We start from the raw sequence: 72,089 nt of genomic DNA, 5'->3' as shown, positions 1-72,089 counted from the left end.
ACTTTATTTCTGACCTCTCCTGTACTGTAGAAATAAATCTTTCGCCATGCCTCGTCCATGCAGCACAAGATGAAATAAGATTTGCTTTCCAAAAATTATCACTTCATGTGCTTGAAATAATAATTTCATTTCATAGACTTGCTTTTAGTGCCTTTTCTGACTTCTAATTTAATTCCACAGCAGGGAAGAGACCTGAAAAATTCAGTATCACCATGGACAGGAAGGAGAGTTTCCTGGTCTTGTGCTCTCTACACATCTAACCTGGAGGTGAATCCCTCTCATAATAAGGAGACCCCTCTTGCCTGGGTCCTCTTAAGTTGAGTGAGTGATGTTATCTTTGTGTTTTGTAAAAACAGCTACTATAAATTTTTGTATTAAGTGTAAAATTCTATGCTTATACAATTGATACAATCTAAAAGTTCCAAAGGAAAGGGCCCTGTCTCTCCTCAGTTGCTTAGAAGAAAATAAATGACATTAAAATCCACAGTTGAAAATATTTTCTGTGTATAAAAGGAACAGAAGATTAACACATGTCTTTAATTTCTTCAAGTATGTCTTTCCACCAACATGATATATACATTTGCCTGGATAATGTACAGTTTAAAACCAAAGGACTCACCCTTAAAAGTGGATGAGCTTTGAGCAACTAGCCAAGAGCATCCCACTACGTCCCTTTGAAAGTGACATCATATTGTCATCTGAAAATGTGTTGGGCTGTGTTTGTATCTATTCTGGGATTTGTGTGGCCAACCTGCACAAGTAGGACACACCTGCCTGCCAATGAGGCTTAGATTCTAAGCAGAAAACAGAACTAGAAAGTGAGACCCAATCATAGACTGCAGAAGGTGGACCTGGTCCACAGAGGCATATGAATCTTTTAATGGGGGGAAAGTTGTAGAAAACTGACAGATGTGAATCGTGAGCCTCACTTTAAATGATCTCTTTGGTCACCCAAAAGCCAACACCTGCTGTCATTATGTTCATGTAAAGTTGACATTAATTCTAAACATCAGCACCAGATATTTGTGAATGGATTTTACCAAAATATTGGGATATAAACACAAGAAAACAGAAGGAGACATAACACAAAAAGAACACTCAAGTTGGCATGCTATTTAACATTATCATTGTAGCTAGAGTTTTCCTGCCTGGCCCACAGTCAGGACAAATCTCTTTTGCCCTCCAGGCCCATAGATGCTCAGACCCAACCAAGTAAACACACAGAAACTTACATTGCTTACAAACTGTATGGCCATGGCCAGCTTCTTGTTGTCTACTTCTTCTATCTTAAATTAACCCATTTCTATTAATCTATAACTTTCCAAATAGCTCATGGCTTACCTGTACCTTACATCTCGCTTGTCATGGTGGCGACTGGCCATCTCTCTCCAGGCTTAATGGGACCTGGAGAAAAGCTCTCCAGCTATAGTCATTTTTCTGTGTGGGAAGTCTGGTGTTCACTACAATGTATCTAAGCATCCAGCACTTATTATTTTCTCTCACAAGAAAAACTGAAGATAATTCAGGGTAATTGGGATGTTAGGTAAGGATAGAAAAATTTCTAGATGTTGTTAATAATGTTATGAGGGGGTTGCCTTTTTGCTCTTATCTTCTGAAGGTTTGCCAGAGAAAATAATGGACAAATAGAGGCAATATGATGAAAACCATGGGTTGGGTTCAGGGTTATCTGTGCAGGACACAAAAATCAGTCTGGTAATATTTTCTCTGGATGAAAGGATTCAAGTGGTTCTCTGCCAACAAAGATGCAAGGTCACTCTCTGCAGAAGCTCATGTGGTTACTGTATCCCCTAGGTTCAGAAAAAAGTGAGGCTCTGGGTGCCCACCCTTGTATTTCACCTTATTTTTGAATCCATAATGAGATACACATAAAGTTCATTATTTAATAAGCTTATAAAAACTAACTTTATCATTAAATATAACATGATATCATATAGAAAGCTAAACTAACAGAGTTGGGGGGCACGAGCTATTATGATGAAAAGAAATAGAACAATATCATATTTTGGGGAAATGAAGATTGTTTTTATAGACAAAATGACTTGGAAAAGACATTGACACCCCTGGAAATTCTATCAAAATACGTCTTAAAATCCCAGTCTTTATTTTGACTTGAAACATTACCATAATAAAGGCTGTAAGTGCTGGAGAAATGATCGGCTGTTAAGGTAGTCAACTAGAACTCCTTGTCTTCTAGAAGATTTGCATTTGTCTCCCAGTGCCTGGTCAGGGAAGTTACACCTTGTAAATCCAGCCTCAAAGGATCCTACACCCTCTTCTGACTTTCCTAGATATGTACACTCATACACATACACACAGATAAGAGGAAAATAAATCCTTTACAAGACTGTTTAGATGGTTTGTTTAAATTTTCTTAAAATTCCTTAACAATATTTTTAAATGTTTTGACTATACCAGGACTGTCAACAAAGGTGTAATGGAATCACTCAACAGTCATGTGGACTGTGGGCTTTTGAAATGCCTTCTGTTTTTATAGACACAGTTCAGGTTAATTTGTGTGACTACATTGAACTGTGTGCTTGCTATTATCTTCCCCAATCAGTTCTTCTTCTCCCAGTGCTGGTTAATTTGTTTGTGGGAAATTCCTTCTTTCTGTTTTCATTCTATTCTCTCCCCTGTGCAACTCCACGAACAACCTCTTAGACATGAGAAAGTTGCAACAGTGAAACACAGGAGGGACAGTAGTTAGCTCTACTCTCCTGGAGGCAGAAACAAATCACCCAAAAGACTCCCGAATGAATCTAGCAGAACGGAGTCCATGTAGTCTCTTATTTATTATGCTATATGCAGAATAGGACCCACACGAGGCTGGAGAAGAAATCTCTCTGTGAGTCTGAAACTCCCAGGACATGGTGGGTGTTACCTCTTTTGTATCCTGCTTTTGGCTGCCTGTCTCCTTCACCAGTTCTCACCCCTTACTCCCTTTATTTAAGTATACACTTTTTCTCATATTTATCTTGGCTACACATTCTTCATCAGTATTCAATTTTATGATAATAACTCTAAGTTCTCTTTTATATATCCTCTTTTCCCCCATAATCATCATCCTGTCTGATTACCACAACAAAATACCTGAGTGTGTTATTCACAAACAACAGAAACTTGCTCATGACAGGGAAGTGCGGTGGAGGATCAAAACTCCAGCATCTTCAGTGTGTCATGAGACTCTTTCCATAGATGAAGACTTTCCCCTGGCCTCTTGCTGCCGGTCACTAATCCCATTCAGGGGGGCACCATCTTCATGAACTGGTCACCTCATAATAGCCCCACTTCTGAATACTAATGCATTGGATTTGAACTTATGAAACTGGGAAGGAAATTACCTTTAGAGCAGAATACCCACCCATGTCTAAAAAACTACTCTTACTTGTTCAAATGTTCCTGTCCTCTATTGTATCTCTTAACTTCAGATTCATGAGATCAATTTGAATTTTCCTTTTAGTTTATGTGCAAGATACAATCCCTTGCCTATTGAAATTGTGAATATATTTAGAGCATTAATTTGGCACCAACCGTATATGACAGAGGACACCTTTAGTACCTTTCATGTACTACTAGGTATGTATTCAGAACATGACAGTGAATGGCTCATTAATGTCTGTTTTACAAACACTTGCAATACAATGCGTATCGTGTATATAAGTAACCTCCTTATGCATGTTAGAAGCTTGGTAGATGACATCTCATACACCTCTATTATTTTAAACCTTTTATTTCCTCATAAGAGTGTATTTTCTCTTGCCTACTCTGAGTTCAATGCCTTGTTATTTCAGAGTAACCTGAATTACATCTTTATCCCCATGATATCTTAATAAACATTAACTCTTGGCTGTTGTTTGTAAATTATATACAAATTCCTTAGATATGTTTATTAACTAGATATTGAGCTACTAGCTGCAGCCAATAGATTCTGGTTCTGATTCAACCAAATAAAACAGAAAATGACATAAACACACACACACACACACACACACACACACACACACACACACACACAGAGAGAGAGAGAGAGAGAGAGAGAGAGAGAGAGAGAGAGAGAGAGAGAGAGAGAGAGAGATTTTCATTGGGAAAATACTGAGTGACTCATCAAAGCCTAAAAGGAGTTGGGCCTTAAGGATGCCAGAAAATGGGAGGATCCTAGCTGAGGATCTGAGCCTTTACTTAGTGGTGCTACAACTAACTTACTCAGTTCCAAACCTTGAATCAATTCCTTGGTGACAGTGACTGGTCTTGATCAAGATTCACTCACATATTGTCTCAGGCTAGGAGTGCAGAGGGAAGAATGATATCACTAATAGTCACAATTAAGCATCAGTTAAGGGGAGTATGGTATCCAAAAGAAACTACTCTGCCAGCAATTCTAGAAGGGAACATAAAGTACTAGTATCCACTCATAAGTGTTCAAGTCAGCTGCAATCCTCAGTATCATTCTTGTCACCCTCTTCCTATGGATCAATTCTCTTCATACCACACAAAGCTGTACATAGGACTTTCAGGATGCAGCTCCTGTGCATATGTGCATGGTTTTGAAACCAAACATTGGAGTGTGGGAAACTCACAACTGGCCATATTATCAAAGAGAATGATTCTTCCCCCAGTCCACCAACTATTCCCTGCCAATAGCTCCTCAGTAACGGATGGGGTCTGGAGCTCTTGTATCCTGTCTGTGAAGGAATTTTGGGCTTGATCTTGTTTTTTGTTTTGTTTTTGTTTGTTGTTTGTTTGTTTGTTTTGAGACAGGGTTTCTTTGTGTAGTTTTAGTGCCTGTCCTGGATCTCACTCTGTAGACCAGGCTGGCCTCGAACTCACAGAGATCCATCCACCTGGTCTGCCTCCTGTGTGCTGGGATTAAAGGCGTGCGCCACCACTGCCTGTCAATATAAACTCATGTAGAGTTTCACTCTCACTTGTTTTTATTTTTCCCTTGGGGGGGGGGGCTTGATCTTGTATAGGTCTTGTGCAGGTAAACATTGGTGTTGTGAATTTATGAGTCCAAGAGTTATGTCAGCTCCACTAGAGAACATTTTACAGCACTCCTCTTGATCCTTCAATTTTTATATCCTTTCTATTTCCTCTTCCTTCCTATCCATATGTGGCTAGTGAACCCATTAAAGTCATGCCATTACTGTACCTGTGAGCCCACCTTACCTGGCAGTCAGATAGTAACATTCAAAGTGTAAGGCCCTCGAGGCACTTACATGGCCAGGCCCCTCACTTGAGGACCTCCAACCAAACAGGTTCCACTAACTGAATACTTTAAGTGCCCTAAAGGCCCGACCCAGCTCCTGCCATACAGAGTAAAATGCCCAACCTCTGGACTAGAAAGCCCACCAATCCCTATCCTGGAAAGATCAACCCCAACAAACTATATAAACACTGTCTTCTCCTCAGTTCTCTGCTGCTTCTAGCCCAAGCAGAGGCAGCCACTCACCTGGGTGTTTCCCTCCCAATAAATCTCTTGTGTGATGTTTGTTGTATGGTGTGAATTTGTGGTATTTCTTGGCTGCCTACCCTGCCAGGATACCTTTCCATCTTAGCTATAACACTGACACAGGGGCCATTGTCGGGGAACACTATTGATGACTTTTTTCCTCAAGCAGTGTGGTAGCACTTTTTGCCACTATGTGAGCTAGTTGAGGGAAGGGTTCTTCATTGTCTCTGTGTTGTTGGTTGTTTTGCTCTTTTGAGAAGGGGAGCTGCTACCCAGCTCCCAAATAAATCATACCTGGAGGCTTATTCTTAATAATGAATGCCTGGCCTTAACTTGCCTTATTTCTTGCAAGTTTTTCTTAACTTTGAATTATCCCATCTATCTTGTGCCTCTGGGCTTTTCCTTTTCTTACTTTTGTAATCTTACTTTCACTCTTACTCAGTGGTTGGCTGTGTGGCTGTGTGGCTGTGTGGCTGTGTGGCTGTGTGGCTGTGTGGCTGTGTGGCTGTGTGGCTGTGTGGCTGTGACTGTGTGGCTGTGGCTGTGTGGCTGTGTGGCTGTGTGGCTGTGTGGCTGTGGCTGTGTGGCTGTGTGGCTGTGTGGCTGGGTGGCTGTGTGGCTGTGTGGCTGTGGCTGTGTGGCTGTGTGGCTGTGTGGCTGTGGCTGTGTGGCTGTGTGGCTGTGTGGCTGTGTGGCTGTGGCCGTGTGGCCGTGTGGCTGTGGCTGTGTGGCCGTGTGGCTGTGTGGCTGTGGCTGTGTGGCTGTGTGGCTGTGTGGCTGTGTGGCTGTGTGGCTGTGTAGCTGGGTGGCTGTGTGGCTGTGTGGCTGGGTGGCTGTGGCTGTGTGGCTGTGGCTGTGTGGCTGTGTGGCTGTGTGGCTGTGGCTGTGTGGCTGTGTGGCTGTGTGGCTGTGTGGCTGTGGCTGTGTGGCTGTGTGGCTGTGTGGCTGTGGCTGTGTGGCTGTGTGGCTGTGTGGCTGTGGCTGTGTGGCTTGTCCCTACCATTCTCCTCTCCTTGTTCTTGCTCTTTCTTTCTTCCTCCGAGATTTCTCCTTCTATACGTTCTCTCTGCCTGCCAGCCATGCTTGTCCTTTCTCCTGCCTTGCTATTGGCCATTTAGCTCTTTAGTAGATAGGCACAGTAACAGAGCTTCCAGAGTTAAACACATACAACATAAAAGGATTCAACACATCATTGTATCATTAAAACCAGTGTTCCACAGTATAAATAAATATAACATACCTTAAAATAGCATTCTACAAAATCCATGAAACTGGTTTCTCTATGTCTTGCAGAAAGTATGTGGTATCTCCAGCTATAAGGTCTTATCATGCAGTTACTGTGAGTAACCAAGAACAAGGGCAGGAGCCTGTGTTGTTTTGAAGATTTCTGGAGCCCAGGTAACCAATAACTCATAGAGAGGTATCCCTTATCCTGTACTGTAATTTTAATTTAATAACGCATGTATTCTGGGAGCTACATTGTCTACTCCTGTAAGGTAATTTTGGTCCAATTCCTTTTTGGCTGTATTTGGAAGCTAGCTTACTAACTAGTGGATTTCCATAAGGCTTTTTCATACTCCTTTAGTATTTCTTAACCCACCTACTTTTCACAATTCTTCCAATCCATTTAATTATTTAAACCCAATATCCCCCAAACTTTCATTTCATAAAAAAACCCAAAATCTTATTAGTATAGGACCTGCGCAAACAATATTTTTATTTTATTTCAAAACTGTATTTCTTTATTCTCTGTCTTTCTGTCTCTCTACCACGCATCTTGTGTGTGTGTGTATGTGTGTGTGTGTGTGTGTGTGTGTGTGTGTGTATGCACATAATATGCATATGTGAAGGCATTACCAGAAGTTGGTTCCTGACTTTTATACTGTGAGACCTGGAGCTCAAACTCAACATCAGGTCTGGCAGTGAGCACCTTTGCTCAATGAGCTATGCTGCTGCCCCCCCAAAAACAGTGGTTATAACATCTGACTTTTTCCATAGTTTCCTTTTTTCCCCTTGTATGTTCTTCTTTTCAAAGTCAGCCTTGATGGTTTACAGTTTTCCTTGTATCTTTTGGCATGTGGTGCTGTTGCTTTAATGGCAGGTGTCATAACTTCATCCCGGACTTCCCTCTAATGCAAAACCTGGATTGATATATAAGTTGTAGTGGGGAGTAAATACAGGCATAACCATTTTTTTGTGTGTGGCTTTCCTGACTGCTGGCTTCAAAGGATGCAAATGTAATGCAGTTCATTACCATTCTTCTTACTATTTATCTTAAGCTTATGACTTGATGGGAAATTACACATAGCATTTAAAAGTGTTAACTTATACATAGTGATGATTGAATTTATTCATTCAACCATGACATAATGGATTTTAGACATTTTGCCACAAGTGATTTAAAGGAGCAAAATAAAGCAATTAAAAGGTTAAGGGAGAGAATAGAAGCTAATAAGATCTACACATTTAAAAACTATCTAATCTGCAGAACACAGCTATGAGGTTGGCCATATTTTTCCTATTTTGTGCATGAGCAGACTGAGGACTATATGGTATGAATTTCTTACAGGTAATAATATTTAGATCCAGGTTTTGTCAAATAATAAAGATTCTTTTTTCCATTAATTGAAAAATTTAGAAATCCAAGGTAATGCATACTCAAGACTTTTAAAACTAATTCAATAAACCAATGGGCTTTGTAATGAAAACAAGGAGTTCTCTGCCCTTCAGTTCAGCAACCCTGAGGCAACCACATGGCATAATTTCTCTCTTTATATTTCTGATGGCTAGCTCTATTGCTAGAAAATATATTGTGTGGCCCTTCCTTTTGATAAGTAATAGATATCTGTATAGCTTTTATAAGCCATAGTAATCAATCATACAACAATAATCTCACAAAGTAAAAAAGTGGCATAAGTTCAGAAGACTGTTAAATAAGAACAAGACACATGAGCATACAGCCCAATAAAAGGAAAGATATCTTAGAAGGAGACTGCAGTTCCCATGAATGCAGTTCATCATAAATAACAATTCTAAGGAAGAAAGATAGGGTGTTTTTTTTATTATTATTATTTGTGAGGTCCTGTTTTCAAGGATTAGATGACATTCAGGAAGGAGACAATTAGCACCTGTGGTGTAAAGAATAAACATTGGCAGACCAGCAGTGTGGGTTGGAAACATCTTGTCAAATAAATAAATCAAGAAACATGTATCTACTCTATTACCCAGTATTCCTCAATTTCTAGGGATACACCTGCCTGAGAGTGTGGGAATATGTGCAGGAATGTTTACTGTGGCACAACTTAATATGGGAAGTATTTCAACACAATTCTCATTCCTACAAATTACTTGTTAATAATCTTTGCCTCTAACATTACTTGGCTACTTGTCTTATTTTGTTTTCACAATTTCCAATACAACCTTGGATGCAAATATGTTTCTTCAAGTTTTTATTAATATTTTCAGTGGATCTATTACTACCCTTCAGATTTTCCATGTTCTTTCTTCAGGCCAGAGTTCATCCATTGGCAAATATAGCTAATCTTTGAAAGTATATTCTAACATATTTTAATCAGCAATCATTTATACTCCTCTCATCTTAAGACCACTTATCTCAAATTTCTTGAAATTGACACAAGCTACACATGATCATTTGTATTGCTAGTGGACTATGTAAACTTCACTAATGTGAAGGTCATTGTTCTAGCTGTACCTTTTGAGTTTATCATTCTTGTTCTTTCTCACATTCTTCTCTGCTGACCTTCTATTCTTCCACTTCAAATTCCTCCTTCTACCCTCCTACAGGGAAGTTGGGTACCCAGCCAACAGCTGTACCTGGATTACTGTCATCTCATGGAGCACTGTTTTAACCTAACTCATCTCAGCTGCCAACTACTTTTCTATTCCAATTCCCCACCAACTCACAATCTTATAATCAAGGGTATAAGTGATGTCCAGACTAGTTTGAACAGAAAAAAGATGATGCATAACCTAACAGGAACTATGGTGAACAAGCAGATTTTGAAGAAATCCACATGTGCTCCAAACTACATGCATATCCTTGAACTACTGCTGCAAAGCCAAATATATCTACTTTCAAATTCAACTTTCCTTCAGTGAATGGCTATCATGCAGATTGTGCTTTTGTCTACTCATTACAGTTTCTGTGCATTTGAGTTTCAAATGAAACAGAAGGACTTGGGTGTTGCAAGCACAATGAGAAGCAGGATAATTCTAGGATCAAGTTGGTCTACATCACCAGCCTGAGACCTGTCTCAGCTTTGATATCTCAGTGATAAAAAGAATAGGAGATGAAGTGGGAGGCCTTACCTTTTTGGAGGAGGGAATGGGGGGTGGGTGTGTTGGGGGGAAGGTTGGGGGAAGCAGGAGGAGGGAAGAGAGAATTAAAAATTTCTTAATAAAGAAAAAAGTTTGCAGTAGAGAAAATAAAAGGATATAAACAAGACTTTGTGTTCAAGTCAGGCTATACATAGGGCCTCAATCTTTTTTGTTGCTATTTTTCTTTCTTCTTTTCTTCCTCTCTTCCTCCTTCCCTCCCTTCCTTCATTCCTTCCTTTCTTTCTTTCGTTCTTTCTGTCTTTCTTCCTTCTCTCTCTCTCTCTCTCTCTCTCTCTCTCTCTCTCTCTCTCTTTCTTTTTCTTGCTTCAAATGACTTGACCATAGGATAATTCACCTTATTTTTATTGTCCTTGAGAAAAATGAAATAAACCTCTTCACTTAATTGTATACCCCAGAAGGAGACATGTCCTGTATCAGTCTGCTTGTATTGCTAAAACAAAATATCAAATGACTGTAAATACTGCAAATTGATTGTTTATATTTCTGGAGGTCAGGGAATCCAAATGAGACACCAGCAGTATCAGTGACTACAGTGGTCTTCCTTCCTCATGGTCAGCATGTTCCTGCTGCATCTTAAATGGATGAGATGTTAATGTTGTACCCCACACTCCTCAAAGTGGAGGACAGAATAGAATGCAAGAGGGTTCCCCTTCAACCCTTTCAAAAGCACTCATTCATCATAAAAGTTTTCAAGAAGGCTCCAGTCACTTTTGATATCACTACTACGGGAGGGGAGGGGGGTTACATTTAAACAACAATTTTAGAAAGTATAGTTTTAAATAAAATTGGGCTCTAATTTTAAAAGCACATATTTTGATGTTATTAAATGGAGGATCTTTAAATAAGTCTTCATATATATATATATATATATATATATATATATATATATATATATATGTGTGTGTGTGTGTGTAGTTGGAAGTTTTCTGTGTCCCACCTGGCCTGAATGGCCATTAGCTCAGGCTTATTACTGACTAGCTCTTACAATTAAATTTAGCCCATTTCTGTTAATTTATATGGTGCCACATGTTTTGTGGCTTTACCTGTGTGCCATTACATGCTGCTCCCTGGATGGCAGGCTAGTGTCTCTTCACTCAGCTTTCCCCTTTCCAGAATTTTTATCCACTCAACCTGCCTATACTTCCTATCTGGCTACTGGCCAATTAGCATTTTATTTATCAATCAATCAGAGCAACACATATTTAGAGCTTACAGAACGGCATCATGCAGCCTATATGGCCAGCTGATTTTTTGACAGGGGTACCAAGGGCACTCATTGGCAAAATAATAGTATTTGGCAAATTTGGTCACTAATTCTAGGAATGTATATATTTTTAAAATGATATTATATGTTTACCTTCATCAAGCACAAAAGATAATCCAAAGACTGGAAGGCCCATACTAGGTATGTAAAATGGTGCAGCTGTAATAGAAAGCACTACTTTAAGCACATAGAAGTTAAATCAAATAAGATCATAGAAAAGGACTATAATTACACTTTAACTTATAGAATTAAAGACAGCAATGTTTAATTCACCAAATGCAAAATTGAAGGCAAAATTGGAACAGTGGCATAAGGCCCTGTATTTATCAGCATTACCTACAACAGGCCAAAGGTGAAAACAACACAGTGTACATGTATGGATGAACCGTTGACATCTGATGGTTATGTAACAATGTATGTATACTCAGTGGCACAGAACTGTTCTTCAAATGGCTTGTATAGTAAATTTTATTTTATGTGTATGTATATGTTAAAAACACATTTAGTAAATGACATATAATTACATTAACCTAGACAACTGGAATAAAATAACATTTAGTACCCAAACCCAATTCAAGAGTAAGTTACAAGGACAGATAGCTAGGTCTTTTCAGGCAATGACTTACAAATATTAGCCAGAATTTCAATGAGAGAAACAGGGTTTAAGGGAAAATCAGATACTATCCCTGCTCCATTTCTTAATCAAAGATGAAAGGAAACAAATAATATAATGTGTAGCTGGAGTTTTTCTCTCTGGTCTCACCAAGCCGCAGCAGTCCCGTAGTAGCCCACTCGTATACAAACATTAAAATCGATATCTTCCTCAAAAAATCTCCTTTGCTTGATAGGCTTTTCTAACACTGTTGGCAATAATTGGCAGGATCCAAAAGGCTGTTAGGGATTTTCCTTTATAAAATTATGTAGACTCCTTATGTCTACATTATAAATATTGCAAATTCATAACAGAAGCTTAAAAACAAAAAGAAATGTATGTATTGAGTTCTCTTCTCCATCTCAGAACTTACTTAATATTTGAAAGTCCAGAGATATATTATAGTATTCTTCCCTGTGATTTTCTTTTCCTTTTTATAAGTTCTTGGAGAGTTTTGTACAAGGGGGTTTGATCATATTAACACCCTCCTTCAACTCCTCCCAGATGAGCCTTGCTCCTCTACCCACTCAATTTTGTGTGACTTTGAAACACTCTTCAAGACTTACTTATGCCCAAATACACTTGTGTAGACTAGGTTGTCTTTGACTAGACAACTGCTATTCTGGGAAACTCTTGGACTAGACCCCAGGATAGTAGGGAGTAAGAATAAGGAGATGGATGTGGAAAAAGACTAATTTAACTCATGAAATGTAACTTCACATTGTATCACATTATCGCAGATTCACTTTGCTGTGACAACCCCTACCCCTTGGAGAACCTTCTGTAAGAATCTCAATCTCCCTATTTAGTTCCTTTGAAGTACTCAGAGAGCTTCTAAATCTCTACTGGTCCCCAACATCCCCCTACCTCAGTTTATTCATCCAGTGGTATCTGAAGGCACTTTTAAATGAGGTCAATGTTTCTAAAGATAAACTTCCTTTCTCATAGGTCAGCATCATAACATCCCACCACTTTCTGTTCTGTTCCCTTCCAACATTATCTCTTTTTTTCCTCGGGATAAGATTGTGTGGGTTTCATCATATTGGTATTAGAAATAGTATCATTAAGACAACTTTCTACAAATAATCAGCGTGAGATAATGTCCCTCAAATTGTTTTTTGGTTTTGTGTATCTTGCACCTAGACAATGCTTCAGTCATGTTGTGTCGTCATTGTGGAATGTTCTAATTAAGAAGACACAGTATTCTGTTTAAGATGTTATAGGGAAATATCACAGCTTGTATGTTTTAAACAACACAACCATATGGGTCATAGCTCTAGTGTTTGGAAGTCCATGTTCAATTATTTCCTAAATAGAGTTTTATTTTTCCTTCCTAATTGAGAATTGCTTGCTTGATGTGTCCTACCATGATGGAGAGAAAGAGATCTTATGTCTCTTCATATAAAGGCATCAGCCATTACATATTGAATTCCATTCTTTGACCATATTTAACCTTTTATAAGTGATATATTCTTTTATAAGCAATATATTCAAGTGAAATCACATGATAGACAAAGGATTCAATGAGTTTGATTGAGTTGACACACACATGTCATCCATTACTATTTATCCCAGGTAATTTCAGTTTTCATTCATAGTAAAAGCAATAGCATTCCATTTTTATTCAGATAACCCAGGCCAGTGAAGATATTTGACAACAGGATATATGTGTGTGTGTGTGTGTGTGTGTGTGTGTGTGTGTGTGTGTATGTATGTGTGTGTGTTTGTGTTTGTGTGTGTATACATATATACATGTGTGTGCATACATACATATATACATACTTGTGTAGGCATTCTGAAATTATTTTAAAGCGTGGATGTATACAATCCTTTGTTTTCAGTCATTGGAGCCTTTGGAAAAATTATATTAGAGATAAAGTTGAGTTTTTAAAATGATGCTTATAAAATATTATTCATGCTATAAAGAATTAGACATGGAACTAAGGGATGCCACAAAGAATCTACTACAGGAACCAAGAATATGGTGGATGAACAAGCACCCATGAGCTAAGATTTTAGATAACTGGAAAACATAGAAGAACAAGAAGACTATACATCAGGATAAATAATGCTGCATGCAAAGCAGATGATGCAATAAGAACATCTCTATTTTACAGAAAGCCACATCTCATTCTGCAGGCAAAGCTGGGAAAGGAGTGATTCTTTCCACCTCTTAGATAGATGCTTACCAAAGAACACTTGTTCTTTAAGACCCAATTAATATTTTCCCTGCTTCTGCAGTTTAGGAGCTTAGTCCTTACCAGGTACAGCCTCTGGGTTTACTCTGTACACAAAACTGTAAACTACTCCATGTGGCATCAGCATGCAGTTTCATTAAGAAATGTGGTATCTGTAAGAAATAAGGAAAGAAAAAAAAAAAGCAAGGTAAACTACAAAGTCTTGAACTCTCTTGAGCCAATCACAGAGTAACCAAGCATGCTGTAGTGATGGACATGGCATCCCCATGGAAAAGGATGAATGATTTGACTCATGTGTGGAGAGTGTAGGAAGAGGAAGTGACCACTCTTCATGTATATAAAGAGAAAGTACAATATTGGCAACCCCTTAAACATTGTTGGGTTTGGTTAGTGGTCTCTCTAAAATAGTTAAAGGCAGAAGAAATTTACAGTTCCTAGTAGATCCCGATTCATTATTTTCTAGCATAATAATGAGCAAGATTGACAGCAAAGCAGCCACCTAGTCAGAGCTGCTTAGAGAGTTAGGCATGCAGAGGTGAATGCCTGCTTCATGAAAGGAACAGAGCCATCCATCCTGGCCAGACTTTCAACCTACAAAACAGAACCCTGGGTCTCTGTGGGAAGTCTAAACAAATCTGCTAAGCTCGGCACACAGACACAAAGCACTGTGGATATGAGAACAGCTCTAAAAAAAGTGTTTATCCTGGAGATGTTTTAGGAAACAGTATGTTCAAAAAAGCTTGTAACCTAACATTAGAGATTTGGTGATACTGAGTAAGAGGAAGAGCAGTAACCCCGGTCCAAGACCCAAGTCCAAAGTCAGGTACAAGGCCAACATCATTGTCATTGTGAGATTATCACACCTTCAGCATAAGAATTTAACTTCTAAAAAACCCATTTTATTATACTCCTTTAAGGCAGTTTTGAATTTTTCTGGGTTAAAATTCTGTAGTCCACTTTAACTTTTGGATTTTGTGTTAGCTGGCAAATAAACACAGAACACATTACCTTTGAGTTTTAGAGCCACAGTGCTTTGTTAGGTTAATTTCTGTCAACACATAGATCCAATAAAGGTCATTTCTATCAAAATGTGGTTGTACAATCACCACCTTCAGGGTGATGAATTTGTAAACTCTAGCAATTGTCAGACTGTGCTGTTGTTTGAATTTCCATGGGGCATGGGAAAGAAGGATTACTCCTCTCTGGAGAGGTGATTAGTTTGATTGATTTGTTCAATAGTTTGGGTCTTTGCTACCGATTGCAAAATTGTTACCCCAAATAATAAACCAGCTTACAGTGTGTCAGGGGGAGGTATTGTATTTTTTTTATACTTTCTCCAATGCAGCATGTTGATAGTTCAATGGACTCGAATGTCTGCATATCCTCCAAAATCGACATGCTAAAAATCCCAAAGCACAGTAGGATGGTGCAGGAACTCCATGATGTAACTAATGCCTTTACAAGAGAGGCTTTATACGGTGATGAATGGCGATTTGTATTTTCTTTTCTGTCCCTTTTCTTTTTTAATGGTACAGCAACTTGGCAATGCTTTATAAGTAGGCAACCAGCTTTTCCAGACAGCACGTCTGCTGGTATCTTATTCTTGCACTTTCAGTCTGTATAACTACAAAAAAGTGCATTCCTATTCTTTATAATTAACAGTCTCAGCCAAATTGTTATAGCAGTATAATTGAGCTTAGAAATCAGGTATGGATCTTATCTCTTTCCAAATGACATTGCCTTCTTTATGTAGTTGGGTGGTATATGTTACGTCTTTTCAAAATAAATTATTTATTTGTAGTCTTTGTCTTTGAAACCATTTATTATTTTCTTAATGGTTTTTAAACTTTTACAGGAATGAAAGAACACTAGTAAATAAACTCCAGCATATTAAAAACAATTTATTTTTAGGAACACATTCGTGCATGCTTGGCATAAGGAGAAAATAATCATCATTACACTATCTCTCCTGGCTTTCTTCTATGAGTCTTCTAGGTGTCCCTGGATGTTTTCAGCACCATGGATAGTATTGTTGACCCAGGGAGTACAACACTGACTTTCTAAGCAAGATCATAGAGGGAATCAAGAATATATAAATATGGAACATATTGGTGGTGTAGAAATAAGTAAAATGTATGTTTCTGGAACTTTATAGATATCCAATAAAAATGAGTTCACGGATTTTTAATATTTTTAATAGAACAAAACCTGCTCCAATGAGTGTTCTCACCAGTGAATAAACTATAGGCCATGAATAGTTTTCTGCTAGCACAAAGAACCTAGAAGCCATTCTTCCAGATTATAGGCCCAGGGATTGAAGGAGTTTTTCATTGTTCATACTTTACAAATATCAGGGTACACAGTGACAGCAGGAACTCTGACTGTCCTTACGCCTATGGGGATTTCTCTTTTCAGGTTAATTTATGATCTTGTCATGTGGTGGTAGCAATACTACTTTTAAAGGTTATTTTTGTGGACAGGTTTAGGATAATTCTTCGAGTTTCAGCCTCTCAATTTTCTGGAGATCAGGGATCTAGGTCATCTATCTGTGTGATTAAACATGATGATCAGGGTGCTATGATAACTATGTGATTTACATACAGAAGCCACATGTGACTATCTGGGTTTTCTTAGCCTTGTAATGGTCAACATTTGTCAGAGCATAAGCAGTTGTTCTACAGTTAATGGCTTCTCAGGCAACCTGCAATCAGAGTAACCACCTTGGTGGGAGGCAGCGGTGAGCTCCAGATCTAATCCCCTTGTGACAATAACAATATCATAAAAAGCATTCTTGCAGCTTGGTATGACTGTTATAAGCTGTAGCAAGCACTTTAACCATGTTTCTAGAGATTACCATGACCTTAAATGACATCTTGCATCGCTGGTGTCAGCATAGCCTGTCACCAAGTAACACAGACTCACATCCACCTGCCCCCAGAGCTATCCTTGTCACTCAGGCAGTTTTGTCTTTTGATGAGGCTTATTTTGAGTTGCAGAAAACCCATGTCCTGCTCTGAAGCTGCACAAATCTCCCCCTCAGTCACTGAAGACAGGTTCAGGTGGTGCACTTGCAGGCTCCTGGTGGAGGAGAGAAAGCTTTCAGTTTGATTATCTGAAAATGTTGAAAGAGCATTTTAAAAGAAGATAAAAAGGAGATGTTTTTATACCTATAAATACCATACTTGGAGATAACTGCATTATTTGTATGAATACTGTTGTCCAAAAATCATTCTCAGATCAAGGGCAGCAAACTATCATCTTTTCATAATTATATTTTGAATTCATGATGAAAACCTCAATAATGACATGAAATAAAGTGGCAAAGGAAGTTGAAAGATAATGTGTGGTGTGATGTATTTATAAAGATCCTAAAACTTTGCATCAAAATAATTGGATTGTGACCTTTTAGTTGTCTCCATGGCCACAAACAAGTATTCTAAAACTCTAGGGTAATCCATTATCTGACTGATAATTAGTTCAAAACTGCACCTTTATAAAATAACTTCTCATGAATTGTCATGGAACTCTAGTTCTTAGAATGAGACAACACCATTCCAGAGATTAACAGTCTCTGTACTTCAAAGAAATGTATTTCATTTATGTTTTTGCTGTGTCTAAAACCTCTACAAATTTCTTCTAGGTTACCAAGTTCATATGCACATACACACTTTAAATAAATGACCTCATTATAATTCACATAAAGCAGAATGATCAAGAATGCAAAAAAGGACTCTTAAATCTCTATCTGTAGACACAAAGAGATACCAAACCCAAACTGTGACCTTTGCATTTTAGATCAACATTAGCAGATGTCTGGTTTCCAAATCTGTATCACTGCCTTACAGAGGCACACAACTTTAGAGCTATAACTTGAATCCCTAAATTTACTTTTCAATGATCTTTTCACTTTATTCTCTGTTAGCACCATGTAATCGGATGAGCTGCAGTTTCTGGAATTACAGTGCATATTTTAAATTTATAAATGACCAAAATTTCTAATGTGTTGAGGTTAAAAACAAGGCACATGTTTACTGTGATCAAATCATATTTAATCTCATATTTTAAAGACTGAAATGCCTCCCATGCTTTTAGGTTCTACAGCCTGTGAAACTCTAATCTTTGATCTTCTCATCACTGTAAACAAAAGCAACAGTCTCTGCTTTAGACAATTGGTGGCTCCAACTAGATGTTTGCTCTTGTTTTGCATGTGACATTGCAGAAAATTGTTGGGACGCCCTGATGGTCAGAGGTTACAGTCTACCATGGCCTGGCAGCTCTTTCTGAACTTGATGATATGGAGGTGCCTCCTCCCCCAGCAGAGGGCTTCCTGATCTCTATCTGACCTTATTTGAAGAATGTCTCTAGCCCTGGATGCCTGACTTATTTCTAGTGTGACTCTTGACACAGTTCCTTGCAAGTGCTCTTCTCATGCTGCCCATTTGGTAGTTAGGTGATATGACCTAGCTATTTGATAGGGCTATGCTGCTAATAATCCAGCTATGTGACACAAGTGTGGCACTTAATGCAAATTCGGTGATTCCTTAGCTACCATCCCCAATCCTATATGTCCCCTATACTCTGGAATAAAGTTGAGGTACCTCACTGAAGCTGTCTCCTTGAAGGCTATTTCCACTGTGCTCACAGGCTGGATATGTCCCTGCCTGCTGCTTCTGCTCCTTTGCCCTCAAGCCTGGTGGCTAGTGGACCATGGGGAAGACAGGGAAATTCTAAAAAGGTGTATGGTTTACGTGCTAAATTACAAGCACTGTTTTAATCATCTTTCCTGTGGCCACAAGAAGAAAGATGATGCAAGCTTTGAATCCACATTTGAATATTCTCTGTGTAAGTTATGCTTTTCATGTTGCTAATTCCTTTGGATATTTTGGGAGTTTCGCATAATTAAAATATTCATTGCTATGTGTTGACTCTGATGATAAGCTTGCGTGTGAGAATACCTACAACTTCTCACAAGCTTGTTTCCAGAGCCTTTTATTCATCAATTAACTTCTCTATATAGCCTCCAGTAACTGTATCATTTTTAAAATCTTAGTGTAAAATATGTTCTACTCTTTGATGGTAGTTTATATGTAAGAATGACTAAGTTAAATCATCATTTTTGTCTTCATTTATAAAATTGGAATGGCAGGGTGTGGAAATGATCATCTGTGGAGGAGAAGAAAAGAGATTTTCTCTAGAGTATCTCCCCACTCAAAGATTCAGCTGTGCCCAAGAATACTCTGAGGGGAAATAGGTAGAAAGAGAGACTCAGTTGCAACTAACTTTGACATGTGGTTAATTATTTACACGTTAAAGTGTCTAAGTGGAATAAGGCCTCTGCCATTTTTTTTCTTTCCTTCTTTCAAACTTCAAGTCATTTAGGAACTTGGACAATCTAAATTGTCAGGTCTGACCAAGAGTCTTGACCCCATTGCTTCAGTTGGAGAACCTGAGTCAAGTGACTGTTATCTAAAAGGAAAAAATAATACTTTAACAGACCAAGCTACCCTAGCTAAAGGAGAGAAGAAAACTGAAGCAATTATGTAGACGACTTAGGAAAAGACAGGTAAAGGGTTTTGGACATATTCCAAATAAAGAATTAATGTGAAATGTTGGAAGCATCAATTCACATCACAGCTCAGCCCTTGTGCTGCTCTGTGCTTGGCCAAAGGTTCCCCCATATGTGAGGACAAGGAGATAAGGAATGAGGACCAGGCACTTGTTTATCTTAGTTGGTTCAGACTACCTGTCTCACGCTTTTCTTCTCACTTTCCACTTCAACTCTGTGAAAACACGGATCCACGGCCCTCTGAATCACGATCCACTCCAACATCTTACAGATCTGTTCTTAGAGAAATCAGAGAAAAATTATCAAGTGATTTTCTGTATCACCCACCCTCACTTTATTACCTTTCCCCAGCTTATTCCTCTACCTTCCTTCCTTTCCTCCTAGTTGCTGCCAGGATGGCCTTTCCTCACTTCCCAGACTTAGCATTCATTTCAGACGTTTAGTTTTGGAGATTGCACTGAATACCTATTCTGCCATTAGGTACTATTCATATTCACAGCTCTTTTTTCTTATTTTTGAGATTACAATTTAACTATAACATTCCCCTCTTCTCTATGCTCCCTTCAAACCTTTCCATATACCCCTCTCTGCTCTCCTTCAAACCCATGGCCTCTGTTTTCACTAAGTGTTATTATATGCATATATGTATTTGCATATGTATATATAATGTATATTCTTAATATAACAAGTTGAATGCACATAATGTTACTTTCATGCATGTTTTCCCAGGCTGACCTTTTGGTACTAGATAAAAAATTTGTGTACTCTTCCCTGTGGAGGGTCATCTACTTCTCCTGCTCCCAGCTTTATTCAGTTGCCTATAATTCTTTATATTATGTATATATATACATATATATGTATATATATGTATATATATACATATATATGTATATATATGTATATATACATATGTATATGTATATATATAATTATTATTATTATGTGTTTTAATTTTACACATCAGACTTGGGTTCCCCTGTCCTCCCCCCACCTTCCCCCCATCCCCTCCCCTCCATTCCCATCTCCTCCAGGACCAAGACACCCCTGGGGATTCATTTAAACCTGGTGGATTCAGCACAGGCAGGTCCAGTCCCCTCTTTCCAGGCTGAGCATGTGTCCCTGTGTAAGCTTGAGGTTCCAAACAGCCAGCTCATGAACTAAGGACAGGTCCCGGTACCACAGCCTGGATGCCTCCCAAACAGGTCAACCTATTCAATTGTCTCACATATCCAGAGGGCCTGATCCAGCTGGGGGCTCCACAGCCTTTGGTTCATAATTCATGTGTTTCCATTCGTTTGGCTATTTGTCCCTGTGTTTTTTACAATCTTGGGCTCAACAATTCACACTCTTACAGTTCCTCCTATTTCTCAACATTTGGACACCTGGAGCTCCATCTGGGACCTGGCTGAGGATCTCTGCATCCACTTCCATCACTTATTGGACGAGAGTTCCAGAAATCCACAATGATACATCCTCTGTAGTCTGCTGGCAATGGTCAAGAGAAAGCCTGATCTGACCTAGTCTAGTGATCAGATGGCTAAACACCCTAATAGTCGTGCCTATAATTCTTAAGGTAGTGTTGAGGATTGTTGACTTTCCCCCCTGGCAGGTTTCTAGATGTTTCCTTGTTCAGCTCACATTTGGGCGGTCATGTTGGTGATCCTCCCTATAAATTAGTTTTCATGGTAACAGAAGGTGTCCAATTGAGGAAGGCAATTAACAGTGCTACCCAGCTATAGTGCCTATAAACCACATTAACCACTACCATGGCATCATAACCCAATAAGTGCAGTAGTAGCACACATACCTTGGTGGTAACCAAAAGCTCTCCATTTGGACTTAATACCTGCTATATAAGAGGGACACCATTATGGTATTGGAAAAGTAGCTAACTATTCAATGCTGGTGAAGTCATGGCTATTGCAAGAGAACCTACAACATCCTGTTTACTAAACTGGCAAAATCCCTATGAAAAATCTACAAACATTTGTCTTAATACCCAGACAGAAGTATAGTCTTCACTCCTCATCAAGGAAACCTTTAATAGACAGAGACAAATGCAAAAATCATAACCAATCAAAAGGCGCAGTTGTGCAGACCAGTCCATACAGCTACATCTTTAAAACACTTCTACAACAGTGGCTCAGATAAAATTGCAGAGGAGGGGGTGGAAAGATTGTAAGAACCATAGCATCAGGGTGTTTGCTATCAGATTGTGTCTCCTAGAAACATGAGAATCTATATGTACAAAGTCTCACCAACATGACTGCAATCATTCTATAAAGTCAAGTATTAAAAAGGAAAACAGCATCACCTTGAAGCTGGTATTCAATGTATTTTGCTAGATTAATTTGTCATCTTCCAGGTCCGCTCAGACTTTTAAATGGATATTAGGGTGAAATTGAATTGGAATTAAAGCAGTGTGGTAATGGAGAAACTGTAGAACAAGTAGACCCCTTATTTCCCAGACCTCCCACTCCAGTAGTTGATAAGTAGAGCTGAAAGTTTGATAAACCTAAACCAGGGTTTATGTCTTACTTTATATTATGCTAATGTAACAGGCAATTACTATTATAACTGGGTGCTTTATCTTTTCTTAATCTATCTTTCTCTTTTGTTAATTGTTTCAGTATTGTTGATATGCAAGTCTAACAAAGATGTAATTTCTGTGACTTCTGATCTATGAAATTCTTGTTTACCTGCCCACTCAAATAAAGATAATGGAGGAAAATCCCCACAATTCTCCTGAGCAGAGAGATAGGAAAAGGAAAATGAGAGTACCCACTGCTTGCCTTGTGACACTTAGCAGTTCCAACAAATCTTGTAAGGTTTGGAAAACAACCTGAACTTTCTTTTTCTAAAAAATGGGTTTTCCTTAGTTCTGTTCATTACTCATTATGGAAACTTAACTAAAGTATCTAATCTTTGTGGGCCTCAATTTAACCATCTTTAATGTATGGCTGCTGTTATTTATCTTGTATTTTTACACTGGGGATTGCTTAGGCCATGTATGAAGTACTCAATGATGTGAATGCGCTATGTTCAGGGAATCATAGCCATTAGGATTTTTAAAGAATTCCTTGCAAATAATATTATTCATACTAAATGTTGAGACATAGAGATGAATTTGGTTGATTATCTTTCTTTAATATGTTAGTATGCTAGCTGTGAATTAAATTGATGCTGAAACAACTATTCTGAACATCATGCAGAAGCTGACATTATGATAAAATTTGTTATCTTCACTCTAAATTTTAAATGAGGGCTTAACCCTGAAATATATATGTGTGTGTGTGTGTGTGTGTGTGTGTGTGTGTGTTTGTGTGTGTGTGTATGTGTATATATATATATATATATATATATATATATATATATATATAGAGAGAGAGAGAGAGAGAGAGAGAGAGAGAGAGAGAGGGAAAGAGTCTTTAAAAAGGTGATTCATGTTTAATTATGATATAACAGTGAATTCTGACCTGGTCTGCAAATTCACGCATGGAATCTTTAAGAATCACTGTCTGATGGATATATTTGGTTCTTTGAAGGGTTTCTCCTTGAGGTGGATGTATCCAAGTCCCTTGATTTTTGTTGTTGTTATTGTTGATGATGATGGTGATGATGATGATGTTTCCCCTAGGCATGAAGTGATATCGGTGCTGAAGCCATTGTTGCCATGCTGAGGATACTGGGTTGTCATCAAATTGTGATGAAGAAGCTCTTGGGAATAAAATGTATCCCTTTTTAAAAGACCAGAAGGCCCACTCTCCATCCCTCCATTTCTACATGTGAGGACATATTGAGAAGTGTACTATCTGCCAATCAGAAAACAGGTCTGTGCAGAACTTGTGTTTGTCTCAACCTTGATTTTGGATCACTCAGCTTCCAGAAACGTGAGAAAAGAATGTTTGTTGTTTGAGCCCCTCACTCCATGGCCATTTGTTACAGTAACTGGGACTAATCTGACATGGCTATTTTCCACAGCTTTGCCTCTGAAATCTGAAGCTTTTCCCCTGCTATGTGTCTCTTATGGAGTTGGGCATCTATGCTCAGCACAATCAAGTGTCTATGTAGTTAACAGAACACAGCAGTTCTCCAGAAGAGAACTTCAAATTCATTTCCATGCAGGGGAGCATCTGTCCATCATTGACAGGCACTACATTCCTCCTATGTGACCAGGAAGAACAGTGAGTGCTTTTAGGAAACCGGTCTACTGCTCCCACCTATAAAAGTGGAATCTAAGCAGACATCCCATAACAACCTGACATCATCTCTAATTTCTTTAAAGAATCCATTAGGCCTCATCCGGTTGTTCATTATGTATTCTTCCTTCCCACCTTTACTTGGTGTAAAATGAGATTTGCTTACCCTAATTCAGGGCAGCAAATAAATCAATGAATTGCTCAGACTAACTCTTAAAGAACTGTGGTCTTTATAATTAGCAACAGCTCAGGTTAGTGATAAGGGTTTGTGGTAATCCTCCTGTGTTAGAAATGCTCCGCTTAGCTACAGGGGCCTCACTGACTAGCATCTATACTTCTGTTTGTATATAAAAGCCTCATTATAACCATAGTGCATTTCCCCTGAAATTTTCACATGTTTGATATTGATCTGCAGACTTCCATTTTTCTTTTTAAAAACTCTAAATGTACTTAGTTATATAAAGGCTATCATTCATATAAAAATATATGCTGGGATGTGGTGATTTTTACCATATATTCAGCTATTTTTCTTGTGTTAAATGTAAGAGGTTAAAAAGCATTATCCAGAGCACAGCAGAGTCTTAGATTGTTGATATTCATATCTCATTTAAGATATTCATATCTCCATCTTCACTGCAAAAACCTTCCACAGACAGGGAAACCTCCATGAGCCTCAATTTTCTCATTGGTAAAACAGGGATAATAATGTTACCAGCCCACAGGCTTGCTGTGAGAATGAAATGGAGCAACTTGTTAAATGTTTTGCAGACGGGCACGTGTACAGTAAGTGCCCAGTACAGGCTTTCTGTCACTTTTGTTATTATTATCTTGGAACTGCAGAAGGGGATTCCTGTTTAAAGAACTAAGATACTTCTTCAGTGACATGCAGCCAGACAACTAAATAACTGCATGCTGCTGCCCACATAAAGTGGGTTTAGCATAGGGTTACAAGCTAACAAGCACCTGCAGTCTTTCTCACAGACTATGCAGACCCAGGTGAGATGATCAGACCTCTGATGTGCTGACTATAGTGGGGAAAGTAGATGATGGAACATTTTTAGTGGTAACATCACGATTCAAATATATATGCAGGAAAATGTTGACAAGATTCACAAGCTTGCAAATGGAGATTTTAGGGGTGGCATATGTCTTTTGTTAGAAAGAAAAGCAAAGACCACTGACTTATTATGTTCAGCTCCAAACACTCTATATAGCAAACAATTTATAGTGCTAGAAACAATCTTATACTTTTCTTTCAAATTTCTAAATAGTAAGGAATAAACATAGAATAAAAGTTACTACAACTTTTAATAAACAAACACTCAACACTAGGTGAAAACATAAAATAGAGCATCCACCGGGGTGACATTCAGCTGAGTAGTAATGTGTTCCCGATGGCAAACAAGCAGCTCTGGGCTGATTTCAGGCAGTAGCCATGTTTCTATAGGCCTGCAGAGAGGTACATGGGATAGTAGCTTAAACATTTTCAAATTATGTTTCATTAGGAATAGAAAACTTACATTTCTGGTTGTGAACCTAGCCTTTAACAGCTGAGCCACATCCAATGACTGATAGAAGCAGATGCAGAGATCCACAGCCAGGGCCCTGGTGGAGCTCCAGGAGCCCAACTGGCGAGAAAGAGGAGGGATTGTATGAGCGAGAATTGTTGAGCCCAAGATTGTAAAAAGCACAGGGACAAATAGCCAAACTAATGGAAACACATGGACTTTGAACCAAAAGTTGAGGAGCCCCCAACTGGATCTGGCCCTCGGGATAAGTGAGACAGTTGAACAGCTTGACCTGCTTGGGAGGCACCCAGGCAGTGGGACCCAGACCTGTCCTTAGTGCATGAGCTGGCTATTTGGAACCTGGGGCTCATGCAGGGATACTTTGCTCAGTCTGGAAGGAGGGGACTGGACCTGACTGTACTGAATCTACCAGGTTGAGCTGAATCCCCAGGGGAGTCCTTGCTCTGGAGGAGATGGGAATGGGAGTGGGCTGGGAGAAAGGCGGGGGTGGGGGCAAGAGGGGGAGGACAGGGGAACCCATGGCTGATATGTAAAATTAAGTTAAATTATAAAATAAAAAGAAAGGAATAGAAAACTATATATTAAAATCCAGATATACATACGCATGACTTTAAAAGAAACACAAGGCAAATTCAGGGACACCTAGGAACTCCTGTCGTGACAGAATAGTTCCTTTTTAGCTGCACATGTGAGTTGCTCCTCCACAACCCACCTTCATCCCCTAGGATCTCAAACTCTTGGTGCATACCCAGGGTACCTCTAATACTTTACTACAGCCTCACACTTAACTAGGACCCAGATCAGGCAACAGCAGCAACAACAAATAGGAACACTCACGCAACAAGATGAGAACAGGACATCAGATAGCATCTTAAACACAATAATCCCAAATGCTTAGATCCCAACGCCAAAATACAAACATGAACATCTAAGAAACCACACTGTAATAAGCTCTAAGAAACACAACTCAACTGAAACACAAAACAAGTACTTCAAAATAACAATTATGAATTTCCTCAAGGACTTTTTGTTTGTTTGTTTGTTTGTTTTTCGAGACAGGTTTTCTCTGTGTAGCTTTGCGCCTTTCCTAGAACTTGCTTTGGAGATCAGGCTGACCTCAAACTCACAGAGATCTGCCTGGAGTGCTGGGATTAAAGGCATGAGCGACCACTGCCTGGCTATGCTCAAGGACTTTAAAGCAGATTTTATGCCTTAATGAAGACATTGAAAAACAAAAAACAAAAACAAAAACAAAACAGGTCACTGAAAAAATGAAAAAAAATCAAGGCATAAAAGTATAATGAAATGAAATGAAATTGGAAATGAAAAGCTCGGGATGTAAGACATAAGCCTCAAGTATAAGCCTTATTAACAATTTAAAATAAACAAAACAGTGGATTTCAGGTCTTGAAGACAAGATAGCTCAGCTGATGGATAGCTCAGTCAAAGGAAATTTTACATCTGGTAAAAAAAAGGGCTCAAAGCATCCAGGACACTTAAGACATAAGGAAATGACCAAACCTAGGATAATAAATATAGAGGAAAGAGAAGAAATCTCAGTTAAAAACATAGAAACTATTTTTAACAAAATCATAGCAGAAAATTTCCCCACTCAAACAAAACATGCCTATCAGGGTAGAGGCACACAGACATCAATTAAGACCAGAAAAGAAATTCCCCATGATAAATAATAACTGCACATTGGATAAAACTGCATGAAATCATGTACGCTTACTCAGTTGAGGACCTCAAACTGGTGAAATCTGAACCAGCTTTATTTGTTGAGTCAGGATTAATTTTTTAGCAGTATAATTGTAGTGGTGTTTGATGTTTTGATAGTATATTATGTAGTAACGTAAGGTGTTTCTATTGTTGAGATTGAGTCAAGAGTGTGAAACACAATGCTGGAATTTGTTTGTAGCTTCATGAAATGTACAAGTAATTCTAAATAAAAAGATAGTAACCATATTTTAGCAAGAATCTTGGACAATAGATTTCCCATATGGTAGTATTCTTTGGAATTATTGAGCAGGTTCCTCATTAAAAAAGACATGAAAGTGAAAATGGGAGAAATAATAGAAGAAAGGGAGCAAGGAACAAAGAAAGGGAGAGATAAGAAAGGAAGGAGAGGAGACTGGAGCAACAAACGCAGTGTGCACATTGGAAAATGCACAAATAAAGGTGTATATACTAAGCATATGCATTTATTTATATGGGAGATAAAAATCAAATCAACTACTTCCAAATAGGCAAATAAGAATGAAAAATAATATTGGCTGTAAAAATGAAAGGCTCTAATCATATAATGTTAAAATTAATCATGGATCAAAATGATGTATGTAGGTAAAAAACACAAGGTACAGCTTTATTAGAATGTCTATAATTATAGATGTAAACCATTAACAAGAAATATGTTGAAACTATAAAGTGCAACTATTGAAAACTGAAGTTTCAGTAAATTAATTTAGCAAATACCCAGGGAAAACAGTCTTGGTGACAAAAAGGGACAAATATTACTACGAATTAGAATATTTGTAGAACTCAAGAACACCAGAAATGTTTCATCACAAAACTTAAAGGACATAGCTGAGCAGAGTTGGAAGAGAGCTACAAAAATCTTAAAATATTCATGATTAGAGGGACAAGTTTGATGTATGCTGTAAATCAAAGAGAAAAGCCTATTACAGTTATTGAGAATTCTGTAGTCACTGAGCGTTTTGTGTGTGCTTTCAATTATTCACCACACTCCATTATCTAAAACAGTGCATTTATTGATGTAGGATCAACAAGAAGATTAACAGAAACTTGATACGTGAAAGTCCCATCCTTATAGAACAATAAGAAAATTCTTGACCCATTCACAAATGACATTGAGGTTAACGAGCTTTCTTTCAATAAACATTGAAATTTGATTCTTACTTTATATTCTATTACAGAATTAATTCTTGTGGGTTAAAGAACACCAGAGGAAGACCTAGATGAATACTGGACAGTAAAGTACATATTCATCAGCACAAAAAAATGAAACTATGAAAGTAATAACTTGCTAAACAAGCATCAACTATGCAATTGTAGTTAGAGTTTTCCTGCCTGGCCCAGTCAGGACAAATCTCTCTTACCCACCAGTCCCACAGTCGCTCAGACCCAACCAAGAAAGCACACAGAAACTTACATTGTTTAGAAACTGTATGGCCATGGCAGGCTTCTTGTTATCTACTTCTTCTATCTTAAATTAACCCATTTCTGTTAGTCTATACTTTGCCACATGGCTTGTGGCTTACCAGTGTCTTTACACGTTGCTTCTCATGGCGGCGGCTGGCAGTGTCTCCTCCCAGCCTTCTACTTCCCAGAATTCTCTTCCCTCTTGTCCCGCCTATATTCCTGCCTGGCCACTGGCCAATCAGAACTTTACTTACACAGAGCAATATCCACAGCATGCAATGAAAGTTATACAACAAGCTGCAGTCCTAATTTACATGGATGAATCATATAGACATAATTGTTTCCAAACTCCTACCAAAATAATTTGTTTTATAGTGCCATTTACACAATTTTAATATATTTTTTATGAATTCTTTGAAAATTCCACAAAGTAATTCTATGTATTTTTCTCATATTCAAGCCCACTCTGTCCCTAATTCTTCCATGCCACTCCATCACCTATTCTCTACCTCTATTTTTTTCAGCCCTCTTCCTCTATTTTTTAAACCCACCAAATTGTATTTAAAAATTAGCAAACACCCAAATGAATTAGTATCTGTTCTATTGAAAGAGGTGAATCAGTTGATTAGAATTTGAAATTCATGTGGAAACCTTATATGAAATATATATATCAGAATATATTGTATGAAAATACTATTTTCATTAAAAAAGGTAGTGATAGAGAACCAATGTTGATAAACAAGTACTTAAGATTGGACCAAATTTCTAGGTCCTACATAGTGTTTTGGTTTATGACAGTTCATCTTGATGGCCTACTAGGTGGAATTTAAAGTCACAGTGGATGTGAACCTCTAGGCATATCTATGAAGAAGTTTCTAAAATGCCTTAACTGAGATACAAAGACTCAACTTAATATTGGGTGGAACCCTGGACTGGATAAGAAAAATGAAGGGATGTAGGCACCAGCACTCATCTCTCTCTGTATTCTGACTGTGGATACGGTACAAGCAATAGAATAATGTGCCTGCTGCTGTGTGTTCCCTGATATGATGTACTCTTCTGATGCAATGTGAGCCCAGATAAACCCTCTTTCTTTAACTTGTTTATATGAGACATTTTGCTACAGCAATTCAAGTAGAAAAGTGTTGATTTATTATTATTATGAATTTCCAAACAACAAATACAACTCTTCGACTCTATAATTCACTACCAACCCCCTGTTTCTTATCATCATGCTGTGACAGTCTAGAAACATGAACATAATGAAACTTAAGACGATGGAGTAGCAGGCCCCAGACCAAACATCAACTTGTGCTTATATTCATAACATCAAGAGCAAGTGGTCAGCTTCCCCCATAACACATGAAGATGAAACCTGGAGACCTATAGTTTAATGCTATTCAGCAAGCAAGAACATAAAACAAATACTGTATTTTGTCAGGATGAGAGGATTGGTGGTTACAGGTTGCCTGCATGCTCCCTACCTCTGGGAGGTGGAAATTTATTAGATATGGTGATTCTAATTCCATAAATCAGTAAGTAAACATTTTAGAAAATCTTACAGAAAAAAAAAATCTAGTACCAAAATGAATTAGACTATTGCATAGCGTTAAATACCCAGTGTCTGGTTTCTGCTACCCAATGACATCAATGTGAAAGGGTCTTTCAAATGGAACAATATACAAGGTATTTAGACACATGAATATTTATCAAATTTGCTTCAGAAAACTAGATGCTATAGACATAATTGCATTTTCTTGCCAAACCATCCATAATATCTGAGACTTTTTTCTATTTAAGTTTCTAACACGGATTCTAAAGTAAGCTGAAAAAGAATCAAGAAGAAAATTGTAAAGGAATTTAAAAATACCCTACCTTTGGAAGTTCAGAAGGAAAGTTATATTGCATAACTTTTGAGCAATTGACTCAAAATAAAACATGAAGTCAGAATTTTTATTACAAGCAATGATGAGGTTGAGGAGTTAGGTGGTCTTAGTGCCAGGGTAGATTATTTGCTTCTTCTCTAGGCAAGCAGAAAGGAAGATTTCCAAGAAAATATTCAGAAAAAAAGGAATTCTTGAAAGTCATAATTCTAATGAAAGGAAATTTTGTATAATTCATGATTTTTAGTAATGTGATTCTGCTTGAGAAAAGTGTGGTCTACAGGATAAAAGACTCTGCACTGATGTCTGAGTTTACTTTTATGTTCTGCTCAGTTCATGCCCATTGTACAGTGGCTGGAGAATAAGATATGGATTTTTTTTTTTCGAGACAGGGTTTCTCTGTGTAGCTTTGTGCCTTTCCTGGAAATCACTTGGTAGTTCAGGGTGGTCTCGAACTCACAGAGATCTGCCTGGCTCTGCCTCCCGAGTGCTGGGATTAAAGGCGTGCACCACCACCACCCAGCCTTAGATATGTTTTTTTTTTTATGCATTCAGTGACTAAAAGAGAGGAGAAAACATCACAAAAGTTGACTTTTGTGTAATCTGCAATTTTGTCTTCTGGACCTTCATTTTTATATTTTCTATCAAATTCTTACCATGGTAAATGTCATTCATACTTCAGTAATTCCACCAGTAATTTTTACAAGGGCATTGAAATAACAGGTTGTTCATTTTGTCAAAGGGTGAACAGAAAATATATTTTATATTTGGGGTTGTGGTGTGTGTGTGTGTGTGTGTGTGTGTGTGTGTGTGTGTGTGTGTGTTGTTATTTTTTCTCTTTTGTAGACTTTTTTTTAGTTTTTAGAAGACAGAGTTTCTCTGTGTAGTTTTGGGGAGTATAACTTTTTGAGACAGTATCTCACTCCAGCTCATTTTGGTACAAAACTCACTAAATAACTCAGGCTACCTCAACCTGTTTGCAATCCTTCTGCTTCAGCCTATCACATTTGAGGACTATAGAAGTGAGCCAATGTTCTTGGATTTTCTGTTATTTTTCATGGTAATTTTTACAGAAACAGAACTAATGCTGCGCACATGGTTTACTCAGTTAAGTTGATAATCTATTAAATGATATAGGTTAGCATATGTCTATAACAAATAGTCTTCAATCAGGTAAAGACATTTAATTTGTCATGCTATCTCTTTTTGATTATCAGAATGGAGTTCTTGCACATTGCTTCATTTCAAATCACACAAAACAGATTAAAGCTGCAGCACTCGACAACAGGTAGACAACAGTTGTCTTCTGATGTCTGTATTCCCTTTCTCCGAAGAAGCATACTCAGATCTTTCATGGAAATAAACAGGTTGTAGCCTTCATTTACTTGTATTGTTCTGAAGGTAAAAGTAAATTTAAATGAAAATTTTGACATTTTACTTTTTATCCTGGTAATGCCTAACATTCTGTCTGAGATACTATTCTACAGAATCTCTTTACTCTGTACAAATATAAGTAAGTGCCAACCTGTCTCTCTCACTCTATTTTTAATTTTCTTCAGCCTTAATAGAAAGGAACACATCTTCTTTTCTCTCTCATCTTTACTTTATGAACCTGGAAATAGGAACTTTCTCACTGAGTCTTGTGTTAGTCACGGTTCTCTTAGAAATGAAAGGAATAGAATCCATGTGAAGACTGATATAGATAGATTAGACACAGATACGAATGAAGAACTTTCCAAAGGAAATTGACTCATTGTGATTATTCAGGTGAAGAAAACTTGGTTCTACCACTCACAGGCAACAGAAATAAGAAATCAGGTATAATAATCCATTCTCAGCCCAAAGACATGAGAACCAGACAGTGATGTCACTACTAGTATAGGAGGCAGGTGCTCTGATGTCCTCAAGAGAAGATAAATGTTTTAGCACAAAGCTAGATACCAGTAACACGTTTGTATGCTTTTTTGCTCTGCTAAAGGCTCAGAGAATTGGACAAACATTTCTTGTCTCAGGGAAAATAGATCTTCACTCAGGTGCAGCACTCAAAAGTTAATCTCTTACAGAAATTTTCCTAAACCCAACCTTTTTTCTGGGCAATTCAGCCCAGTTATGTTGGCGTACATAATTAAACTATATAGATATTTTCTGTTTTAATTTTATTTTCACTTTCTAAGTTTATGTGTTGATATTTATCTTACTGATATTTAACAATGTGCACTGTGGGCTTCAAAGAGAACTCTTGTGAAATAAATTTAATTTTCTTCTAAAATCTATGAAAAAGTCATGTATTGTTATGGATTCTCCAGCTCCATAATCTTTACATTTAAAGCATTAATCAATTAGCAATTTGCATCCTATCAAGTGTGCCTACCACTTTTACTAGATTCTAAATGGGCTGCTAGAGTAGTTTATTGTAATTAGTTTTATGCTTATGCTTGAGCAAAATAAATAAATAAATAAATGCCACTTCCAAAAGGAAAAAAAAAAGGCTTAGTTGGAGTTCAGTGTTTAAACAATCCCAACACCAAGAAGCATGCCTTAATGACAAACATTTTTGATTCTGACAGCAATAGAGGTACTTTCATGAGGATGCACATCTATAATGACTCAGTAACTCTTGTGCTGGTGTTTAGAAACCTAGTTCACAGGCACAGGAACAAAGCTTTTTTTTATGATTGGCCTGCTCATAAAACCATTTATCAAAATTGTATTTTGAGGTAAAAGTCATTTATGGAAAAGAATACCATTATATTCTGTGCCTATCATTGAAAAAGTTGTTCCTGTAGCTGTTGATGTCTTAGTTTTCATTTAAGAATTTTTTTTATTCATTTTACATACCAACCACAGATCCCATACTCATTCCTCTTCCTGCTCCCCTCCAGCCTCCTCCCCCCCCCACTTCCCCATCCCCTTCTCTGAAACTGTAAGGGCTCCCACGTGGAATCAGCAAAGCTTGGTACCTTTGGTTGTAACAGGACCAAGCCCCTCCCCGCTGCATCTAGACTGAGCAAGGCATCCCAACATAAGTAATGGGCTCCTCATGCACCAGGGATAGATCCCGATCTCACTTCCAGGGGCCGGTCAAACAGACCCAGCTACACAACCGTCTCCCATATCCAGAGGTCCTCGTCCAGTTCCATGCAGGTTCCACAGCTGTCAGTCTAAAGTTCATGAGTTCCTACAAGCTTGGCTCAGTTGTCTCTGTAGATTTCCCCATCATGATTTTGACCTCCTCTTGCTCATATAATTTTTCTACCCTCTCTTTTACTGGACTCCTGGGGCGCAGCCTGGTGCATGACTGTGGCTCTCTGCATCTGCTTCCATCAGTTACTGGATGAAGGCTCTATGATGACAGTTAGGGCATTCACCAATCTGAGAACCAAGGTCGTCCAGTTCAGTCACCCTCTCTACTTTTGCTGGTAGTCTAGACTGGGGTGCTCCTTGTGGATTCCTGGGAATTTCCCTAGCATCACATTTTCCTTTACCCCATAAAGGCTCTCTCTATCAAGATATCTCTTTCACTGTTACTATCTTTAAAATATGCTCTTGCCAATTTCATCTCATAGTCTCCCCTTCAGTATTTACAAGTCCAGTGAAAATTCCACAGCATCCATTGTCCTTCTCATCCTGTTTGAGTACTGAGAACAGAGGCTCACTACAGCTACTCAAGGCATGCAAGCTAAGTACTTCCTGCTGAGCCAAGATGCTGATTTCACCCACGTTTGTTCTCTGTAAAGAGCCAGATTGTTAAAATACCATATGCTTTCTAGCCGCCATATCTCTGTTATTATTTTTAAACATGTATTTAAAAACGTAAAGAACTTTCTTAACTTGGCTGTATCCATGCCCATGTAGATTGTTGGTTTCTGGACTGCAACATCAGGATCATGTGGTCCTCTTGTTTTCCTTCAACTGTCATCATTATTCAAAAACGTTATTCAGGCAAGTAGTTTCTTTGTTCATTACAGGAACTTTACCAAAGAGACCAGCTATTGAATGGAAAGTATCAACCCAAGAGTTCTCACACTGAGTTTCTATCAGTCTTGTCTTTTAAATTCCCCCAATTCTTTGTTTCCTCATCAACACTCAACTATTCTCATGCTCCTTTCCCATTCCTATCAAGCTCCAATTTTAAGTGTTAACTTGTCAACACCTAGAATTACTTAGAGAGTCTTAATAAATGGATAATTTCGATCACGTCGGCCTGTGAACATATCTGTGGAGAACTGTCTTGTTTGTGAATTGTTTGGAAGGTCTACCATAAGTGTCACAAGCAAGTCTCTGAACTGTATATGAGTAAAGAAAGTTAAGAATAAGCAGCAAGCATGTAGGTGGCATGAGTACATTTGTTTTTCTGCTCTTAGTGATGCATGTGATGTGTCCAATTGCTTCAGTTTCTACTGAGGCTTCTCCTCGGTTATGGACAATACCCTTTCAGCCAAACAAACAAACAAACAAACAAACCTCTGCCCCACCCCCAAGTTGCTTTTGGCCAGGGTGTTTTTATTATAGCAACAGAAATGAGACTACAAAATTCCCTTTCTCACTTCTACTTTCTTTGAGAGTCCCTTTTAAGCAAAAATTTGATTCTCCATAAGTTGTGATCTTGTTTCTCTACAAGGAGAACCCACTTAATTATGTATCTGTATCATTCAGTCCTACCTTCAGTAACTTCATCATTGTTTCACCAATAATTTGTTTGGAAATGTTTGGGTAATACTTGGTTTTCTGTATTCAGCACTCAACATATTGGGTATTATTTTGTTATAATAATAATTAATAATACTATATAGTTTATATATATATATATTATATTGTATATGGTTAAATAGGTCTAAGTCTGCCTCTCTAATAGATTTTATACTTCTGGCTATCAGAAATTATATGTTTATGATATTCATTATGAACTCTGCACAGAATAGGTGCCAATTTTTTTTGCTGTATAGTAATGATGTCAATAGTTCCTTTTTCTGAAATACATTTATTCAAATAAGTCTTTTCTGCTGTTTTATAAAGAACTGGTTTCATGTAAGCACCATTCCTGTCTGCTCATGTAGATTACAAAATACAAAAGGAAAGTGTTCCAAGATCCATAATTAAGCCTTCTTACAGTGTCCTTAGGAATAATCAATGTCATTGCTCTTCAGGATATTTTCTGTGAAAGTGGCAGTGTTTTGTTTCCAGATAACTTTGTATCTGCAGCTATTCCTATGACTCGGCATCAGAGCATCCCTACAGAGCAGATCCAATCAAGGAAACACTGTGTTTCTTCAACTTGACAAGAGGCAGAGCAGCAAGACAAGAAAAAGAGACATTTTTCACTAAAATGTCGCAAAGTCTTCCTGATGAGTACTGATGTGGTCAAGGCAGGCAAGCTTGTTCCATTACTGGGATTAATGCCTAATTACCCAGGTGTATGTTATTATTTCCTCCAGTAATTGCTGGGGAAGCAATAGGTATTTTCTCAGCAGAATAAAAGAGGAGCCTTTAACTGGAAAATCTTGTCAGAAACTAGCATTTGAACTGTCTATTCCAGGGAACATTTTACTGTTGTACTGTTAGGTGCCTGCATGCAAAGATTTCTTTCTTGCTTGCTTTCCTTTTTAACCTGCAAGCAACTATTTCTGCATTGGTAGTGGAAGACAGTGCAGGTGAAACTAAGTATTTGTGATCATAAAAGGGTCAGAAGAAATGAGAACTGAAAGAAATAGGAGAACATTTGTAGGATGTAGCTATATGTTTATTTATAGGAGATATGCTGGCTAAAAACAAAGAACATTCCACAAACATCAGTACAAGTAAATATTCTTTTCTATCCAGAGGACCATTTCCCAGAATATGTAAAGGAAAAATGTTGATAGAAGATAAAAGAAAGTATTGTATTTCAGAAGCCCTTACAGAATTCAGACCATCAATTGTCCCTTGCTGTTACACTAGATATTTTTTTTTTTTGAGAAAGTTTATGACCTTGTGATACCTCCTTGAAAATGCATATCACTCATGGTCTCCTTCCTCTATCCCTATAAAAGCACAGGGGCAAATAGCTCAACCTGGGTGAAGGGAGGACGGGACTGGACCTGCCTGGACTGAATCTACCAGGCTGAGCTGAATCCCCAGGGGAGTCCTTGCCCTGGAGGAGATGGGGATAGGGAGTGGGTTGGGGGGGGGAAGGGAGGGGGCAGGAGGAGGGAAGACAGGGGAATCAGTACCTGATATGCAAATTTAAATTAAATTATAAAATAATGAAAAAGAAACAAAAAAAGAAAATGCATATCACATATAAGCTTATAGATCTTCAGACATACATGGTTGATTTCTCAGTAAAAACAAAACAACAATAACACACACAGAGACACAAGTACACTGGTGTATTAAAACACACACACACACACACACACACACACACGCACGCACGCACGCACGCACGCAAGCAAGCAAACTTACCTTAGAGGAAACATTTGATTTCATGGGAGGCACTGGGACAGATAGAGTTCTGGGAAAGAGTTGCATAATTTTGAAATTCTTATATTTACAAACTTAGAGGAATATTTTGATCGCGTTATGTCCCCACCTATGAGTATGCTATGGACAGAAGTGGAACAGTTCTACATCAAACATATCCAAAGTAACTATAAAAAGAAAAAAAAAAAAACTTCAGAGTAGGAGATACCAAATGTTCCAATATATGATACCTATAAATAAGAGTGTAGGCATTTGAAAAATAAAGCAGGCTAATGATTTGACCAAAACCAGAAGGGATAAAACACCTGAAATCTTAGTAGATAACACATAATCTTGGTGTTAGTCACAGTCACAACAGACATGCAACGGTTATGGGACATGAAGTGAAGTTTGTCTCTTCTTCTGCCAGTTTGAATATAGAAATTTCCACAGAACTAATATCAAATGCAATCCCTAATATGTTGTCCACTATTATAGAAAACAGCTCAAGAGCTCTATACCTGCAGACTAGCACCATAGTGCTAGGAGGTACCATCAATCTTGAAGGTATTATACTCACTACCAGATGAGAAAAGTAAACATAAATTTTGTCCAGCTACAAACCCTGTAATCTACAACAGTAACCTGCCTGAAGGATATTCTAGCATCATGGTATCACCAAAGTTATGGGAGTAATTGTCCATAACTTATTGGATTGGACAGTCTACTCCAAGACATGGAATGTAAACACAAATATGTATTTCTCCTGAAAGACAATTATACTCCTAAAAATGTAAAAGACTATTACCACAATGCCCTACTCTTTTGATAAAATGCATCTAATAAGTGGGAATGCATTATAGCTCTATCTGTAATCTCAGTATTTGGAAGATTGCTACAGAAGGATCAATGTGAGTTCAAGTCTACAGTGTGCATTCCACACAAAAACTCTGAATGGGGATGTGAGCATGCCAAGACACACTCTCTGAAGTCAGTTCTTTTCTATAATGTGTGAATCTGGGGAATTGAACTCAGGTCCTCAAGCTTAGGAGCTTTTATTCCCTGAGACGTATCACTGGCCCTAGTAGTAAGCTTTTTTTCCCAGTCTTTATACAAGGTTTCTCTATATTCCTACTTTAAAACATTTCATTTCCAAATGTATAACAAAAATATTGTTCTGAATTGTTTTCCATGTACACTAATGTCAGAGGAAATGCCAGAATGAAATGCCAAGATGAAACTTTCTCACTTAGTGGTAATATAATGCTTCTGCCCCATCCCATGAATCTGCTTTAAAAGTGGGGTTTTTGCATGTGGGGTTTTATTGATATACCTGTTGATTGAGTAAAGAGATAAGCTTCACCCTAGTATATCAGCTAAATAATGCACAGCTTATGATAGATATTTAAATATCTAATATATGGTATGGAATTTTGACTACATCAGAGAAAATTTAAGAAAATAATTTTAAATAGCATGTCTTATCACTAAATCAAAACCTGGATGTTTGTTCAGGCATGTGTCCTGACAATAATCTAAACTTTTAAACTTTTAAAAGCAGTTTTCAACCTGTGGATCTCAAACCTTCTCGGGGTTGATTGCATATCAGATATCTTGCATATTAGATATTTACATTACCATTCATCACAGTAGCAATATTACAATTCTGAAGTAGCAATGAAATATTTTTGTGGTTCGGGGTCATTATAACACAAGGAACTGTATTGAATGGTTGCACCATGAAGAAGGTTGAGAACCACTGGAAGAATGCGAAGGTTATCATTAAACACTTGAAAGTCAAAGTCTTGCTTGAGAGTTCTAGCCTTCTGAGTGATCTCTGAAACACTGGAGTTCCAGTGACACATAAATGATCCTTGAAAATCTAACTGGTTGTTCAGTGAGATCCTTCAGTAAGAAGTTGAAAAGGCTTGACATCAAACTTGAAGACCTGAGTTCAGTCCCTGGCACACACATGGTAGAAGAAGGAAATGGATTCCTACATATTGTCCTTTGACCTCAATATGCATGCTAGGGTATACACACACCACACACACACACATACACACACACACACACACACACACACACACCAAAAGTACAACATATATTTTGTAATCCAGCTGGTAGTTGAGGTAGAGTATTCCACCATAGCAGCCTCACATTTGTGCCCTGGTTTTATCTTCTTACACTAGTGATAAAATGTAATGAGCATAGCCCAAGGGCTGAATTGTTCCCTAAAGATTTTCATCTACTTTTTTCTTGTCCTTCCTCTCTTATCCTTTTTATTTTCATTGCTCTGTCTTGAAATTAAAAACCAAATCATTAGGAGAGTCTTTTGCAGACTCCATTATACAAGCTATGATTTGTATTAGCAGAGGGATTTTTTTAAACCTCAAAACCCCTTACAAATATTTACCAATAAACTGTCAGAATCACCTTGCCCACTGAGCTGGAACCAGTACTGACCATGCTGAGAGCTAGCATAGCAACTCAATCCTTTCTGGTGTTTAAGTTTGTAAACCCCACAGCAGACCCTAGAGACTCAACTGTGTTGAGTTAAAATAGTATTGCTTGTTTCTGTCTGTACATTGAATTACGTCTAAAGTTTGTTAAGGGACTATGCCTATTTGGAAAATTCTGATTGCATTAATTCAAGCATTTACAAACTTGGTGGTACTAACCCTCAAAGGCAAACTGTAACACGACAATGAGAGGGTAAAATGATGTTTACTGGAGGGAAAATGACAATGGCATCTCAGGAACAAAAAATGAATTCTACTTGCATAGAATAAGTGTTCTTGTGTGGTGTCCTACATGGTTGGGTTATTCTGGTTTCATAGGTAAATAAGAGTGGTTCAGGGTGTTGATGAGTTGTGTATCATTTACATCATACACTCCAGAAAATGGTTGCCCTAAGCATGGCAGGGTCCTTACTTGTTATCTTCATGATATTGTGGAGGCATTAAAAACTTGTCATGTAATGTCAAAATAACTTCATTCACATATCCTAGGGATACTGCAGGAAGAATGAGCTGAACATACTATCACTTAGGATGTATATTGTACCCTATGCATTATCTCACAAGGACAATGTGAGGAATGTTGTGAATTCAGATAAGGCTGGAGTGTTTCCAAAGTCCGTATACTCTAGCAGGGGTCTTTCAAATCCATTTCAAGGGCACTTCTCATCCCTATGTTATCTATTCCATTCCTGTCTTTGAGGCTCTAGGTGGGGGATCTGTCCACATAATCATAGTTATATTAAAGGAAATGAATTACTTTGGGGCCCTGCAAGTTCCTCATTCCTTTAGCATCAATGTCAGCTGTGGTTTGAATGTCACAACACAATTCCTACCACTAACGCTTAGCAAAGTGGAATTTGGGGAGGTGAGTGTGTTCTGGGGCCAAGGACTTATGAGTTAGAAAAGAGACTCATAAAGACCCCACAACTTTTCCACTCTGTGAGCCTACAGGAGGCAGGTGTGGTCCATGAAACAAAGTGGGCCCATTGCAGACTGAGCGATTGTGGGTTTCCCAATCCTGAGAAATGTAAGGCCCATTTTTGTTGTTGTTGTTGTTTTGTTTTTATTTATGCCATTTTGTCGCAGTAAACTCAGAGATTTGTGTGGGGCCTAGTGAGTTGGCTCCACTCCTAAAGATACTTGCTGACAAGCCTGACAAATGGCAATCAGTTCATGGGACCTATATGGTAAAACAAAAGAACTGAATCCTGCAAGCTGTCCTCTGACCTCTATAGCCTGCTATGGCACAGAAACCACAGACATCCACACAAAATTAATAATAATAATAATAATAATAATAATAATAATAATAACTGTAACTAAAATAACTTTAAAAACACAATTGGGTTGATATTAGAAAGGGAGCAGGCTACCAAAACAAAAATTCTATTGGAAACAAAAAACAGAATGAAAAAGATAGGACAAGAAATCCTCTATTTTAGAGTTGCAAAGCAATCTTCTTGATCATCTTGTCAAATTCTGTCTCTATTCAATCTAATCTGATAAAACAGATCCTCCAATAGCCACACAGAGAGGACTCATTTTCTCTTTAAAAACAGTGCCAGCTTCATGCTTTCTGTCAAAATCCTTAATTTAATTTTCTTGTTAGAGTGCCCTAGTTGCCCGAACACTCTGACTTCAGTTCAACTGAAAGCTGGTTACTTATAATCGTGAATATAATATAGACTCTGCTTGCATGAGGAACATAGCTGTACACACATAATGCCACATACAGGCAATGCATGTGATAGTAAGTAAATCCACACCCACAGGGCTTGATGGAGTTTCACATACAGCTTGCTCTTACCATGTCAATGAAGTCTAGTAATTTATTCAGACAAAGAAAAGGTATAGACAGACGTTTTCTAGATCTTAATGCATTTGAGCTTTTCGTATCTTTAGACTTTTACAAATTCCACTCACTTCTTTGTTATTTTCTTTTTAAAAATGTTTTGTTTGTTTTTGTGATACTAAATATTAAATCCATAGCTTCAAGGATGTCAGACAAGTGCTCTTTTAGACTAAATAATCTAAATAGTTATTTGAATATTGTGAAGTACCCATGTATTTCCTCATCTTAAATACTATCTATCCTTTTACTCTAGCATGGCTAGTTTGCAGTCCTGTGGTCTTCTGAGTAATGTGCAACACCTATTATAAACACATTATGTGAGTGTGATGTGCCCATTGTGTCAACACAGAGGCACAATTCCATTACATCAAGGACATTCTATACATATTGGAGTTCATGTCAGAACCATTGTTTTTGTTGGTGTTATTTAAACCAGTGACTCTCACCCTTCCTAATAATGTGACCCTTAATATAGTTCCTCACGTTGTGATGACCTCCAACCACAAAATTATTTTCATTATTACTTCATAACTATAATTTTGCTACTATTAGGAATTGTAATTTAAATATCAGGTATGGAACTCCTGTGAAAGTGTCTTCTGATCGCATAAAGTAGTAGAGACCTACAGGTTGAGACCCACTAACTACGCCATTTTGGCAACTGCTGCAAGGGAGGGGTCTGGCACTGGCATGTGCTTGAACACTAAGAGGAAGTCCTCACTGGATCTGAGTTCATCCCCTTAGATTTCCACAAAAAAAATGTGTGTTGATTTTGTTGCCAACAAGATTAACTTTTCACCATGTCACTTCACTTACAAACGTGCTAAATTTGCTTACCAAAAAAGCACATACCTAAGTAAAATTAAAAATTAAGAACAAATAAAAAATAAAACCCCAAGTGTGTAAAATAATGTTTTGTGAAATCTAAATCACAGCCCCAAGTCATCCTAGTGGGTGCTCTCCTTACCTGGCAATTGCTTAATCAATGGCAGATGTCTTCCTGTCACCCTCTGCTTTTGTCCATGGTGTCTTTGTGGCTTGATACTGAACCTAGTACTATGGTCCACTGCTTCCTGAGATCCTTCTAGCAATTTCCATTTAGTGTGTGGATGAGGCCAGCTTGTCATTATGTGCTGTAGCCGAACTCAGCTTGATCATAGAAATTATTACATACTTTCTACAAAATCCATTCAGATTTCTTGATTGTCTATAGTTTTGCTGAAATGGCTTCTTATCACCAGATTGCAATTTTCTCAAATGACATCTTTTCTATCTTGATTTTTTTTTTTTTAATTCAGAACATTTGTTTAATCTCTCATTTTCTAAGCTCTGTCCCTTTCTCACAGCCACTCAGAAGATGATATTTGCATTTATAGTCTCTTTAGCATCTCATTTTGTGCTTCTTTCTGAGGTGCTCATCAAAATCTTAAATTATTTTATCACTTATTTGGTGCTACAAATACATTTTTATAATAAAGACTATTGTCCTGACTCTGGAAAACTAAACTAAATTGAATTTGAGTACTAGGAATGCCATCTTCTTGTGGCTGTTGATTTCCTGTTATTTCTTGACACTTGAACTCTTTCTGGTATACTTTCTAAACGAATCCCTATAGGATCAGCCATGCTATTAGTTCTTTGTGAGAGTAGATTTCTTTTTCTATCTTGCAAAGATCTTGAATATCAAAGGTTTTGCCAGATGTTGTTGACAAGTTGTGTAATTCTACAGTTGCTAAGCCTTGATTGGTAATTTTGAATATGTTCTTAATCTCCAATACTTTAAAGAAAACTATACCTATGGAATGCTCCAATGCTTATGGAAATAAAGCCTTTAAAATTGAGGGGAAAGGGGGCTCTTTTCTTTAAGAAAAGTAACTCAAAACAAAAATATCCTGATACACACACACAGACACACACACACACACACACACACACACACACACACACACACACACACGCATATACATTTTTAGACGGATTTAACAGTTGCAATATGCAAAAGCAGACTGAAGGAAGCATGCTACATGTTAGTGTGGTGATTATATTTCCAGACTAATCATTTCAGGGTCTTAAGATCAATGACTTGAACTGAATTTTTTTTTTGGGGGGGTACGTTGAAACAGGGTTTCTCTGTGTAGCTTTGTGCCTTTCCTGAATCTTGCTCTGTAGACCAGGCTGGTCTTGAACTCACAGAGTTCCACTTGCCTCTGCCCACCAAGTGCTGGGATTAAAGGCATCCGCCACCACTGCCCAGCCTTGACCTGAATTTTTGCTATCATATTGAAGGTGACTTCAAGTACTCTATTGTACATTAACTGTTCAACTGAGCTTGAGCAGATTAAACGTGTCTAGGAGAAGATATGTAAGCACAGTAGAAAATATAATAAAATTATTTAGAGTTCAGCATTCAAAAATATTCAAAGTGATAGATACAAATCTAATATCATTCTTCTATATATGGACATTCAGTTTTCCCAGCCCCTTTGTTGCTTTCTTTTCTACAGTGCATGTTTCTGGAATCTCTGCTAAATATTAAGTTGATGAAGTTATGTGTAGTCATATATATATATGTTTTTCGAGGCAGGGTTTCTCTGTAGCTTTGGAGCCTGTCCTGGTCTAGCTCTGTAGACCAGGCTGGCCTCAAACTCACAGAGATCCACCTGCTTCTGCCTCCCGAGTGCTGGGATTACAGGCGTGCGCCACCACAGCCTGGCGCGTAGTCATATTTTTATCCTCAACTGTTCCATTGGTCTACATGTCTGTTTGGGGGCTAATACCATATTGTTGTTATTACTATGGCTATGTAACATACTTCAGGATATGAAATAGTAATTCCTCTGGTGTATCTCCCTTGTTTAGGATTGCAGGGGTAACCAGTCTCCCAGAATGAACAGCTACCAGTGTGAGAAAGCCATTGCTAGACATCTTCAACCATATATTGTAAACTAATAATGAACTTTCTTGTAATATATATCTATAATTATATATGAATATATATTCTAGAAGATTGGTTCATCTTGAGAACACTTTCTAATACAACATGTTTATTTATTTTTCCCAAATATAATATTTTTATTATTATTTGGGAATTTGATCACTCCTCCCTGTTCCACCCCCCACCTTTGCACCCCAACCCCCAAAAATACACCAGGTCCAATCTATGTAACCCATATACTCATTAGAGAATGGTCAAACTCCTAGTGGCCAGCTCCTTAAAGAAAACTGAGTCCACCTTCCCCCACCACAGCTCCCATCCCCACCAGAACCTATCAGCTGTGAAGAACTACACTTCAGCATCTTTGTCAAAGTTTTTAAGGACTCAATTCATAGTTTCCTATCCGGACGGTTTCTTTGCTTTGGAGGTGGTGGTAGGCAAGGTCACAGAAGCGTTCACTGCCTCTCATTCTCATACAGTTATGTGTCTGTAGTCATTGATACCACTGCAAAGGAAGCTTTCTGGCCTGTAACAGCCAGCCACAAACAGCAGCATGGATAATGGACTCCCACAAGGTTTCCTGCAGGAGCATGGACCAAGTACATTTTTTTTTTTTTAGAAAATTCTATCATGTATACATTTCATGATCTGTTGGTGTTAAATTATTCCAAGTACTTGACTGGAATCTCAAACTTCATTAAACCAGTGATAGCCTCTATTTAATGTTCAGTATGCCTCTATATATGTATGTATGTGTGTGTGTATATATATGTATATATATATATATATATATATATATATATATATATATATATATATATATAAAATTCAATAATGGATGCTGTATCTCTGAGTTTTTCTGAATTATTTTGTTATTATTTTAAAATTATATAAAGTATTTGATAGTTAATATAATTTAATATATAGCTCTTTCATTTTAAACCAGTTATGGATTCAAATAAGTAGGAAAATCTCATGTCTTATCACAAATCAGCCTTCCATTTTGTTTAAAGAAGTTAACATTAATGTGTTTGAAAAGGTACTTGGAAGTTGATACCACTTGAAAATATATGGCTTTTTTCTATTTCTGTTTATTCTATTTGGTTCTTGTTAAAACATCCATGATGCTTGTGTTCTACTCCTCTAGATTCCTCGCTGATTCACCAGGGTCAGACCTAGGATATTCCACTATGTGCCATTACTTCATATTTTTGAACCCGAGACAGAAGGTAACATACCTAATTGTCTTCTCTGAATGAAGGTCTCTTTAATATGTTGTCAGGAGCTTGTAAACAAACATAGTGAATTTTGTTTGTGGCATCAAAAATCTATAGTGTGTTTAGTGTCAAGTAATCACTCAGTAATATTAGTATGTATTTTCAAGTCTGGTGACATTGATTTTTCTCACTAAATCAGAAGAAAATTTAGTGTCTTGAATGTATTTTTTGACAGATTGGAAGCCATTGACTTCTTCTTCAAGGAAGATAGCATTTTCCTCTGCTGTTCCCCAAGCATTCATTGATCACATTGTATTCTCTGAAATATGTAGTATGATCGTGTTGTGTATTATGTACATTTTGTGATATCTTTTTCAATTTCTTCAGAGACTTAAAGTTCTTGCCATACAGGTCCTTCACTTGCTTGGTTAGAGTTACCCTAAGGTATTTTATATTATTTGTTTCTCTGATTACTTTCTCATCCCATTTATCATTTGTATATATGGAGGAGGGCTACTGATGTTTTTGAGTTAATCTTGTATCTTGCTGTATCACTTAAGGTATTTCTCAGCTGTAGGAGTTCCCTGGTAGAATTTTTGGGTCACTTACATACACTATCATATCATCTACAAATAGTGAAAGTCTAATTTCTTCCTTTCCAATTTGTATCCCCTTGATCTCCTTTGTTGTCTTATTGCTCTAGCTAGAACTTCAAATACTATATTGAATAAATATAGGAGAGTGTACAGCCTTGTCATGTTCCTGATTTTAGTGGAATTGCTTTGAGTTTCTCTCCATTTTATTTGATGTTGGCTGTTGGCTTGCTATGAATTGCCTTTATTATGTTTAGGTATATTCCTTGTATTCCTGATCTCTCCAAGACCTTTATCATGAAGGGGTGTTAGAATTTGTCAGCATCTAATAAAGTGATAATGTGGTTTTTTTTTTCCTTTCAGTTTGTTATATGGTGTATTGCATTGACAGAATTTCGCATTGTGTACAACCACCATCTCTTAAAAGAGGATTGCAGCTCTTCAAATCAATCAAATTGTATTCTCATGTTTATAGTCTGTCATTAACTCATGCCTGTTGCTTATACAATTTTTATAATTTTGATTTAGTACAACTATACTAGCATCATTTTCTCTGTGATTAGATTTGATTTGGCTAAGAAAAGATAAGCAATTGGGAAAAATTATTATGTATGTGTTTTTACACAAGAACTTGTAATTTATTGAGTAGGTTGGCCAGGCATCAAGGTAACAAAACCACCTTCACTCATTTCTACTGGAGGATGTTTACATTAAACAATCAAAATCATTTGATCTTGCTTCAACATTAATACATTAGATAATCCTAAGAAATTAAACCAGAAGGGATTTTAAGATGTGATTGTCTCAGCAGATTTCCAGCCCATCTTTTTCTTGTTGATTTTCTTGAATAAATGCCAAGCTGATCTCAGTCTCTAGAATGAATTCAAGCAAGGTGCCAGAAAGATTGGTGGTTTATGATGCAATGTCACTCAACCTGTCATTTCAGAGCCATAACTCCCACACTGTATGTGTTGGCATTCTTTGTACAGAGTCTTGGGGTTGAACCTCAGGAGGTTCTTCAAAGCCAGTATTTACTGGCTTTTTTAATCAAGTCATGCAATTTCTCCTCTGGTCACTAAGAATAAACAAAAATAAGGAAACAGCCTGCAATTCAAAGTATGCCTAGGATTTATGGCAACCGTGTATAAAATGCAGTGCTCTTAGGAGTGGGTTGGGGAACAAAAATGTGAGAATAGCAGAATATATGTGTGCTCTTACATGTTTTATTCTTGTTACATCCTCAGTACAACCTCAGTTGAAACATGTCTGGATAGCCAGGTTAGATTGCATTTTATACTCTGCTTCTCATAATGAGAAGAGCACACTTTAAGCAACCTGTGCACATGTTTGTTTAAGTGGTGGCCCTCATCCTGAGCAGTTGTGCAGTTACATGTGCTCCACTTCTGAAGAAGACTTTGCTGAACAGCATGCAATCCCTTTCTTTAGGTCAAATGGGAAAAGAAGTTGCAGAATCCATCAATGCTCATCACTCTTGTATGAGCACAAACTAAAGGATGCCTCCAGGTCCTTTCATGTCTATAATTCTCAGCTCCTTTGTGTCTCTGGAAAGTATTTCATGAACATTCTTAACAAACATTCTCTTTTACTAAATTTAGGAGTCAAAATCCTCACACTTCCCATTTTAAAAAGGTCTTAATTGGGTGTCTGGCCTTGGGTGCATCTAGAATAATTTTAGTGAGGATTTCTTAGGGTAGATTTTATGGTTAATATTAGCTTTACACTTGACAAGATTTATAGCCACCCAGGAGACAAGCACCCGGGAACATTTGTGAAGGATGATCAAGATTAGATTTACCTCTATGCATGTGTGTGGATTGGTTAATGTGGGGAGAAACTCACATTAACTGAGATGATGCATTTTATGTGTTGGAGTCCTGGGCTGAATAAAAAGGAAAAATCAAATTGAGCACCAGCCTTCATCCCGCTTTTTTTTTTTTTTTCCTGTGTGGAGATCAAGACACCAGCTGTCCCAAGTTCCTGCTGCCATGACCTCCCTGACATGATGGACATACCCTCAAATTTATGCTGAAATAAACCCCTTTTAGTTGCTTTCTTTGCTATGGTATTTTAAAAATATTCATTTGTTTTATCTGTGTGTATATACTTGTGTTTGAGTGTGTGTATGTATGTGTACCTTGTGTGCGCAGCTTGAGCAGAGGTCAGAAGAGGGCTTAGGTCACTGGAAATGGAACCTTGGGTGGTTATGAACCTCTGTGCGTATACTGGGAATGGAGCCTTCCTATTCTGCAAAATAAATGGTCTCAGCCTGTGAATCCTCACTCAAGCCCTTTGTCAGTGTATTTTTATCATAACATCAGGGAAAGTAAGTAAGTCAATCCATTCAGCGGAAGTTCCTACATTTAAGGATGGAGAGATGGCTCAGCCATTTAGAGTCTCTAACATTCACGCAAAGGACTAATTTCAGTTCTAACACCCATGTTTGGCAACTCACCACTGCCTATAAGTCAACTCAAGGTAATCCTAGGCCCTCTTTTCACATGCATGTGCACTGCACTCACCTGCAAATACAAACTTCCTTAAACACACACACACACACACACACACACACACACACACACACACAAATTTTAAAGAAAAATAAATATTTTAAAAATATTTAGAAAAATTACCTACTTTTGGTATTTGACTTAATTCCTTATCAATCAACCAACCTCAATGTTTTAGTACACTGGAGTTTGTCTAGCAATAATATTTCCAGTTTTGCTTTGCAGTTTCCTCTTATCATCTATCCACTGAGAACCAATAATGCTTCATGACAATAAATCCTATTCCTTGCTTTTGCTTGCCATATTGGGAACTAAACCCAGTCTGTCTGTCTGTCTGTCTGTCTGTCTGTCTCTCTCCTAAAAAATGCTATTGTAGTAGGCCCCTGCTGTTGTTTAAATGCATCCTCTGCTACTAACAAATGGTACAATTCGATAGTATTAAGATATTGGAAATCTAATGTGGCTATAGTATTTAGAATCAGGACTTTGACAAATGATTCTGATTAAACAGGGTCATTAGGGTAGAGCTCATGTGATTGAAAAACCAATGACTTTTATGAGAAGGAAGTAGGTCAGAGATCAATCTATCCATGCATAGTCTCCATTTACTGGCATGTAGTATGCTATGCTGCCTTGGGACTCTGTAGCAAGGTGGCCATTGCCAGGCATGATCTCTCAATGTTGAAGTTGATATTAGTAACTTTACTTATCATTGTGTCAAAATACCTCAGCTAAACACTTGAGAGAAAGGTGTATTTGGGTTCATCATTTCAAAGATTTCAAATCACCACAAAGGGAAGGACATGTCAGTGCACATGATGAATGCCACAGAGACAGAGCAGGGAGATCAGGAATGAAAGAGAGAGACTGCTTATGGTAAGAGGATCTCTAGTGTCTGATCTGCTCGCTCAGCCTGTGGAATTGTTCTGTCTTTATTCTGTTTGGGTCTCTCCCTCATCATTAATCCTCCCTAGAAAGAAGATTACAGGAATTCCAAGAAACATTACTTACCTATTTCATAAAAAATGCTTTAAAAACAATAAAGTTGACAATCAAGATCAACCATCACAATTTTCTAGAACTTGGATTCAAATAATCCTCTATTATTAGCAAATTAGCCTGCTTGAGATATTTTCTTGTAATTTAAAGGCAGAAATGTGCCACTGCTGAGAAAAGACTTTCTTGGTGTTTTAAAAAAGTACGCTGAAGTCTTTTTTCCCTTTCAACAGTGCCATAGAGCACCGTCCCAGAAGTCAGGGATTCAGTCTCCTGAATTCAATGTACCCCATGGAGCATTCTGAGAATAAGTCCAATGCTGATTACCTTCTCTCAGAAATTATAAACAGAAGGGACTTAATCGAATTTAGTGTTCTTTCTTGTCACCTTTATTAGACAGAACAAGACAAACGAATTAAAAAGGAGTCATTTAATTTATTCTAATTCTGATTCCTAGAACATAGTATTGTTTGAAGTGATGTAGAGGAAGAGGAAGGAAAAAAGGAGTAAAAAGTGAGAGAAATAATGACAAATACTTCAATAAAGTCAGTTGACAGGTATCAGTAATTTGAAAATAAAAACACATGGGTTGATTGCCCCAGGAAGGAGAAAGGTTTAAGATCTCCTGAGTAAGCTGGGAGTAGGGAATAGATGGGAGGGGAGGGGAGGGGAGAACAGGAGGGCTTGGGATGGCCAAGTTGGGGGAGAGACAAGGAGAGAGCAATGAAAGAAATGCCTTGACAGAAAGTACCATTAAGGGAATGGGGAGAAATCTGCAGCTAAGGAAAACCCCAGGAATTCACAAGGTTGTCCTCAGCTAAGACTCAAGCACTAGCCTTCCCCTGCACTGAGATTGGTGTCTACCCTAATTGTCATCATAGACCCTACATCTGGTGACTGATGGAAGCAGATGCAGAGACCCACAGCTAAACACTTGGCCAAGATCCTGGAGTTCAGTGGAAGAGAAGGAAGAGATAGGAGCAAGGGGGTCAAGATCATGATGGGAAAAATGACAGAGATTGTTGACCCACGCTAGTGGGGAGCTCATGGACTGTGCACTGACAGCTGGGAAGCCTGCAGGGGACCACACTAGGTCCTTTGAATGTGGGTGACAGTTGTATGGCTTGATATGTTTGTAAGTCTCCTGGCAATAGAACCAGGACTTATCCTGGGTATGTGAACTGGCTTTTTAGAGCCTGTTTCCTATAGCTTTACTCAGCCTTGATGTGGGGGAGAGGGGCTATGTCCGGCCCCAACTTGGTATTCCAGTCTGTGTTGACTACCCAAGGAAGGCCTTACCCTCTATGAGAAGGGGATGGAGATGGAATGGGGGAGGTAGGGAGGAGCAGGACAAGTGGATGGTATGTAAAAGGAAATAAATTTTTAAATAAAAAATTACATTAAAAAAATAAAAGAGCTCAATGAAGATTCCAGAGCTGAGGTGCTTAACAGGAGTCTTAAATATTCTTGAAGGACAATAATTATATCATTAGTTTTTTTAATTTGTGGACGAATTAATTATAATTATCATGTGTAACACAGCATTCAGAAATATTTTGCAGGTGGCCAAACTAATCTCTGCAAATCCATTACCCTATTGAATTTTTTTTTATTAAGACTAAGTCTAGCATTGTTTCTCAGGCTGGCCTGGAACTCAGGATTCTCCCAATTTGGCTTCCTGAATATCAGGGTCTAGTGGAATGTGCCAGTATGACTGGCTTCATGAGTTTGTCATTTTTATTACAAACAATTAATAACTTTAATAACTTTAAATGAGTAAGTGCACTTCAAACATTTAAAGTATTTCTCAATAATACTATATACTGTTATTCATCCTAGTAACCACGTTGTAAGATAGACCTGAGGTGACTGAGACTTCCATTTGAAATTTTATATCCTTGGATTAAAACCTTCCTCACCTCCTTCCTCAACACAGCTTCTGCTTCCTGTTACTGCCACTCTGCTGTCTACTTACCAATCCTTTCTGATGAGTGTAATCTCATGATCTTTTACTTGATTCCTGATGACATCCTTTGACACACACTTCATCTCTCCTCCCATTTTCCATTTTCCTCTCTCTCTCTCTCTCTCTCTCTCTCTCTCTCTCTCTCTCTCTCTCTCCTCTCCCCTCCCTCCCTTCTTCCTTCCTTCCTTCCTTCCTTCCTTCCTTCCTTCCTTCCTTCCTTCCTTCCTTCCTTCCTGTCTGTCTTTTATTGAAAATATATTCTTTTCATTTACTATATTATGATTATGGTTTCCTCTTCTCTACCTCCTCCCAGTTGTCCCCCTCCCCTTCTCCATCAGGATCAACACTCCCCTTAGAAAACAAACAGGCAGCTAAGGGATAATAATAAAATAAGATAAAAACAAAACCAAACAAATCTGAATACTACAAAACAAACCAAAGGAACAAAAAGAGCTAAAGGGGGGAAAAAGCACAAGAAACATATAGAAGCAGAGAGACACATGTTCACATCCACAGGAATCCCATAAAAGCACAGAACCGTAAGCTGTAAAATTCACACAAAGGATCTCTAAATTAAAATAAAATGCCTTCAAACAATATTAAGAGACAAAGAACCTCCAAACAATGCCTTAAAGTTCACTCTTTGCTGGGCACAAAACTTACCTATGGAGTGGTTTCTTTCTTCAGTGAGACTGTCTTATAGAAAAATAATCTCTTCATTTTCAATTGGATATCAGCTAGAGATAGCTTATGGGTTAGGGATGAGGGCTTGTGTCCATTTCTCTGCTCAGCTCTGGAACACCATTTGATGTAGGCTTTGCATGCCCCATATGTGTTGTCCCCATCTCCACAAATTCATAGGTACATCAGATCTGTTATATTTAGAAGGTCTTGTTTCCTTGGTGTCCTCCATCCCCCCTGGCTCCTCAATTCTTTTCACCTCTTCTTCTGCCCTGAGGGGAGAGGTTTGGTGGAGACATCCCTTTTAGGGCTGAATGTTTCAAGGTCTCTCACTCTCTCCATATTTTCTGGCTGTAGTCTCTGTATTTGTTCCCATCTGTTTCAGGAGGAAGCTTCTCTGATGATGGCTGAGAAAGACGCTGATTTACAAGTATAGCAGAATGTTGTTAGTAGTCATTTTATCACTACACTCCTTATACAGAACAGTAGTATTTGATGTTCCCCTACATGTCTGGCCTATCTAATCAATGCAATATTCTAACAAAAGTTGAGTTAAAGAAAAAGTAGAGGCATTAGGTTAGAAAAAAGAAATTGCCTATGCCCACTATATAGACTTCCCATTCTATATCTCTTATAAAAGCTTTCTTACTGTTTTTGTTGTTTATTTTTACTTTAGTTTCTTAAGATAGTTTTTTTTTTGTTTTGTTTTGTTTTGTTTTGTTTTTTTGGTTTTTTTTGGTAAAGAATGATAACTCCCCCATCTCATGGTTCTGGTCCATGAATAAACCTGTTTTTGTTCTTCCCTATCAATTCTCAGATTTTATGTATTAACTTTTGAAAAGCATGAAGATGAGTAAGGTTCACATGACAAACTTACTATCTTCCTGTTCAACCAGGTAGTGATAAAGTTCCATTGCTTCTAAAGCATTTCAGTATACCACCTTCAATATAAGAAAATGCTAATTTTTGAAATCATGCATAAAATGTACATTTTTCTTTCAGGAATATGGATCTCTTACAGGACACCAATGTCTTCTAGTTCTGATACACCTTCTGATGTCAGAACCATAGCACAATCTGCAATACTATGGGGATGGTGTTGAAATTCAGAAAAAGCATACTTTTAAATACCTAATCTTGACAAGTCGGACTAGAAAGGCTATGTTGGAACTAGCATCCCCTTGATCTTCTCGTGGCATCTCTATTTCAATTGCCTTTGATCTTTCTTCTCTCCCAAAGCAATGCTGAGAGAGGAACTTCATCTAAAATGACCTTATCTGACTGATGAAACTTCTCCAGAGAAATGCGGTTGACTTTGGGCTCCTCCTTTGGGATTCCAGCTAATAACAAAGTAGATATTTAGCACTAGAGAAAAGACCACCCATGCTGACTCCATCTCTGACTCTGAGGGCATGTCTCAGAAAATACTGTTGTTTGTGCTTTGGATCTCTTTACAATCCCCTCAAATAAATCTTACCCTTTGAGATAGTCTATAATCTCCATTGCTCTCTCAAGTGAAGAGGGTGGATGAGCTTATAAATCTTTTTGACTTATGTGGTAACCTCAAACCTCATTCCTCCAGAAATAATGGTTATTAATGACTTTGTATACTTTTCTCTTATAGTGAGTATATTATAAATTGAGAAAGGGGAAGACTCATCTTACTCCTATAATGGCATGTTATTGCAGGGGTGTCCAACATTTCAATTTTGTAACACAGTGGTGTCCTCTATAAAATTCATACTTAAGAGACATACAATAAATTTACCAAAATGTCATAAAAAAAAAAAAACCTCATGAATCTCTTGATGTTCTAAGTTTACTCTATGTTGGGCCACAGACATAGCTGTCTTATCTGCAATAAAGATTATGTCCATTATGTCCATTGGTCTTAGGTTGAAAATATCTAAGGAGGGACCCTGTCAAGTATTTCTAATGTAGGGCACTAGATCCTGGGTCTTCTTTTAGAGGGCATAGTTTGATTCTCAATACTTCCCCGACAGTTCATAACAGTAAATATACTTCGAGGGTATCTGACATCCTCCTCTGGCCTCCAAGGTCACAACATGCCCATGGTACACACATATACAGGCTTGCAAAATCATTCATACATATAAAATACCATCTAAAAAATCTAAAAAGAAAGGAAAAAATCTCTAGAGTAGATTGTCTTCACTGTGATTTATGGCCTTAATTTCCACCCACAGACTGTGGTTCCTGTCACTGTGTAGAATAAGTCAATACCATCTGCAAGTTCCAGTACAAGGCTAATAAACTTTCATAAAGGGCTAGTTTGCAAATCTGTTCAACTTAACAGGCCATCTAGCTTCTCTTGCATTTTCTTAATGTTGCCTCTACAATGTGAAAGCAGCCATATATAAAATCCAAAAGGAGCAAACATGGCTACATTCCAGGGAAGCTATTTACAAACAGCCAGTTGGACAGATTTTAGTCTGTGAGCCACAGCTAGCCAAACTCTGTTCTAGACAGCAATAGCTTTCACCAGAAAAATCTAACAGAAACCATAGATGACTATATCTGTTCTTGTCTATTCACATCCTCTAATTCAGCAGCTTATCATAGATTTATTACTAAGAGCCTGGAAAACTTGTGTGTATGTAGAAAATCATATGGTGACCGTCTTTCTATTAACAATAGCAAAGTTTTGTATTTCAGAGATTCGCCAGGATAATTGATCCTCATGTTGCAATCCGTCCTTAACATAGTTTCAGTGCATTTTATATTTTTGCCATGTTGCTTTCCATATTCAGTCCTGTGCTATTTATTGCTTTCCTATTCAGGTCATCTTCCATTGCCTATTCCCGGGGCTAGGTAGCATGTACATGACTGATCAGTATTTTTGACTCATTGTGGCATAAAGATAGCCATTCAAAGGAATTGGTAGCTCTCTACATATCTGTTAAGGAGCCTATAGTCAGGGATCGTGCCAATTGACACTCTCACCTGTCTTTGGCTCTACTATCTGTACTCGTTGTGTGTGTGTGTGTGTGTGTGTGTGTGTGTGTGTGTGTGTGCTAAATGTTAACACCACTCACATAGCTGATATTTGGCCATTCACACTCATCACATGTCCATAACATAACTAGGGAATTAATTGTTGGCAACTCAATTCTACCATTTTTATTTACATAGTAAAGCCAGAGAGTTTATCTACTCTTCAAAGAAGCCTATTATTAGTTTCTGGCTTTCACGAATTACAAACAGCTACTGACTACATGCAGTTAATGGTGCATGTTCATTTAAAGATGGGTAAGAACAATTACCAATATTAGTTAGAGTGTAATTGTCATCATGTTTAAATATGTCCACAGCAATGGCAAGATTTGAATCAAAGTATACAGAACCAATTACCTAGTTATAATTATTATCTAATGCTGAAACACTCAAAACACTTTCTGACAGCCATTAAACTTTCATCTGGGCACTAATATAATTGCACAACAGACAGATCTATTTTTTTTTCTAAGAATAACCTTGGCAGCACTCTTCAGTGTCTTTATGACTGGATTCTGAAATGTCTCTTTGTTTACTGTGTGCTTTTGTTAGGATTTTGACTATGATATCATTATTATATCAAGAAAACAAACAGCAGAAAGCAAGGTTTGAAACTCATAAGTGAGAACATGGTGAATAGGTCATTCTAGAGGCTTGTGATCCACTCTCCCCACTCCATCACTCAAGCACACTGCTTTCCTTGCCCTGCCACTTTGCCCTTGTACCCATAATACTCTTTGTATTCCTCAAATTACTGTATGGACTTAGCAGAAAGCACCTCATAATTCAAATTTGAATCCTTTCAAATAGACAGGGGATAGTCAACTGAAAGAAGCCACCAGATTTTGTGAGTAACTATACACTATCTACAAACCATTCTCAGGGATCCCATCAGTATCTCAGAGTATTTATTGCAATGTTTTATAATGTTTATATGTTTGCCTTGTAAGCATGATCTCAGCTTCACCGTTGCAATGTCAGATTTATCTCATCTGTAGTCCAGCATCTTCTCCAGGCTTTGAGCTTCCTTTCACAGTAATATGGGAGTACCATGGAAGAAGTGAGGCATCAAGGGTACTTTTGAAATTGCGTTTGCACCTTGTGATGTCAGTGAAGTAGGAACTTCAATTGTAATGCAAGCGGCAATTTGCCCCCCAGGAGGCATTTGCTTATTTCTAAAATGTGAACAGCTAAAAATGCACTCACAGGAAGTAAGATCTGAGTGGAGCGCAATTACTTATGCATTTCTGCACATCTATTGGGTATCAGGACTGCAGAATGCAATAATAATACTCTTCTCATTCATAATATGAGACATAATCCTCTGGTCTGCTAGAAGGGTTATGAAATAAGATTCACTACTTGATATTGCTTTTTATAGTCACATGCAATAGCTTGCCACAGCTTTACTGAATGCTGGCTTATTCTACTGAGTATCAACTTTATTTTTTTTGCTGTAATTTGATTACTAATTTGCATAATATCCACTTATACTTTCTGGGGCTTTTTATATTTGTTTGCTTATGTATATGGGGAGAGGAAATGTGATATTCTAGAATAAAATACTAGATTATATTTTAAAAACAAGCTGTGCTTAAATAATTTAAAAGTACTCTCTCATTCAGTTACAAATACATTGTCCTGTTGTGCATTTCCACATTTAGTTTGTGGAGAGAAAACACAGCTAAAATTTTTAATGATTCATCCTTACATATGGAGTGGTTCTGACTCTCCTGCATATTTCTTATCTCTTCTTTGGGAAAGACTACACATCTCAGGATTCCTCATTTCATGCTAACTAACCTCTGACTGCTTCCCCTAGACACTCCATTTTGTCAGTCTCTGCATGTGGGGAGTAGCTTTTGGTGTCAACAGTGCACTTCTCTTTCTTCTTCCTTCGACTTGTCCTGTAATGCACTGTGAGTCTGCCACTTCCTGTCTGCCATAGCCACATTAGAAACCATTTTTAGCATCACTATGGTGTATTCTGTCTTTTCATTACCTACTGACCCATTTTGAAGGACTTCTTTTATTTCTGAGACTATAATATACCTACAGGATTTCTCTTTCCTTTCCTCTCTCCAAACCTTCTTACCGTCCTCTTTGCTCTCTTTCAAAATAATGACCCACCCTTCTCTCTCTCTTTTTGTTTTGTTTTGTTTTTTTCAAGACAAGCTTTCTCTTTGTAGTTTTGGTGCCTGTTCTAGATCTTGCTGTGTAGACCAGGCTGGCCTCAAACTCACAGAGATCCGCCTGCCTCTGACTCACTAGAGCTAGGATTAAAGGTGTGGGTCACTGCTGCCTGGCCATGATCCCCTTTTTTAATCAATCGTTATTTCATGCATATATGTACATGCATATAAATATATAGTACTGAATATAACCTGTTTAGTAGTCTTTATTATTTTACATGTATGCATATTTTCAGGATTGACCATTTGGTATTGGATAACTAAGCAGTATGTTCTTTCCTGTGGAAGACTATTTCTCCCACTCTTGGTCTTCATTTGTTGCTTGTAGTTGTTTGTGTAGAGTTGAAACCTTGCTCTGGGCTTTTACTTGTTAACTTTAGCATGTAGATTGTTATCCATGTTTTGTATTCATGTTGGCTGGACTTTATGGGTGTACCTCCTGATATTACTAGGAGATACAATCTCACAGCAAGTGCCATGGTCCTCTGGATGTTTCTGTCTTTCAGAACCTTCTCCTGCACTGTTCCCTGGGCTTTAGGTGACAGACTTGTTTGACTTTTTAAGACATTTCTCTATTCTTGGCCTTTACTTCTTTGTTGGGAGTGGGGTGCTATTTCTCTCTATATAAAACATATGGATGTAACAAATATTTTTCTGTGAATGGCAGATGGATATTACAACAATAATATTTTGCTTCAAGAGGAAGAATGTCCATGAGGGTATATAAAATCTTTCCTCATTCTTATGAAAATTTAACGTGGTATTTTTTGTCCTAGATTAGTGTTGGTTATTTTCTGCATACATAGTACCCAGGCTCTGCCAGTGATGTGTTTACATATACTGTATATGAGACTCAGATATTTCTTAAGGATTCCCAGGCTGAGGACCTGAACTTTTGAGGGTTAACTAACAATATTGTGAAAACTTGAGACTAGGGAAATGATAGGCCATAGGTGAGAATGTACTGATGATGTCTTTGCTAAAGAGTCATGTTACCCTAAACCTCAATCAGAGAAGTATCTGTTGTATTGCAGTGTGTAGTGGTTAATGCAGAAACTCACAAATTTTAGTGTTAACAGGAAATTAGCTCTCAGTCTAGATGAGATATACTTATCAACCTCCCTCCTCCAAGGAATGAGGAATACCTCTGAAGATGAGGTGGAAAGAATGGAAGAGCCCAGAGAGAAGTGTGATGAGATGTCACCTTCTAGTCATGGCATGGCTGTTCCACATATAAACTCATAGTTATTATGGCCATGTGCAGAAGACATACACAAAGCTGAGATAGATAAAATTCCCATCATGGAAGGAGGAGAGAATCAAGATGACCTTCACCCAGATGAGGAGCTTTTGACAGTTGGTGGCTGCCAAGGAAGGGATAGTCACTTTTCCTTGGGGAAATAGCCATTCTCATGCCCCATTGGATGACACCACACTTACTCACCTGGGGATAGTACTAATTCTACTCAATGGTCTATTTCAAATATACGTTTTCTTTTATATATGAGATTACAAAATGATTACCTCATTCCCATTTCCCCTTCCTCCCCTGAGACTCATCCATATAACTCTCCTTGTTCTCTTTCAAATCCATTTCCTCTATTGTCATTAACTGTTGTTACTTGCATATATGAGTGGACTTTTAAAAAACAAAATATGACAAGTAGTTAAGAAGGAACTGTGCTGTGGACAAGGAACAGGGGGAAAATGGACAGAGGGAGAAGGGTAGGTATAACCAAGAGGTTTTATATACATGTATGAATTTTTAAAAGAATCGAACAAGAAATATTCAACAGGTGTGGACTCAGTACAGGGCGTACTTTCCAAGAGACAGGTTTAGCTTTTCCCTTGCTCCTTGAGTGTGATCTCTAAACCCTTGGAATATTCTTTCTTATAGCAATATCTTTCTTTACTTGCAACCTGAGCCATATAGGATAGTATGTCTGACAGTGTAATGTAAAATGAATTAGCCATAGAAGGAGCAGGAGACCAAGGTGATATACTCACAAGCTCAAACCTTTCTAACAGTGACACTTAAAGTCATGGACCTCAAATGATCCTTTTGTTTCTTTTAGAAAGGTGAGTAGACATATGACTGCACCAGCAGATAGAGCTGAAAGCTTGGGCGCTGTCCCTTGGGTCCCGCTGCATGTTCTTCTTTTATGTACATAATTGTGAGTACAAGATTTTTTTGTGTGTGTGGGTGTGTGTCCCCTGTGTGTTGCTGTAGAAAATCTCTGCAAATTTCCAAGGTATTTCTGACTTTTACAATATCAAAAATAAATGAGTCTGAAGAAAATATAGTGAAGGTTCTGATCATCTCTGGCTGTTTTTCCTAAAGCATTTTATTATTGCCTCTGAGGAGTCAAAGAGTGGGAATCTTATTTAATGTCTTCACTTCTCACAAACATACATGGAAATTTTCAGTAGTTTGGAGATGGTGAGGCAAGTGAAAGCAAACACAATATAAGCAGAGAATTCTGACTTGCATCTGGAGCAGTACTCACAGGATGATTTGCAGCTATAGAAACCTCTTCAAAACAGAAGAAAAATATCTTAAATCACCAAGTAAACTTATCATTCTAGGACAGCTACAATGAAGATCATAGATGAAAATCCTAAGTCAAAATTAGGCATAAGGAAAGAAGCAACAAACTTTACAATAGGAAGAAATATAGGGGAAAATAGAAAATATTTTAGAGTCAGCCAATCCAAGTGATGAAATCTAGAATTTCCCCTCAGTGGTAAGACATAAGGGATCCATGGAGGACTAAGTGCTCATGAACCTTTAAAATTTTGAGTTTCTGTTTGGCTGTGCTATTTGCTTTGTGTTATACCAATTCCTTAGAATGATCACCTCCAATCTCTTTCATATATATATATGTGTGTGTGTGTGTGTGTGTGTGTGTGTGTGTGTGTGTGTGTGTGCGTGTGTGTGTGTGTGTGTGTGAGAGAGAGAGAGAGAGAGAGAGAGAGAGAGAGAGAGAGAGAGGGAGAGAGAGAACTGGTAATATTCACATTGCTACAACATAAAAAGGTTCTATACTAGCTTTATGCAACCAAGTACCCTTACCCAGTAGAGAAGAAAATATAAGGAAATTGAATATATTATGGCAGAGCAAATCCAGTTTTCTCAATTACTCTGTGTGCATGTTTTTCCTCACTTGTATATTGTATGCACACACATGTATTTAAATGCATGCGTGTGTGCATGTGGAGGCACAAGGATGATGTTCAGGGTCTTCCCCTGATGTTTTCCACCATATTTCTTGAGTCAGAGTCTCTAACCATAACTCAGAGCTCATTTCTCTCACTAGAAAGTAGGCTCCTTCATGGATAGCTTAGAATCGAGTGGCAATAGCAAGTAGCAAAAAGAGGTTTCAGTAAATATTCACTCATGCTCCTGAGTGGCAGGTGTAGGTAGGGTTATGATGCTGACAGCTTTCTCTGTCTTCCTTCGCAGATCTTGCCCTCCTTTTTCTTGTGAAGACCTTGAAGTGGAGAGACCTTAAATCATGTGAATCCAGGTCTTCCTGACTTCACAGTCATCACCCCCTGTTATACCTTAGTTACATTTACTCGGGGGAAAAAACGAATAGGTGTTATGTGCCAGGTCTTTAGGTCTTTATTTCACTTTCATCAGGGACTCTATTCAGGCTCTCTTTTGCTTTCTGACTTTTCATGTTAACACTGCAAAGATGACCCATTGTGTGGCCTGGTTTAGCCATTCTGTCACCTTCTTCTGTAAAAGATCTCACTGGTTAGAGGAGAGCTGTCAGCCTCTTGTGAACAGAGGGAGCCTCTTAGCGAAATAAAAGGCCAATGACATGATGTACCTTGTAAAAGCTATCCAGTGGAAAAGAACACGCTACAGTGTTCACGTCATGGAGAGAAATGTCACTAGATGCGTATGATTGTGAAATTATTACTTATATCTTTATAAAGGATACCTGGGTTAACAGTTCTGAGAAAATAAAAGAAAGACACTCATTTTGTTCAGTTCAGTTGCTTGAAATGTGGGAGGAGAAAAAAAAAAAGCTCTGTAAAAGTGAATTTTGGGTTACTGGTCTCTGAAATATTGCCTATTGATTGGATCAAAAGAGAACATTCAAAATGAATATAGTACAGGCTTATACAATATTTAGAGTAAGTCACACGCTTAGTACTTTAGAGCTAAAAGTTTTATGATTATTGCATATCAGTGGCAGACAAACCAAGGACAGAAGAGATAAATTCGGAATAAAAAGTGAAGCCAAGAGAAATTGCTTGAAGTTAAATCATTAGGAATGGAGGACAGGAAGAGCAGGGAGAATAAAACAATGTAATGATTTAAATAGGAACTTGCTTCTTATGTCAGTCCAAGATTACAGGAACAAGAATGGTAAAGAAATTGCATCAGAAAGAACCTACCCCTTGGCTCTTTGAATTTAGATTTGGCTTTAGGTTTGTTAAATATTTCCCAAACAGAAATAGTTTGAAAATATTTAAAATATTTGCGGAATAAAGTTGTCAAACGTATGTGTTTGGTTGTTTGGTTTTGTATGTTGATGTGTGCTTCTAGTTCCTAGGGTTCTACATGCTAGAGAAACTTTCTGCTCTCACAGCAGGTGTGCCCTCACACTCATGACCTGTGCTTAGCAATGGCACTCCTCGCTCATATGTAATACGTACAAGTAGATGCCCTTAGTCAACCAGATGACCTTCAGATAGAGGTCAAAGGGCATCAGGTCATTCTGAGATCTCTGGCCATTTTACCCAACTAAAAGGGGAGGACTCTGTCTGGGTACATGCTCATAGTTTGATGTGGGTGAATACAGCTCTCTTTTGCTCATGTTCTATTGGCTACATCTCTATTTGGTAGCCCTCAGCTGTCCTGACATATACCCAGGAAGAAGGAAGCCTGTTCTAAGACCAGACAGCAGATTGTCTCAATAGAACAGAATATGGGCATTTAGTTCTGCCATGGGTGAGATTAACACAGAAATGTTTTCTTTTTGTCTTTGTTTTTTGAGATCTTGATCGTACTGTGTAGCGGAGAACAGGCTTGATCTGGAGTTCCCTCTTCCATAGCACCTTGCAGATGGGAATTAGATGTGTACATAAAGATGTTTGCTGCTAATATTGCTTTGACTTTGCACAAATATGAAATGTGTGTATTGCTAATATGACATCTTTGGAATACAAAACTATTGTGTACTTTCTTGTGTAATACAAAAACATATTTGGGCTCATGCCACATGTTTAAACCAGTTATATTTTGACATACAGAAATTGTGGAAAACTCGGAATTTTTTGTTTCTTATTAATTTGAATTTAGAAAGCTAGTCTCTATATATTATTTGGGGGCATTAATGGAGTCATGTAATTAAAATACTGAAAATCTAAATTAATTGGCTTTTAAAACAAGACAGGTATAGCAAGTAAATGAGGTCCTGGGGGGTCTATTTTCATTCAGCTACAGAATTGCAGGAGAAAGTGAAAGTGTTTACAGAGGTTAATGGAATAATTATGCAGGATTTATCAATACTATTAAAATTACATTTAAAATATAGTGCTCTATTGTATACATGAAATTCTAAAATGAAGTATAAAATGAGCTTTATCAGAACTGAAAAAAAGAGCCTCCTCTGTGTTATTGTGAAAAGGTAACTAACTGCCTTTTAACAATTAAGAATATATTTACAACTTTCTGTTCCAATCCATTTTCTAGTCTTTTATACAAAGACTCATCTATCTTCAAGGTGAGTTCATTTACGGCCTGGAGGAGAGACACACAGTGCAGAATACAAAGCAAAGCCACAGCCACAATGCATGCTTCTAAAGTCCTCTGAAAGAGAAATGCAAGGGTGTGTTCGAAATGTTAATACTTGCAAGATCATTCCCTCTTTTCTCCTTCCCTACCTCTCTCCCTTCCTTCTTCCTATTTTCTTTCTCCTTTTCTGCTCGATTATGATTTTAGGTTGATTTTATAGGAAATGTTTGTTCCCTTTCTTTGAGATGCTGGCTTGCTATGTAACCAATACAGGCTGGAAATCCTCCTCCTTCTCCTGCTTCAGCTTTCTGAGTGTCAGGGTCACAGGGGTATGTTACCTTACCTGGCTGTCAGTGCGTTCTTCACTGGATGCTATACTGAGTGGAAGCCAAGTGCTAGCCTTCGCTGACTTCAGTAAGAACCTTCATCCAGGGATTCAGGATGCCTTGGCAATGCTGTTTAGACCATTATCTTTAGTCTCCTATACCCAAGCAGAGTTACAGCTTGAACCACTCTACAAAGTGAATCAAGTAAATCTCTGTATTTCTCAAGGCAATTTTATGGCTGACAGTGTTTTAGAACAGCTTAGCATACATCTCAATCATTTCTATTTGCCTAAGCTAGTGATTATTTTTTTTAATTATCTTTTGAACTTCAGTGGTTCAGTAAAAACTCTAGAGTGTATATGTATGTGCATGTGTTGTTGTGTGTAAGTGAATGTGTGTGTGTGTGTGTGTGTGTGTGTGTGTGTGTGTGTGTGTGTGTTAATGTAGATGCAAGTATGTGTATGTGTGGAAGCTAGACCCCAATCTCAGGTATCATTCTTTGGGCACCATATATCTCCCTGCCCCCCACAGATACACTTTTATTTCCGTTTTTGAGCCAGTTTATCTTACTGGCCTCAATTCACTCAATAGAAAAAGCTAGTTGGTCAGTGGCCCCTGGGAAATCTTTACAACTAAATGTTGTTCTACTGATGAACTGATAATGAAAACATGATACATACATATGCACTATGAAATACCATTCCACTGTAAAGAAAATTGAAAATATGAAATTTGAAGGCAAATGTATAGATGTGGAAAATCACATTGAGTGAGATAACCCAGACCCAGAAAGACAAATTCCATGCTCTCTTTCATGTATGGCTCTTTGATGCAAATCTTTAGTTGTGAGTTTATAGCCTGGATTAACCATAGAAACTAGGAAAGTACAAAGGTCCCAAGGTGGGAGATTCTAGTAATGGGGTTTTAGTTTTCTTAATGAAAGACAAAAAAAAATGTGTTTTATTGTGTTTAAGCCAGTACAGTTTCTGAGTTGGTAAGGAGCTTTTATGATAGGGCAAGTCAGGTCCATAATTCTACAATGTATTCAGTTACATTTTGGTAATTAAACTGGGCTGCAGTCAACATAGGAAATAGGAAACAAAAGTCATATATCTTAGTTATGTATTCATTTTAAAGTAATTAACATACTTTCCTTTGCTTCTAATCTGATTTTTTATTTATCACAGAAAAGTGATAAACTGATAAAATTCAATCCTACATAAAATTTTTTGGAATAAATTTACTCAAGAAGGTATTATAAGTTCTTTATAAATTTTGGGTTTAGAGTTGTGATGTTTTATAGAAACACTTGAAATTCTTACACCCTTTCTCTGACTAGCCTTAGGACCCACTTCGCTAGTTCTGTGTGTGTGTGTGAATAAATATGTCTTAGAGACAGGAAGGTCTACAGAAGAGTGTTTGCCCGTGGTAGAAACAGAGAGCATGGCTGGAAGAGTGAAGAGAGAGGAACAAAGTCTGTTACTAATTCTTTGCAGCTCTGAGGTCTCCCCTTCTTTAACAAGTTAGTTGGTGATTGCTTGGATAAGGATTATTTCATACCTGCAGGCTTAGGCAGATCTGCCTGTGCTGGACAGGTTATATCCCCAAGGTTGGTCTGCAGTGTTGCTTATGTGGTCTTGATGTTTGTAGTAAACACAAACTGAGCAGCTAATTGTTCCATCAGGACTCCAATCCAATTGCATAGTCGTGTTTGGGTGTCTCAGGAGTCCTCTAAGCTCTGGTGAAAGTGAAATGAGTGAATTTAGTTATCTCATCACGTACTGCGTCTTTTAGCCTAATAGCCACCTCTAGAAACTCTTTCTGTCTTCTATTTAGACTATGTATGTGGGTAGAATATTGACCAAGGAAAAGAAAAGACAAGCTTTATTTTTTCAGGCTTAATCCATGGCATTAAGGTTTCAGAATGAACTATTCCCCCAAATATAGCAAAGATGATGCATTGATTATTTTCAGAAACAACTACTACAGAACTCTTTAACACTTCCTCAAAGCAGTTCAAAATATCCTCCTGTGTAAGAAAACCTTTGGGAAGGTAAACTGCCCTTGAAGACAGTGGGAACAATGGAGTCTGAATGATAGGGCTTCATGTAGTCCCCTGTTTACTATCCTCATTTTGTTCCTCTGTTCTATCCAATTCCCCCACTGACATCTCTGTCTTCATAAACACAGGACAAGATACCAAGAACTGTCCCCTTTTTACAGTTCATTTTCTTATGATGCCTCCTACATCATAAAAATTAATACCAAGAAATGTGTATCTTTTTTGTGTGTTTTCATATAGTGGACCCAGCTGAAAACATTGAGGAACAGAGGAAAAATTTCTCCTCTAAAGACCCACATTGATGCATTGGTATAGTTTATATTTTCAAAATGAAAATAAACAAGCGAGTACATGTTTTCTTGGAAACCAATGTTTCAAAGTTCATCTTAAATGAAGCATTATCAATGACACACTTCTACCTGTCATCCACTGGATGGCCCCACTCCCAATGTGAACACCTTGGTCATTGTCCCTTATAATTTAAAGTTTTCAATATGTATGAGATGTTTATACTGTGTTTCATTCCCTGCAGGTGTGCATGGTTTTGCCATTTGCTTTACTAACCAATAAACTTTTCCAAGAGACATTTCTGAATTTGACTTCAGAGTTTGTCTCACATAATTACTCCAGCAATTATGAAAATACAAAATAATTACACCATACACAGTGCCTTGGCTTTACAAAAGAACTGTTAAACTCAGCATTCTGAGTTTTTTGTTTTATTGGTTTTTTTTTTTTTTTCAGGACTCTGATGCAGGTTTCAGTAGGGGACATTTCATCTTTGTTCTCCTTCAGTGTTAGAAGCCTGGGTTCTAGAACAATCTGTAAATCTGTTTACTTAGGAAATGGCTGCATACTCATTGCTGCTGATCTCAGAATTGAGCTGAAATTGACTGGAATACTTACTTCTGGCTTCTCCATGTGGTTTGTGTTTTGTAGCCGCATAGTAGGTACACCGTCTGTGAAACACATTGATGCACAGATGTACATTGATGAACACTGAACACCGTGTGTTCATGATTACTGGTTGACTCCAATGCAAAGTATAGCCCACAGAAGGCATGTAAAGCTTGTCTTAAGCACCACTATTTTACAATGACTATTCCCAGAGAGGCTCTTATCTTGTGGAAGGAATGCCCTGTTCTAGCAAGTTTATCATGTTAGAGAAAATTCTCCAGATCTCTTCCCATAATTCCACTGGCCCTATACTCTGCAACCTGACATGTATTCATCACTTCAAGTGTTTGTGTATAATGGCCCAATTTGGCAAAATGTGTTTTGGTTGTTTTTTTGTTTTTGTTTTTTTTCCTTTCCCCTTGATCTTTGCTCAATGCCTGGAACATCATATAAACTATCAAGGAGATCAAATCTCATAAAACTAATAGGACAAATCAAGTTTGGTTTTGGGGTGAAGAAAACCATATGTGCACATCTTCTGGATGTAAAAGTAAAATGCTGTTGGAGTTGACCTTTAGTGCAAAAGAAACCTGAGTCATAAAACACAGAATTAGAGAATAAGAAATAATTCTTAACTGCTCTATATTGACGAACATATCCACTATACTACAATAAAGAAATCATATACTTACTGTGTGAGACACGTTTAATAGTTCTCATATAGAAACCCCCTGTCTGGTTTAGTGAGAAATTTGAAAGCAAGGTATTTATTTCATTGTCCATCAGCTCTACAAGATCATGAGTTCTGTGATATTTAATCCCATCTGTCTCCTAAATGTCTGTATCCTCAGTGGGGTGGTGTTGATTGGTGAGGGTTTAGGTCATTGAGCGTAGTAGAAGATGATTAAAGAAAGTATTACCTTCAGAAATAGTGACTCCAAAACTTGTGTTTGCTCAGTGTGGTGGTTTGAATTAGGAATGGCCCCCGTAGTCTTGTGTGTGAGAATGCTCAGAGTGATATTATTAGGAGGTGTAGTCTTGTGGGAGTAGGTGTGGCCTTTTTGGAGGAAGTGTATCACTATGGGGGTGGGCTTTGAAGTATCATGTGCTCAAGCTACACCCAGTAGGGCACACAGTCTCCTTTGGCTGCCTATGGGAAAAGAGGTAGAACTCTCAGCTCTTTCTCCAGCACCACTTCTGTCTGCCTGCCTCCGTATTTCCCATTATGTCAATAGTTGACTAAACCTCTGAAACTGTAAACCAAGCCCAGTTCAATGTTTTCCTTTATAAGAGTTGCTGTGATCTTGGTGTCTCTTCATGGCAATAGAAACCCTATTGAAGACACTTGCATTATGTGATTTCCCCTCAGCATGTTTCCTCTGTGATGTAGTCTATATTGTGACATATGTAAAAGAGCCCCACCAGAGACCAATCACACAGGATGCCTGATCTGAGTTTCCACTCTCTGAAGTTAAACATTAAAATTAATCTCTTTTCTCTAAACAGCATACAGTTTTGAATATTTTGTGACATCCACAAAAATAAGACTAAGGCATATTTTGGAGCAATTATTCTAGTTATTTCATTATTAGATAGTCGTCTCTCTCCCATATATATGGGACCAACATCAAAATATGTTTATAAATATTTAACAATGTGCCTTATGTGGGATAAAGACATGGTGCAGTGGTCAACAAAAGCATTTCCAGAGGACTCATGCTCAATTTCCAGCACAGGTCACAACTGTCTGCAATTCCATTTCCAGGGAATCTAACACCCTCTTTTTCCCTCTGTGGGCACACAAAGGGTGCAAAACAAACCCTGAACCACACCACTCAGACATATGAAAATAAAAATAAATGTATTTTTAAATTGCTTTATGCAAGGAAAAATGATAACATCTATCAACCTGACCTTTGTATTAATATAGAAAAAAATTCAATCACTTACTTTTCAACACCATCACCCTTTCCTCCCAAGTACTAAGATTCAAATCTCTAATGAGGCAAAATATTAAACAACACAGTTTGCAATCTGATGTTGAGATGCAAAGATTGCATCTTTTCCTGAACTTCAAGGAAAGAAGGCAAAAGGAGAAAAGGGAATATCATAAGAATGAAAACATCTAAGAAATATCAAATGTCTGCTAAGATTTATATAATGCAATTAAGAAGTTGAAAGCCAATTTCAAGGTAATATGATGGAAATTAATTTGAAGGATACATTTAATGTTTTGAATCAGAACCTGTCAAAACTGTCATGAATTTTAACTGAGTTAAGAAAGCATTCTAATACACATTATATGAATGTGGGAGTTTCAAACACTACAGAACTACACAGGACACAATGCTGCAATAGAAATCAATTGCCTTGCAGTAGTAAAGTATTTCAGTCTAAATCATGATGAGTGTCAAATGGAATATTTTGACGTATTCAAAAAACAAAGTCTATTGTTTGAGAAAGCTGCTTGGGCTAGATAATTTCTTGAAAAATATTTTTGGCTTTCATTCCATTTAGTTTTTTTTATTAACTTTTGATGATGCTTAGAAACAAGTGTTGCACTTTTATTAAAGTCTGTTAAATTTCCACAAATTAAATAACCTTTTGCAAAGAATTCCTGGATTTTTAATGCCAACATTGTGAATATTCCAAATGTTCCCTCCAAGCTCCTTTTCTGGTTTTTCCTGCCCCTTAATAATGACCACTCTGCTTGCTGATAGTATACATTGATTAACCTATTTTGTGCTGTCTGGTCATGGAAAAGCAAAAACAATATGTACTTTTTATGATTGACTACATTAAAACTTATCTGTATTATTGCTAATAGTTATTACTTTTATTGGGTCATAGAGTTTCATTGGATAACCAATCAATGATGTATGTATTTTTGTTATTAATTATAACTTCAGCAATATCAAGTTCATTCTATTACAAATGACATTGTCATCTGAACTTAAAAGCACATTTTCAGAGAATGTAATCTGATATCAATTATTTTTTACTCATGTGACACATTTTACACAAAGTCACATATAACAATAAATTTTTTTTCTAGTAGAAGTAAAATATGTTCTTTAGGTTCCTATTCATCAAAGCAACATGCTTGTAATTAAGTAAATGCAGATTCTATAACTCCTTCTGTTTATTTCAGCTACCAGTCCCAGTTTTTAAGTCCTTTATCTTCCCAGTGCTGATCGATAATCTGTGAAATAAGTTATTTACATCCTTACAAAATGAGGAAACTAAAGGTATTTTGTGCTAAATAGCAAGTGTTGGATCTTCCATCTCATACATTATAAAGATACTTACATTACACACGGTAAAACTGAGTTATGTTCTAACAGATACATTTGGTTTGTAAAACAGACTGTGGAAGGTATCTTCCCCAGTAGATGTAGACTCAAATCAGGACAATTCCAAGGCTTGCTTTATTTTATTTTATTTTTTTTCTCACACAATACATCCCAACTGCAGTTCCCCACTCCATTCCATTCCTCCTAGTTCCCTCTCCACATTCTCTCTCACCCTGAGCCATTCCTCCTCCATTTTCCTTCAGAGAAAAATAGACTTTCCAGGGATATCACCTGAACATGGCATAACAAGATACAATAAAACTAGACAAAATCCTCCTATCAAGGCTGGGTGAGGCAACCCAGTAGGAAGAAAAGGGTCCCAAGAGCAGGCAAAAGAGTCAGAGACACCCTCACTTCCATAAATCCTATAAAGACACCAAGATAACAACTATAACATATATTCAGAGGATCTAGCTCAGACATATGCAGGCTCCATGTTTGGTATTTCAGTCTCTGTGAGCTCCTATAAGCTCTGCTTAGTTGATTCTGTGGACTGTGTTTTCCTTGTGCCCTTGAACCCTCTGGTTCTTATAAATTCTTCCTCTTCAACTTCAGGATTCCCCAAGTTACAAGGGAAGGGACCCAATGGAAGTCTCAAATTTGGGCCCCCTCTGTGCCTAATGTTTAGCTGTGTTTCTCCATATCTGCTGCCATGAACTGCTGGAGGATGCCTCTCTGGTGACAGTTGGGCTAGACACTTATCTATGAGTATAGTAGAATATCATTAGGAATAATTGTATTGATATTTTTTTTCTAGTTCCTGGTCATCTAGGTAGTATACAGCAAGGGCTCCCTCTCATAATGTGAGCTTCACATTAGACCAGTCCCACAAGTTCTGTGCTTCGGTTTCCTCAGCACATCTTGCAGGCAGATTAGATTATAGGTCACAGGTTCTGTCTCTGGGTTGATGTCCCAGTCCCACCAATGGAAGTTACCTGGTTACAGAAGATGGCTAGTTTAGGCTTCATATATTCCATTACTAGAAGTCCTCACTAGGATCACCCTCATAGAATTCTGGGAGTTTCTATTGCACTTGGTTTCCAAGGCCAACATTAATTTAGCATTTCCCAGTGTCCACAGGAGTTCAATTTCCAGTAGTTTACTTGTGAAGTAATTTTTTTCACATTAAAAAAAGAGCAGAAACTAACAAAAACATCAAAAAGAAAGATATGAGCCACAAAGGGTTGTTTTCTACCAAACAAATTATCTTTGTAGACAATGAGAACTCCCTCAGAATTTGTAGACTATAAGCCTTTTAAGATGGTAAGGACTGCACTCTTTTTAATTTAACTGTCAGAGTAATGAATTTCAGACATGTTTTTCTTACTTACTGTTCTTCCTTTCTGTTCCTGCATAGGCAGAAGCTGTCCTATATAGACTCTTGGGGAAAGAGGCAATGATGGAAATTGGAAAGCTTCACTGTGTGCATTAATGATAGGGATCCAAGGGATATGGGTTGAGATCCAAGAACCTCTGTCACAATCTATCCCTTGCCTAGGCAGAACTCTCCTGTGTTTTTGCCTCAAATCAAACCAAGGTTGAAATAATTTCTTTCTGGGGTCACCTGTGTTTTCAGCACCTTTTAGGATATGACAGAAGGAAAATGGGAGCTTCAGACAGCAGTGCCCAAGCTGGCTCTGAAGGCATACTTGACAGTGCAACCTTCCACTGCAAACATCATTTCTGCCTCCCTTTCAGCCTCAGCTAGTCTGCATTGGTTTGTGTCACTTTTCCAATGGGTAAATATAAACTCTCATCCTTCAAACATCTGTACTTCAATATGAAGCCCTTATAAGGCTATACTAGTAATAATTATACGTTAGTAGCTAACTCAGCATAAGTCCATTCTGAAAATTATACAGTAAGTCTCCACACAACTTTATCTGTCTTCTTCAGGTGGCAGGGTTCTATCTCCTCACAATGATATGCTTCTAATATTCTCACTGGGTATGCTCTGAAGTTCCTTGAAAAATTTTTATTGAGGCTGAAAATTCTGTGGATTGACTGACTGATTAGAACTTCAGTGGTTGTGGAGAGTTGTAATGTACTATATCCTAAAGACAAAATTGCCTTGGACTTCTACCAATAACCATGTATCACCCATATGTGTGTCTGGGCTAGCTTCACTTTCACAGTCAGATAAAACTTTATCAGGTCATTAAATCCCATCAACCCCAAAGTTAAGAATTTCATTGGGTAATTAAAACCTATGACAGAGGTCTCTGCTTTGGTCTAACCTGACTACCTGATCTTCTCACCAATGAATTTGTTGAACACTTTGATTTATGCCTTTTTCATTTAGTGACTATGAAGCATTCATGAAAGACCATATCATACAGGGCAACCTAAACCCATGTCCTCATGCCATGCTCATTTATATTTGGTTAAACAGAAAATCTCTCATTACTTCTTTGAGAGGAATGTATTGCATTGAGATAATGTAGTACTGTTTATTTGTGTTGCTGCTAGTCTTTGGACA

This window comes from Onychomys torridus, chromosome 21 (assembly GCF_903995425.1).
Source record: "Onychomys torridus chromosome 21, mOncTor1.1, whole genome shotgun sequence".
NCBI classification, from domain to species: Eukaryota; Metazoa; Chordata; class Mammalia; order Rodentia; family Cricetidae; genus Onychomys; species Onychomys torridus.
Note: the sequence above shows the minus strand (reverse complement) of the source record.